The following is a 59,754-nucleotide window of genomic DNA, read 5'->3' as shown; positions in this document are numbered from 1 at the left end:
CCTCCATCGGGGAGCCGTGGAAAACGATACAAACGACCAAGCCGAATGAGAGAATTTGAGTTTTGAGACATATAATAGTGTATAGAGTTGTTGAGGCTTGTGAGTGCAATTAAAATTTTAAGTTCCACCAGTCGCCAAGTTTGAATTACAAATGTGTTGCTACTGATGCAAGGTCAGGGAGTATCGCTCAAATTGAACTAATACAAGTGACATTTCAACATATCTGGCGTGTTCTGCATTTCATAAACAATATAAAAAGGATTTTATGCACCCAGATAATTCCAGGCAACAAATTAGCAAGCAAAAAAAATACAACTCCAGGTAAACATTTCTCTAGGGCAGACAGGAAAAAGGCATAATACGCAATTCGTTTAGATAATCCAACAAAATCAGAATAATTTTTCACTTTGCCCTAGCCTGAAAATAAGACTAGAGTTCCTACGGATTTGAGAAATTAAAGAAAAAGACCCACGGCCGAGCATCAAAGAATTTGAGCAGCTGTATTCAACTTCTCTGCCAGACTGAGTTGTGTTCTTGTTATGCTTGACAAATACAGCAACACTAGTTGGTCCTACAGCAGCAAATAAACAAAAGAAATAGGTATAATAAATGGTTAAGAAATACTAATCTTTAACATAAATCAGCACTATATTGAAGATAATACTAGTATTAGTAGGTTGCTGCAGGAAAAGATGTACAAATAAACCAATTTTGCAGCATTGCATAATACATCAAAATATTAGCAAAATTTGTAATCATGAACTCCATTCTGATTTAGAACCACTTTGCATGTACTCTCAAAAAAGACGCTGTGCGGGCAAGTCGATCAAAGTAAGAGCAGGGAGGGAATGTTTACAGTTATACTTATACGGGACAGTTTAGTTTAGTATAGTTCAGTAATTATCAAAGCCATCCAGAACATTAAATATAAACATGTTCAATACCTTTTTCCAGTATTACAACACGTTCTGCATAAGAGGTACACCCAGATATCAACTTATTTTGAAACATTTTTGTATTATATAAGATGAAAGTATAACACCTATCAAGTCATTAGAACACTGCTCTCCAGTGACAAAAAGGCTACCTGTGGCAGTGTCGCCCCACAGGCCCACACTGAAATTAATTTCATCTAGTACAAACACAGCTTAGCCTCCCATTTTTTTTGGTGAGAAGTGTGTAATGCTTAAAACAAAAAGAAGGGCAGGCTTAAGCATTTAGACCCTACACATCAGAGCCAATAGGTTTTGTAAACTATTATTCAACCTGGTTCACTTAACTTTGCCTATCATGTCCTGATGCTGTTAAAGCATCAGTATTTTCACCTATTTCTCTCATTTAGGTACATTTTTACCCAATCAAAGAGTTTTACATAACCTATAGTATTTGTGCTTCACATTTACATGCTTGGAAGATCACAATGATGTTGTTGGAGTTCAAACATCACAATGATGTCCTAAATCACTAGGACACTATTTTTTATTATATTTTTAGGGCACTTGCTAGGACATTGTTGGACTTGCTTTAAGGGGCTTATTATGACATGCCTTTTTATTGGAATATTGCAAGCCGTGCCAAAGAAGGGGACTCCTCCCACCCATAGAAGAATAGAAGGAAAAAAAATAATCAAACAGATCTCCGCTGGAAGTAAAATAATGAAAACCAGAGATACAGAAACAGAAAGAAAACTGATCTTACCTGAATACTGTCATTCACAAGCTTCTCAAAGGCCGAGGAAGATAATTTGGGAATAGATGCCACAGTATCCGAGATAAATCTTCCAATGTTATTATCCGGTGCAAGACGCCCTTCCTAAATTCAATCATATAAAATGCAGTCATTATACCAAATTCATAAAAACAATTTGAAGATTATGCACACTTCAATTTAAGATAAGAAAAGTAACGCACGCAGTTAGCTCACCACAACATCATCAACATATTTGTAGACATCATCAATCAAAGCTAATAACTTCTTCATTGAATCTTCCATCCCTTCCAAATCATTTGGGAGTTTGTCTACGGCTGTTTTCTTAAGGACGTCAACTACATTAAGAGAACTCAATTGATTAAAGTCAGTTTCCATGTATACTTGTAAATAAGACACAGGCCACAATGCTTTTAATACTTTCTTCCCCACACATGGTTCACTTTGCATACAAACTTACATTTTAGAACCATAGAGAAAAAAAAATTACTATAGCCTCCAATATTTTCACATTTAGGGAAGAAATACTAATAAAGAGTGGACTTAAGTAGTTACATACATCCAATACGCTCGGCTTCGACCATCCTTAGATCTAATGGAATTTCTTGAAACTGTGATGCTAGTTGATGATCCCCGAGAGATAAGTTAACAGACACAAAACCTTTAATAGTAGCATCTCCATTTGTGAACCCTGTATCTACAGTCAAATGTACAGGATTTGTTGCTTCTCGGGAATAAAATTCATGAATCAAAGCACTGCCACCTGAGACTCCAAAACCTGTTGAGAACCTGTGCAAACATAACATCAATCAGTCAAGAAAACATCTTTCAACTACTAATCGAACAACAGACAAATCTATCAAGTGCAAAGAATCAAAGAAACACACTGGACTTCATACTACACCCCCATATCCATAGAAACAAATGCAATATGCGCAATCAAAACAAGTGAGCACCATATAAAATATATATAAAAATCCCAACTTGAGATGGGTTTTGCAACAAGAGAAACGAGGAAACAAACATTTCGCCTATTACAGAGCTGTGAATTACCATCCAACAATAACTTCCTTCGGGTTGACCTTCTGGTGAGATGCCAACATATTGTGGTGGTAATCGATGTCCAATGCAACCTAAGACAAAGCCAAACTATTAAACAACAAATATGTACACTCTAAACCAATAAAACAAAAAACTCTAGCACATAATCTCAACATAAGTCAAATTTTAAATTTCAAATCTAATCCGATATGACCATTAGCATACTAATTCCCTCGAGAATCTAAATTACAAGACCTCGCATTTAAAAAATCTCACAAAATCACTGCAAAAGAAAAAAGAAAAAGCAAGGGGTATACCTGATCTAACGACTCGTTGTGAGGAACAGCATAAGAGTTACGAATGTCAACAGTGCCATCAGGCAAAACAGAGCCGAGAAGAGTCCCGATGACTCGCTCAGCTTGGTCAGGTCTTCTAACAAAGCAATCACATATGTTGAATATCACCAGTGGGTGAACCTTCGCCGATAAACTCGTCGGAGATGGCGTGAATTGCAAAACCGTCAGCTCACCCGCCGACATGATTCTTCAGGAGAGAGGCTCTAGGGTTTTAGATGGATGAACGGATAGATGTTGAGTTGAGATCGCAAGATGGATTAATACTCCGGGTCTATTGCTTTCGGGTTCGGGCCAAATCTTATATCATTTTTTTATTTAACAAAAAAGTGAAATTTCATTTAAAATTAATAGAGTTTTAATTTAATTTGATTATAATTTAAAAAATAATATGTTGTTAATATTTTAAATTATCATAAATAGAATATATTACCTGTGCTAATAAATGATGTGTAATCTTCTTATAAATTTCTTACATACCTGTGGATCGATAAATATAGTCATCCATACGATGTTGACTATATATATAAAGGGTATGTATGATTTATTTATTTTTGACAGAAATGCACTTGCTTTTAACAAGATACACCAATACTCCAAGGAGTTTCCTTCATTCAAAAAATTTATTATCTAATCGAAATACATTAAAATGTCTCTCAAAGTTTATACTATAAAACTTAATGTAAAAAATATCTCAACTTGTAAGACCATGCTACCTGAAACAAATACAATCTATTAATAACAAGGGGTAAGTATGATTTAGTGTGAATTTTTTAAGAGGTTAGTTATATTTTTTATTTCTGATATTTCTAAAAACATTATAAGTTGGCAATAATATTTTTGAAAAAAATTTCAAAAAATTAGGCAATTATGAAAAAACCCAAAAATAAAATTTTTTTTATCTCTACTTCATACTTCTAATTATATATTATAAAAATAAGCAAGATAGTTTTGTTGTTAGATACAATTTTGGTTTTAAGCGCTAGATGTAGGTTATAATCGTGACCGCTGGATATTAATCCAACGACAGAAAAGTGAGTGTTGGTTAAGGCGTCCTTAACATATGTATGTCAAAAACCGATCAAGACTTGTAATACAAATAAATAATGTTTTTAATGAGTTTTGATATTAATATCTATGACGGTTTCTCGCAAAAATTTGAAAAAGAGCTTTCTACAAAAGTATGAGAAAACCTATTTTTGCTAAAAATTGCTTTTGAGCTAAAAGTTGCGTTTAAGAAAAGCTGCTTTTATATTTATAAAATATATTTATTTTTTTTAACAAAAGCTGTTTGCTAAAAGCAATATCAAACACCGCCCTATGACAATACAGATTTAATAGCTTAAGAGCATCTCTAATGCGACTCCTATATAACTTTTTAAAATATAATATTATTGGCCTCTTAGGGAGTTAAGATATTGAAAAAGATGACAACTTCAATGCTCATCTTTATACTTGCTCCCTATTCATATTTTATTCATATAAATGAGAGGAAAAAGTAAAAAGAAATAAATGTTGGAGGTAAATTTGGAGTGAAACTAATATTGTATTTATAAAAAGAAATTAAGGACTATTAGAATAAATGTTTTTTAAAAAAGAGCAAAGATGATGAGCTCTTCAATTTTTAAAGAACTTATTTTTGTCTTGTTCTTTAAATTTAAATTTAAGAACTTATTTACAAAGTCCACCTTATTTAGAAAGTCCGCGGGAGATGCTCTAACACGGGATAATAAAGATCAAATAGCAGGTGGGTAGAGCATCTCCAAGGGTACATGTTCCAGAAAGAACCATTAGAAAGAGAACCATAGAACCCTTACCTTATAAGGCAGGGTTCTGCAGCAGAACTTAAGTATGAGTTAGGGTTCTGCAGCAGAACTTCAAATGCAAAAAATGTCAATATCTATGTATTTGATTTTAAAATTATTTTTGAACACACACAACGATGAAAAAATATGAAAAAAACATGTATTTAGATTTAGATCCTAAAAATCTATTTAAAATTTAGAGTTCCGCAACAGAACCTTAGTGGTTCTATGGTTCTATTTTAAGGACTGGTTCCCTCTTGAGCGCGACCCTTATTAGCTATAATATGATATATGGATAATCATCTAAAATTATAACTAAAAGGTGCTAGATTCACTCCAATGGTGTTATGTATAATTATATTATCTAAAATTATACATGATAGCTCTAAAAGTTTTACAAATGTAGCAACCTTAATTTTAGTTATCTAAATTTTTTTGGTAAGAGTTAATGGTTGGAGTGCTTCACTTTTTACATAATATCTATATAGTGCCACTAGATACCAACTAGATGCCATAATTTAGCTAAGGGTTTTGGTCCCTTGAAGATGCTCTAAGCCAATCAAAAAGAGCAGGTAGCAAGGGTTTGGTACATTGCATTATTTGTAATCACAATTCGCATTCTTGCTTGCAATATCCACCCACACAAAACCACAAGGATTATTACATCACTGATTCCACTCCGAATAACATAACATGGATGTCACTTTCCCATAGCTTCTGCGCTGGCCTGGATACCCACACAAATTAACTTCCAAATAATTGCAAACATAAATGTACAAACAGAAACAAACTACACAGACTCAAGATCCAGCTAAATTTGGGCGCATTCGTGAAACAATTAGTTCACTTGGACTTGAACGGAATTGCTCTGATCACAACTACGTGGTACAGTGCTGCCAGTGCTGCTCCGATGAATGGTCCTACCCAGAAAATCCACTGTCGCCAAAAATAAACAATATCAATACATCAGAGAGTTTTTTAAGGATTGGAATAATGTTTGTGAAGCTTGATTAATGTAATTGGATTCTTACATGGTCGTGCCACGCGACGTCCTTGTTAAAGACGATGGCTGCACCCAAACTCCTTGCAGGATTGATTCCGGTGCCAGTGATGGGAATAGTGGCCAAGTGTACCAAAAACACCGCGAAGCCGATAGGCAATGGTGCCAAAATCTAAACATAAACAACAAAAGATGTCACCCTCAGCGAAGATTATAAGCAAAACTAAAGTGTGGCAAATAATTTGAGACTTTGATTTGGGCTTACAGGGACGTGAGAATCTCTGGCGCTGCGCTTGGCATCAGTGGCGGAGAAGACGGTGTAAACAAGAACAAATGTTCCGACAATCTCCGCACCAAGACCATCACCCTTGGTATAACCATGAGCAACTACATTAGCACCTCCACCTTTATCAGTAAACACTCGCTTTCCTTCAAAGCCTTTTACCACTCCAGCCCCACAGATGGCACCCAAACATTGCATCACCATGTAGTACACAGCTCTGGTCACAGTCAACTTCCTCCCCAGAAACAACCCAAATGTCACCGCTGGGTTAATGTGTCCCCCTATAGTTCCAAAACACCACACTTTTATAAACCTGTACAATTTTAATCATTGCCAACGAAATTTTCCATTGCAATACGCAAGTATTCTCGTGGTAAAACACAAAGATCCTATCATTTCATTTATGGTTCATTAAACATTAATCCGCAAACAAAATAAACCAACTAGGGAGTTATTCGAAAAACAATTCATAAGAAAATAAAATAAACTACGAGTTATTTGTGATAGAAGCTAGCAAACAGAGGGGGCGTTTAGATGATGATTGGGACGGAATGGGAAATGAGAGATAAGGGAATAAGTATTTCAAGGAGAGTGTAATGAATGATTTACGCACCAAGTGATACTGTGGTTCCCATTGGATGTCATAAAATCGTTAATCAAACACAAACATATGAGTTTTATGTTGTGTTTAGTTGGGGTGAATGCACGAGGAAGGAATTGAATGAAATTTGAATTATAATATGAACAAATATTCAAGAATTTCATTCCTCCCTCCATTTAATTCCTTGCAAGTTGGCACCCTATACTGCAAGTCACAACCCCAATTTAAGAAGGAATGCTCAATTCTCTCATCTAACCAATTTTTTCTCAAATCTCATCATAACAATTTTGAATGCACTATCTTTTTCTTTTCTTTTTATCAAAACTTCTCTCTTATCTCTAATATTCTCTTCTATTTTTACTTATTCCATTCCATTATGTCCTCCCCAACCAAACACAACACAAGGTTTGATTCTTATTAACGGGCTTCATTAACTATGTACCAAACGACTCCAAAATAAATAGAGAAGAAATGAGAATGAAGTACCAGAGATGCCGGCAGTGCAATAAACAAGAGCAAAGATCATGCCACCGAAAGCCCACGCAATGCCTTGAATACCCACGGAAGCGCACTTGTTGGGAGCCTTGGAGACGCCCATGACCGTCAAAACAGTTATGTACAAGAACAGAAAAGTGGCAATGAACTCCGCTATCCCAGCTCTGTAAAAGGACCAGGAGCTGAGCTCAGAAGCCTCGAACAGCGGCGACGGAGGTGGCTCCTTGTAATCTTTATCCTGGCTCTGAGCTGCTGTTCCTATTGGCTGCCTCTCGTTGAACTTGTTGGCTCCTAGCTTCACATCTTCTTCCTTACCCTCCATCTTTAATTTTTTTCACACTAAGAACTCACTAGGCTTCTTCAACTCTTTACTGCATTTTTGTTTAGTGAGTTGTGATTATAAATAGAGTGATGCAGCTACTGTGGACAGGTGAGTGAGGGGTTGGGTGGGACCATGGTGATGTGGTGTGGATGGGCGTTATCCAAAGTGGGTGTGACCGACCCGTTATAATATTTGGAAAAAATGGCACTGTTTGCGATGTTTATTTGGTGGCGAAATCAGGACCGTTTGTAGTTTGAGATGATGTTGATAGGTCCACCGTCCATCGGAAAAACAAAGGGAAAGGATGACGGTATATGGGCCAAGGAGTTTAGGTAGGATGACAACTGACAAGATCGGGCCAGCGCATACTTGGGTAAAATATAATTGGGATAATAAATCTATGGGGGCTGTTATACAGCCACCGTTGGATAGCGAACCACCAGATCCTAGCCGTTGAATGAGAAGGACTCCCCGCAATGAAACATTGCGGGGACATAGGTACCCGCAATGAAACATTGCAGGGACTTACATACCCGCAATGTTTCATTGCGGGGTCCTAAGTACCCGCAATGCTTCATTGCGGGAACTATGAAGCATTTTAACTCCCCAGACTACCCTTCCACTACTTTAGTTTTAATGAATTTTAACATTTATTTTCAATTTTAAATTATTTCTTTCATTTTAAATATATGATTATCTTCATTGTTCAATATATATATTTTTAAAATTTAAAATTTTAAGATTAGTATTCATAATAATTATATCACTATAATGTATAAAATATTAAATTCATTTCTTATCACAAATATTTTAAAATATTTAATTGTTTATAATTTTAAAATATGTAAAAACTAGACCTCGCAATGAGATATTGCGGGTGGTGATAAACCGGGTACAACCCGATGTCTCCTTCTTTCATTTCAATTGCAAGTTAGGTCACTGGTTCCCCTGCAGACTTGCGACCATCCCGATTCCCACCCCATCTCCCCTCCGTTCGACATTCCCGGCTCCCATCTACTATCTTCAGCATATTCTCGCCTCTTCATCTTCGATTTTCGTAATTGGGTACTCTCTCTCTCTCTCTCTCTCTCTCTCTCTCTCTCTCTCTCTCCCCCCCCCTCCCCCCGCTCTCTCTCTCCTCCCCCCCCTTCCCCTCTCCCTCCCCATCTCTTGCGATTGAATTTTATTGCATTCCCCCTATAATTCCCTAATTTTGATCATATGTGTGGTTTTTGGTTAGTTATTCTGAAATAAGCAGTGAATTGAAAGTTGGCCAAAGTTCAATCATGCTTTAGTCTATTATCCTGTTTTTGTATTTTTATTTTATCGCTATTGCTTGTAGTTAATATGAAATCAAGGCTAGTCACTTAACTTTGGTCAATTTAGTCTCTGATATAACTTCAGCTGTTTTAGGAATCCCAGACCGATGATTGGTGTAATGAAGCTTACTATATATTGCTAATTTAGTAAAAAAAGGGAACTAATCATCATTTCAGTGGAGGTACATTTGGTTTGGTTTATAAGATTGACACCTCTGAATAGTCTAAAAGTTGCATGATATCACTTGGAGATCTATTCAAATATGAAACTTTTTATCAATGTGGGATTCCAACAATAATTTTTCACTTTGGAACATTCTTATTACAACCATTTGCAGCACTACAGAATATTTTCCTAATAAATTCGGAATAGCATTAATTGAAAATTTACAATATCCGAGACCGAGAGCAATAGACCAACCTACATTACCAGACTTGGTATGTATAAACAACAATTGTTAAACAACTAAAACCGAAAGAAAGTCAATTATATATAGCTAATAGCATTAATGCATAAATGTCATAACTGTAGCACTTTTGACAAACTCAATTTGAAAACGCCTAAACATCTCTTTGGTGTATATTTGCGATGCATGAGCCTCCAATGGTGAGTTTAATATAAGTCTCCTTTTCTTGTATTGGGTGTTGTAGTCAGCTTCAACCTCGTGAAGATATTGATACTCCAAAGCCTTTTGTGAGTTCTCAATAAATTCCTTCAAACCGGTTGATGGTTGCACATATTGGTCAAAAAAGGAATTCATTGACTCGCTCCTTCCCGTAGTAGTCATACCGGCGGCAAAAGATTCTTTTGTATAAGCCCGAATCCATTTCTCTCTAATATTGTACATATCATTTAGCCAATCATGAGTTATGAGGTGGTACTTCTCAACCAAATCATCCCATCTTTCTTGAAATTCCTCCGGTGATAACGACTTATACACACATGCGTTGAATTCCGTTTTGAACTCCGGATAATGAGTATACAAAGAAGACAATTTTTCGGTGAACTTTTGACCTATATGCCAAGAACAATATGTATGCTTGGTGGTTGGTAAAATCTTGGCAATAGCATTTCCCAATGCAATGTCTTGGTCGGTAATGATTGTAATCGGAGGTTTGTTGTCAACGGCTTCCAACCAAGTTTTCAAAACCCATTCATAAGATGTTTCTTTCTCATCCCTAATGAGTGCAAATCCAAATAAGATATTTTGGTAGTGATGGTTAACCCCCGTGATAGGTATGAAAGGCATACAATACCTATTAGTCCGATAAGTTGAGTCGAATGTAACCACATCACCAAAATTCTTGTATGCATTTGCCGATCGAGGGTCAACCCACACCAAAGCCTTAACCCGATTCTCGCCATCCATATCAAACCGATAGAAAAACTTCCCGAAATTATTCCCCTTTAACTCCTCTAACAAAGCCAACCCGGAAATTGCGTCACCACCATCAAACACTTGACGTCGAATGTTACGTAAAACATTACGTATGTCTTGATTAGTAAAACCAACATTCTCTAATCCACCGAGAGCTTCCCCCATCACTTTCAACACTTTTGAGGGTCCTATTCCCGATTTGTTCAACGTCTCAATTAAAGATCGGGCAACCGGACCTATATTACGCGATCTTTGCATGAATTGTACTTTGTCTGGGGTAACCATTGGATGATTGTGTTCTAACTCTACTGTGGTTATTTCCCATTTATCCGTCTTCACTCTATGAACAACCGAAATTCGAGCCTTACATTTTGTCCGATCAATTGTATCACGAGTCCTTTTTAAATTCAATTCCTCATCAACATTAGCCGAACTTGAACATACTCTCCCACCTAGCCGGCAAATATACATACGTGAACAAGCTTCATTGCTTCTAGAATGCCTATGAGTATTTCTAATGATAACCTCGAATCCAACCCTACGCCCGTAATCCCGATAAAATCTTTCCACCTCATCTAAATTATCAAACAACATGCCACTACAAGGAACAACATCATTCATATTGGAAAAAGTAAAATCATGTATTTTTTCCCCAACATCAACATTATCATAATCATTTTTCCGTTCACTTCTTCCAAAACTTGTATTATCATCCTTTTTCCCACCATTATCATGACAATCATCTTCATCATCGACAAAAATAACCTTTTTTTTTCCTTTATCAACATAATCATCTTCTTCAACATAAATTACCTCATTTACAACATTAGCTTTTTTCCTACGCATAAAAGGATTTGCAACGGAAGCATAATCGAAATTATCATGATCACTAGAAGAACTAGAATCATTATCAAATAAATATGCCATAAGTTAAGGAGAAGTACCTTTTTTTATCTTCAAAACGTTCAAAATCAAAGAATGAAATGGGTGAAGGAGATAGAGTAATTTTGTTGTAACTGGTAGGTAAAAAACATTAATTACGGTCCCCGCAATGAAACATTGCGGGTTCAAATACACCCCGCAATGAAACATTGCTGGGTACTTTTAATACCCGCAATGAACTATTGCAGGGAGCGTAATTAATGTTTTTACCTACCCGTAACAACAAAATTACTCTATCTACCTCACCCATGTCATTTTATTATTTATTATTAATTAAATTAAATTATTTTAATATAAAATTGATTTTTATAGAGTATAAAATTAATTAAAACGCCTGAATATAAAAATAATTTAATTAAATTATTAATTAAATTAAATTAATAATTAAGTTACATTATCAAATTCAATATATTTATTGAATTTATTTATTATTGAATTTTATTTCAAAAGTTATATATCCCAATCCTAGTGGACAACTATCAGTGAAACATCCATTGTCAAATTGGTTTCTTTACTTGTCTTGAAAACGCAAGGTACAAGGTTCGAATCTTTATTTGGTTGTTTTAGAGTAAAAAAAATAAACCCCGCAATGAATCATTGCGGGTATCTTTTAAAAAAAAAAACACCCCGCAATGAATCAATGCGGGGTCTATTTTAGAAAAAACATACCCACAATGACTCATGGCGGGTATCTTTTTCAACAAAAACTATCCACCTCATCGAACCACCTTGTGAATCAAATTTAACACCCCGCAATGAATCATTGCGGGGATGAAAATTTTGTAAACTATCCCCACAATGAAACATTGCGGGGATGAAAATATTACTTGTTTTGTTTAAAATATTTTAAAAAGTTCAATAAATTGTAAGAATTTATACTACTTTAGCTAAAAAATATTAATATATGTGTTCTTACTAATATTTCACTAATTTAAGTAACATTTATTAATAATTTAGATATTTTTCTTTGATTTGTTTTTGTTTGAGTATTATTGATTTGCATTTGTTCGAATATATATTCAGAACACTACTTTTACATACGAGAACTGGAAAAAGTTAATAATTTGTCAAAAAAAACTCTTCTTATATGTTCTTAATAATATTCGACCAATCTAAGTGATGTTAATTCATAATTTCGATATTCATCTTTGATTTTAATATTTTCGAGTATATTTGAAAACACTACCAGTACAAAAGAGAATTGGAAAAAATGAATAATTTGTAATAAAATAATTCAACTTTAGCTGCAAAAAGTAAATCAACCTTAAAAGAGCATGTGAACTATGTAGTTCAAACATATGTTCGATATATTTAAGAAACAAGCAGTAGTGAATAAGTAAAATTATTCGTATAGCAAAAAGACATAAAATATTTAATAAGATAAAAATATATAGAAATTAGATAGAAAATTATTCATATATTGTACTAAGAAAAATTAAAATTTTCTCACTACTTCTAATATTAACAATATTTTTAATATAATTTAAAATGTTAAATAAACTCTACAAGGCATATGATATGTGAAAGGAGGGGTAAAAGGGTCCAAGGAAAAAAAGGAGACTACCAGCAATGAAACATTGCGGGGACTTGTATCCCAGCAATGATTCATTGCGGGGACAAGTATACCCGCAATGTTTCATTGCGGGGTTGCAATGTTTCATTGCAGGGAGTCTCTTTTTCAACCGTAGGATCACAGCAACGAGTGGTTATGATTTGGTGGCTGGAAACCGGTCTTTATCCACCGGTGGCTGTGGACCTGTTCCCTAAATCTATTATATATATAATACAACAACCTTGAGTAATTTTATTCAAAGTGACTATACTACCCCTTGCTCAAAATACATATTTTTTTTTATATAAAGGTCATTATTGACTTTTAACACTAATGTATTTATTAGACATTAATGTCTAACCATTAATATACATTAAATTACTTCATATTTAAAACTCCAATATATATACTCTCTCCGTCCCAACAGGTTCTTTACGTTACTTTTTGGCACGCATTTTAAGGCTCTTATAAAATATACTTACATCACATATATATTTTTGAAAAAAATCCTGAAAAAAGTTTTGACGTTTAAACTTTTATTCAAAAAAAAATTATTGAACTATACTTTATAAGAGCCTCAAAATGCGTGCAAACAGTCCTGGTGGGACGGAGGGCGTATGTATTATATATTTGTATTTATGTTTTAATAATAATTACTTCATATTTAAAACTCCAATATATATATATGTATTATATATTTATATTTATGTTTTAATAATAAATAAATAATTTTGTAAATTCTAATATTCGGCCTGATTTTCAACCAATTAATCCAATTTTTGTCAATTAGCCATCGATTTTAACCGAATTTTGTCAAATTCTATTATATATCTAACACAACAATAATGAGTAATTTAATTCAAAGAGACTAATCTACCCCTACTCAGTATAAATATTAACATGATCATTATTTGAAAATAATTTAATATTATATATATTATATATAATTATTTTTAAATTTTTAAATTTACCCCACAAATTTTGTAAAATTTAATATTCAACCTGATTTTCATCGAATTGATCAAGTTTTGACCAAATAATCATCGATTTAACCGAATATTACTAAATCGGATTAAAAATCCTTCTGATTATCGATTAATTAGTCAACCAACCGGTTTTTAGAATATTTAATTATTATGATTAAAAAAATTATATATATATATATATTAGAATAAGTATAAATATAATATATTATTATATGACAAAGGCTCTGATTCAGCAAAAATCTCATTTCTTTTATCAAATTTTCAATAATTTTAGGTGGGTGGTAATTTAATTATATAATAAAATTTTAAACTGTGTATATTTTTTGTATTTATATATTAATAAATATCATAGTGAGGATATGTGTACATATGGATATCAATATAATATGACTTAAAATATAAATAAATATACAATATAAATTACTTTTATAATATAAATAATCTCAATTTAAAAGAACCAAACCAAACCAAACGTGCTCAGTATATCCCGCTTAGAGAAGGATCTGAAAAGGGTAAAATATACGCAGATCATGCCTCTACCTTAAAGTAGAGAGGTTGTTTCCGTGAGACCCCCGGCTTAGTGCATAATAAATAAAATTGTGTGTGATACAATATAACTATAATACCTTAGCCCATGGCCTTCTTCACATGGGACTTAAAAATTCCTCGATTTAAGTGGTGAAGTCCATTGAAGAAAGCAAACGGAGAAATCAAGAACCATTACTTACACGGATTGCAAAGTTGAAAGCTTGGGAGAAGAGATCGGGTGCCAACCAAATTGGAACCCAAAATCTTGAAATCTTACAATGATTTGCACATTAACACCGATGAAGACCTCTCTAAACCCATTTTCACTAATATACCAAGAACAACTCCATGGACTCTCACTACTTTGATCGCACTGCATTCCACCGGAATGACTTCATTGAAACTCCCTCAGACAACCTTGGCGATTGCGTCGCTTTGACAACCGCTACACCATAACCATTTGATAGCAGACACATCACAACAATTCTCAAATGACAATGCCGTGAAAGCGCCCTCGAGTGGGAGAGCGAATCAATTAGGAATTGTTTAAACATTCGAAACTCCCTCATAAAACAACATCAATTTGCAAGATTCAAAACAAGTGACTCATTCACCAAGAAAAAAGTGTGCAATGTATATGGCATAGTGAATGCGACTAAACTCCACAAATTTCCAAAACTTGTGATTACATGTGCCGCACAAAATCGAAAGAAAAGATGAACGAAATCTTGAAGAATAAGAGAGCGGTTAGAGCGGTTAGTCGTATTTCAGGCTTAATTATTATTATCTCTCAATTTAAAAGAGATGAACCTATATCAAAAAAATAATTTAAAACAGCCCGTGCTTTGCACGGGTTAAGAAGCTAGTTAGAATTAATACTCTAGATTAGTGATATGAGATAAGCTTCATTATTTGAATTTTTTCATATCAAATTATATGAACTACAAATCTAAATCACATATTTTGAAATAAATATTCATTTCACTTTTTCATCATATTTTCTTACAAATTTAATTGAGCTCAATATATAAGTTGATCACCAATTCAAAACGATATTAAACTCATCATTAAATTAGTAACGGATACATTTCATTAGTGAATATTGAAATTTATTGACGGAAGAATCGATATGTTAAAATTTATAAAATGCAACATCTATCTAATAGGACACCGCCTCTTTTTAGCCAAATCAATAATATAACGGTTTGGCTAGTGTGTGCCCATGTGCACATGCTAAGCGCGAAAATTTTTGTATTTGGGAGATTTTGATTGGTGTGTTTGGTGCATTTGCAGGGGGATCCACCATTATCATGAAATAGGAGCCAATCAAAATGATCCAAGCACAAAATTTTCACACCATAGAAAAACCGATAATATAATGCCTCTCTTTTTTATATAACTACGTGTTATATGTACATTTATTTAGAGGGTAAGTTGTAACTGTACATCTGTACCCTCTAGGAGATTTAACTGAGCCCCCTCTAGCGGGAATTAACTGAGCCCGTCCGAGCAACCACCTATTTATCAGTATCAGTAATGGCCTTCGAAAATGATCTCATTTATATTCCTCTCGTTCCAACCTCATCTTTTTCACTCAAGTTACAACGGCCTTGTTTTCTTATTATCGCAGGAACGACTTTCAAATGCCATCTGTTCATACATATTCCACTTTCGACAAGAAAACTAGGCATCTTACAGGTTTACCTTTGAAGTTTCTATAAGCTGTTGTAACCATGGGAATATAAAACCAAAATTAAAACTAAACTGGGAATTCATATTGGGTACCTAAATCGAAAGGTGTAAACATTACAAACGTTTTGGATCAAAAACATATCCTAGAAAATTTATGAGTCTCAAAAAGCAAATAAAACACGATAGAGTTGATTTGCATGTTCTGCAAACAAAACTTAATCAAACAGGCTGAAACCCATGTCATCATCTGATTCCTCAGCAGGCTCTTCTTTCTTCTCTTCGGCAGCAGCTGCAGCAGGGGCAGAACCAGAATCAGCAGTTGCAGCTGGTGCAGCAGCAGCTACAAACTTGCTAGGATCCTGCACATACATAATATAAGTAGATGCTATTACAATTGCAATTAAAAAGGCTACCGGTCTAGTTATAGGTCAGGACTAATAACGTCTAATGGACAAGGCATACCGCAAGATACTCCTTTACTTTATCAGCCTGAGGAAATGAATATTCTGTCTCGAGAGCAATTGCTAACACATTCTTGTAGGCGTTGATAAACATATGAGGAGCGGCTGCCAGAGTTGGGTAGGACAAGGCCAGTGACAGGGAAGTGACCATTGAAACACCAACAGCAAACTTGGCAACAAGATCATCTTCAGTCATATCAAGAACCTCTGGACTGAAAACTGTTCCGTTGTCGTAAACAGACAAGACAACAAGACCATATGAAAAGGGCCTGATACCAAGCTTTGCAAGCAGAGCAGCTTCAGAAGAACCCACTTTGTCACCCTTTTTGATAAGCTCAACTGGGGTGATAATTTCAACAGTACCCTTGTTAATCTTAGTCGGAATGTTAAGCACCTAGACAATACCATAACATAACAGTGAGAAACCAACCACTATCCAAAAGAAAACTTAAATTTCTAAGCACATAACAGTCATAAATACCTGGAAGAAGGATGTCTGAGATGGATCAAGACCAGTGTTCCCTGGTGGCACAACAACATCAACAGGAGCAACCAAACCAACACGCGCAGGAGCTCCAACCTGATCACAGCCAAATGATAAGATTACAACTTTGGGTCCTACAAAGTGGTAAATGAAGCATGCACCTCCAGACAAAATCAGAAACACAATCCAATGAACAATTAAGTACATAATTTTTTTACCACACTTGTTAATAATTAAAATTCAAAACTAAGAACACCCGGACATTACAATCATAATGGCTTGGTTATTGACTAATAATCTAGATTATTAAATTCAATTTAATTAATCATAAAGAGGCCTCTAAAATTCAGCGAGCCCAATGATGACATGGTTATCAAAAACAATATACTTTTTAGACACACAAAGCACCCAACTAAAAAAACACAGTTTATTATTCAGTTCAATCAAACCAAAACTAGTTTGGTAAATAATAATATGAACCATATATTATAATATTATAAGGTTATCCAACAAGAGTATACAAGGACAGACATTAGGATCACTTCTGTTCTTACTGGTACAACAATCATATCAATATAAATACAGAGTTTGCACTTGTAACTATCTCACAAACAGCTAAAGCTAGGAATCACTTTATCAACCTTCATTTCACAAAAACATGGACACAAGACTAATGCACCTATCTCAAAATTGGATTAATCTATCAACACCTCAACCATTCTTCCGGAAAAAACAAACAATACAAACTATAAATTCGCAACACATCCTTCATGAAACAAAATTCTCACACATCAACAACAAAAAAAAAATATTACAAATTCCAACCCAAAAAAAATTTAACAATCAACCACAAAGAATTCCCCAGGCTAAAACAAAAGCAATCAATCAACTTTCCATTATTAAACCAATTTGCAAATAAACAACATCAATAACATAAAAAATACATCAATAACATACAAAAATAAAACTTGTGACTCTTTACACTCACCTTGTACTTGGCAACCTCCTCGCTCACTTCCTTCAAATCCCCCTTAGTAAAGATCAGTCCAACATTGCCCTAACATAAACAAACCAAAAATACATGAACAACACAAATAAACACCAAAAAAACATTAAAAAATCATGATAAAATACTTACAACAAGCAGTGGAATGATGTTAAGAAAAGCCTCATTGCCGGTCTTCTCAGCATGAATCCTAACAGACCTCTTCATCATAGTATTCTTCCCCATCAACACAACAGAATCACCACGCAAACCCTTTCGGATATTCTGAAGCTGCTTGGAGCCCACATTATCAGCAGCAGCCACCAAGATCTGCGTGTACTCATCAAGAAGTTGACACAGCTTTGCGTCATAAGCAATCTTCTTATCGGCTTTCGATGCTTTCGGTGCCATTCTATCACAATTATAAACAAACCCTAAATTTGAATTGAAGAGATGTAAACTATTGAGGGCCAAGATAAAGCTAGGGCTTTGTCAAGGCGGACAGCTAATACGCCGTCGCTTTAACCTCTCCTATTCAGTTTTTCAGGGGCGGGGCTTCAAAAGCTTTGTAAAACCCTAATTGCTGTGTGTGCACTAGTGTTTTGTCTTGCTTTTATTTTGTATTTATATTTTTCATCATAACCTAATTTGGACGGCTGTGATTTATCTGATGAGCTTTTGGGCTTTTTGTTTGACACTGTCTGGCCCAACAGCCAAAAATGCATTTTGGTCACATAAGATATACAATAGGGTAAAAGTAAGTACTATATAAACCCTTCAAGTCTTCCTACACATTCTTTGATATCTCTGGGTAAACAATGCCACCAAGAAGGGTAATAAAAAATATAAAACTTAATTTTCTGTAAAAATATTTGATTACAAAGTTTTAATTCTGTGTGATGATTTTTGCAGGCCGGTCAAACAAGGAGGGATGCTGCTATGGATGCCATGCGTAGAATTGGATTCAAAGATGCGATGACTAGGAAAGTACTGAATGAGTTACTCAAGGTTTTTTTTCTCAATTATTATTTATCTTTCAGAAGATTTTGAATGTTGTTTATGTAATTTTTATAACGATTGCTTCTTTTGTCCTAAAAGAATCATACGTGTATTTAATCAGTCTATTGTTTGTTTAATTTTAATGTCTATATGTGTAATTACGAACTATGATTGATTTTCGTCATAAAAAAAGGTAGGTGGCGCAGTTTCTTCCATGGTTAATAGCGTTTATGAATGCGATCTTTTAATAGAATGATTTTGTCTCAATGACAACACATTATATGCTTGTATCATTGATTTTACTGTTCAGATTTGTTGTCCTCAAAGGACTGGTAATCTAGTTTTTTCTTACTCAATCGGATGATTTTACTGGATATAGCTTTGATTATTTAATAGTGTCAAATTTTCATCTAAAAGGGCGAATGAGAAACTTTTTTGACTACTCGTATGAATGAAATTATGAAAGCAATTTTTAGTGCTATTCATTTGTTCTCCAAACAAGCAAACAACAAACTTTATGGTTGTTTGACTGATTGATTTTAAGTTTAAAAATTTGTTTTTAAATGTGATTAGTATTGCTATTTCAGAAAAACTACATACATTTTAAGGTCGCTAACATTTGATGTCAATAAGATTTTATTACTTTTGCTTTGAGATTAATAATGAAGATTAGACCTCGAATTGTATTCCAAATATTTAATTTAAATATTTTTTATTTAATACATCATCAAGTAGTAATGAATGTTAGCGTTGTTTATGTGTTTGCTCAATTTTTTAATAGACCTACGGGAGGGACAATTGGGCTTTCATTGAGACGGATTGTTATAAAGTCTTGTTGGACGCAATTATCGAGGCATTAGAACAAGAACGTCTTAAAATGGTTGATGCCAATGAGAACTCTACAGAGTTCAATCATAATCTTCCAGCAACCGAGTGTCCAGAAAATATAGGACAAGAGATTATGGAGTTAGAAGTTGCTTCTATACAGAATGTTTCTGAGCAAGTGAAACAGGATCAAGAAAATGAACTTGGAGAACCGGATGAAGAGGTAATCTCGTTATCTTTCATCTTTATGGATTTACTCCCTCCACTCTTTTCTAAGTGATAATTTTCTTGACCAAATTTGAATTTTCATTTAAATGTTGTCTGTATATTTTTCAAAGAAGTGTATTATATTTTCATCCGAACTCCCTTAGTGATAGCTATAATATTAAAATTACTCATCTTTTTAAGTATTAGCATAAAAATTCAAAATTCCATGTAGACCACATTTCTTTGCTGTATTGAACTATTGGAGTCAAGAATCTAGGCACGCTGTTATATTAAAATCCAACGACTCAAATTTTTTATTTTATAAATTAAAATTTAAGTTGTGTAGTATACAACTACCTCCGTATATAATATTTATATATCTTTTGTAATTGTCAGTTAAGAGATGAGTGCTAGTTTAGGATGACAGTTACCGCATTAAGCGATTGTCTCTCACCTTGCAGTTACACAAAATGTTCTCTTGTTCAGTTGATTGTAGTTGTTATCTTTATTTCCAACTTCTTTTATGGTATTATATTATTAAATCTGCATTTCCTTTTTTTATTGAAAAATGGTCAGGAGATGAACAAAACTGAAGAGGAAATGAATCAGGATGTGATGAATGACGGTCACAATGCTAATGTGGACTTTGATCTGAATGAATTACCCCCGGATGATGCTGATAACCCTTCATCTTAAGATGTTACGCACTCGTATTACAGATGTTAGGTGGGTTATCTAATGTGAGAACTTTATTTCTAACTTTTCTATTATTAAAGAGTTATTTGAGAAGTTAGTCATTTTAAGTAAATTGTGGTGTTTCAAGTCAAACTGTTATGACCTGTATTTGATTAAAAAATTAAGTTTGGGACTAGAATGTTATAGCTTCTCTCGAATGTTTTTTTGATTAATTTTAAATCATGTTTTTCATATTTCTTTATTTGTATGAAAAAAGATATTTTCTATCTTTTGTTGGCTTCTTGTCTGTCTTTAAAGTATATAACTTTAGAGTTGAATCGAATTACATGATGGTCCATGTTTGTCTTGGAGTAGAACATATTAGTGTTAAAAAAAAGTTTCATGATGGTTCATTTTTATTTTCGAGTAGAACACGTTATAATTAAGAAGAGACATGTTGGTCTATCTTTGGTCTGTCTCTCATTGTTTATATTTAAAAGGGAAAATGAGCACGGTTGGATAGCTCAGTGGTTAAGAGCTTATCCTCTGTCGTCCTAGGTCCTGGGTTCGACCCTGGCTCACCTCCGAGAGTTTCGTAGAACAGATACTCATTTGTAAGGCTATAAGCCATATTTGTCAAAAAAAAAGGGAAAATAGATTTTTTTCCACCCAACTTATTATTTAGTTTAGAAACCTACCACTGAACTATAATTTTTTTCTTTTTTGCCACTAATGTTAGGTTCGGATTTTTTTTTTGTCACTAACGTTAGGTTCGGATTTGATTATTAACACTATGTTATTCTTTTAAAAGTTAATTGCATTTGGCACCCTTTTGATTTCAGCATGTTGCACATTGCACCTAATAGTTTTGGAATAAACACTATGCAGCCCCTTACTTTTAACCCGTAGACACTTTGCACCCTTTCCGTTATCTTCTGCCGTTACCGTTAACTTTTGAAGGGGCATTTTGGAAAATTTTATTATATTTAATTAAAATCAGACCTTTATTTAAATTTTCCGACCATCTAAACGATATTTTTTGAAAATCTATTTTTCGGTAGTCTGCAATATAATAGTGATCTGTGTCTATATCTTTATATGTAGTACTCCATATGTGTCCTAGGTAGTTTATCTTAGAGGACGAGAGTACAGATTTTTTTTACTCAAAAGGAACTCAAAATTAACTTATGGAACTATATTTATAAAAAGTGGGAACCTTAAAATACGTGACAAGTAGTAGTAAAGAACTATAAAGTCAAGTGATATAATATTTTTGTGGAGTCTTAAAATAATTCATAAAACTAAATTTATAGGTTCTTAAAATGCCTGTTAAACTCTCGTACTTCAAGGTAAACTAGCTAAGGGACATATAGATGACTGTATATAATGTTATAGACACATATCATATCACCATAATATTGCAGACTACCACTATGTTTTTATAATGCTAAAAAAATAACATATTGTTAATAATCAAATCAAAACGTAACGTTAGTGACAAAAAAAAATCCAACATTAAATTTTATTAAAAAAAATAAAATAAAATAATTTTTGAAATTTTTTGGAGTCTCAAAATGCGTGTTCAACTCTCGTCCTCCAAGGTAAACTACCTAGGACACTACATAAAGATATAGACACATATCAGATTGCCATTATATTGCAGACTAACACTATATTTTAATAATACTCAGAAAATATCATAGTGTTAATAATCAAATCCGAACCTAACGTTAGTGACAAAAAAAAGTCTGAACCTAACATTAGTGACAAAAAAGAAAAAAATTATAGCTCAGTGGTAGGTTTCTAAACAAATAATAAGTTGGGAGGCAAAAAAATCTATTTTCCCTATTTAAAAATATAGAGAACATGGTAATTTAAGAATGACAAAAAATATGTGACCAAATTTTATTATTACAAATTATCCCTATATTCGCTTATTATACTATATATATTATAGATTTTCATATTGGCATCTTTGTAATGACCATATAAAAAGTAAAATATGATCACCAACATAAAATAATCACAAATTAATATGTGCATGTGATACTCTAATACTATTCAATTATTTATACATATTCTTCTATATTTTTTATTGGTTATCATTCCATATATGATAGATTAGAGGTATCACAAATAACTAGTGCATCTTTTTTCACACATTACTAGGAAAAAAAATGTTGCAGCATAGTTGTTATGGATCAAAAATAAAAGGGTGAGTTTCGTGCTTTAATAGTTGCTCTCGTGTCTCGGACTGAATCGGGTCCTGCGACGCATGCATATCTTTACGTTTGTAAAGAATCAAGCCAAAAAATGTAGTTCTAATTGTAAGTGGTAGAACCCTTTACATAGATATCTTAGGTGTTTGAGATAGAGTATAAGTAGGTATTAGAGTTTATAATATGATAGAATTGATCTTTGATCATTATTTTGAGTCGTTGATGATTATCCAAGACTCTCGGTAGTCATCTCTGAATGGTTAAAATCCTTATTGGTCCATTGATGTGTAAATTTATATCTACCGCAAGTGCACGGTGCCTGTTGTTAGGGGTGCCCATGGGTTATTAAAACCCGCCCAAACCGATCTAACCGATCCAACCCGACTCTAAACCAACCCGAAAATATTTAACCCGAATTTTGATTGGGTTAAAAATTATTAAAACCGATTTAAATGGGTTGGGTTAGGGTTTTGCCTATAACCCGCCCATTCTAACCCGACCCGCATATTTTATTTAGTTTTAATATATTTTATTTTTTTTACTGAAACACTTTTAGATGTCTTTCTATCTAAACTAACATTATATCACATATTACTTAAATTCATAATAAATGTGTGAAACAATAACTAATTTGAACGAATTATGAGTTCCGCTTAATAAGAACTAAGTTATTGGCAAACAAACTCGATAATGAGCTCAACTTGTCTTGAAAAAATTGTGAAGCTTAATAAGAACTATAAGCTATTGGCAAACAAACTTGATAATGAGCTCAACTTATCTTGAAAAAATTGTGAAATTACAAAACTAAGTGATCATACCTCAAACTCATTTTCTAGTAACCTATTCTACCCAACCCAAACCGACCCAAACCGAAATAAAATCTAACCGACCCAACCCGATGAAATTTAAACCGAACGTTAGTTGGGTTAAAAATTAAAAAAACCGAACTAAATGGGTTGGGTTAGGGTTTAACATATAATCCGCCCAACCCGACCCGCGGGCACCCCTACCTGTTGTAAACAGATACTAGCAAGTACGGGTCGAATCCACAGGGAGACAAGTTTCAAGAATCTTAATCCGATTATCACAAATTGTTTCACAAGACAAACGAATATTTAAGATTTTATACTAACTAAATAATGCAATATGAAGATGATTTATATCAATTAACTAAAGTCTAGGACAATTCAGATTCACCATGCTTACACCAAAACTAGCTATTCATATAATAATTCAACAAGTCATGTAATTAGAGCAATTGTTAATCTCTCTCAAGCATTAACACTCTCAGGAATCCATTGATGCTCTCGCACTCAATTTCAATCCCGCTAATCTTATGTGTGCCTCTAGTAAGTACATCTCTCGATCTTGTACTCCTATTTGCATACAATCAATCTATGATATTGGCCAATTACACAGATCAAACATCAAGACATATAGACTAGAATTACACGTTACCCATTAAACCACTAATGAAAATAAAGCATTATAATGGTGCAAACATGGCTCCCCTTCCGTCCTAGAATGGAACTACTCACACATACTAGCGACTAAAGCAACAAAAATAATGAAGAGAGCCATATAAAACATTAACAAATAAACAAAAGATAATCAAGAAATACCTCAAAGCTTCTATTAATGGAGAAAATAATGTCTAGAGTAAAGTATGAAGAGATGGAGAAGAAAACCTCCCCCTTTGTAATTATAGCGTATGTAACTAATGTCTATTCTAATGGTAATCTTCTAATAATAAAATCTGATCCTCTGCCTATAATAAAAGTCTTTTTAATATTTTAAATCAATATACAAAATAGAACTTCAAAACCAACAAGGATTCTCTCTCAAAATTCGCAGCTTTCTTTTCTGCTCTGATTTCGGGCTTTTTCAGTTGGACTTTGCTTACTGGACCACTTCTGAATTAAAGAAAATTCCAAGAACTTCGCGTGGGCTGTAAGATCGTCCAAATCCGACATCCAGAACTCAAGTTATGGCCCAAACAGTGCAGAAATCGGGTGGAACCCAATAAATCCGAATTTTAATAGAAATTGGCTCCAAAATAGCTAATTTATCTCCAAATCCTTCTCAACTTGGAATTCTTTATTTCCTACAATAAAACATGAAAATATATTAAATAAATATCCAAATCAGTGCAAAATATAATTAAATATGAGAATAAAATCGTATAGAATATATATAAAAATATATTCTATCATCCATCTAGGAGACTCCTAATTAGACTAGAAATTCCTAGTACGGCTCTGACAGGGCTGGGGACTCGCGCCTTGAGGTTTGACATCCCACGTATTTGTTTAAATGCATTTTTAAATGGTTTATTATGTGAAAGATCTAGTTTTATTTATTTTAATATTTCTATAAAAATTATAGAAATATGGTAATATTATGATTCTTATTTTGTCACACTCTGGAATGAGATCTAAAACTTAGAAAAATATATGTCTATATATCTTGCAGAAATCGTATAAAATAATATATGCACTCAAAAGTTATTTTTAAGAAAATGGGCCGAAAGATAATTTTATTTCCTACATTTTAAAACCAGAAGTTCTCTAATTGCTCCAAGAGGCTCTTTAAATCTTTAAGAGTCTCTTATTTCTCTCTTCCCTCTCCTCAAAGTAAGGGATTATTTGGCAAATCTGAATTGAATGATTAATATATGTGAATGATCTGACTGAATTAACCGTTTGAATTCTGAATGAATAATATTGTTTGACAAATAAAAATTTGAAACATCTGAATAATATATCACAAATATGACAATTTATTTTAACGAAACAAAATTACACAAAACCGAATAAAACATATATCACTTGATTTCGCATAAGATATAAAGTTAATTAAACATATATTATACATAAATATTAAAAGAATTATATAACAAAAATTTACTATTGATAACTTGTTAGGTCCTATAAACTCACTATATAAGTTGATATAGTGAACACAATCAATAACATAGTATGACAATATAAGAGATTGAAAGCAGTAAACTCTTATTCATAAAGCTTGAATGGTTACAAAAACTCTCTCAGTGATTTATATATTATCACTAAGAGCTGCTAGGGTTCTATATAAATATACTCGATAACTCAACTCGTATAGAGTAACCCTAATCTGTGTTTATATAGACACAGTTACAAAATCAATCTCTGATTTGATATCCTATAAATCAGCTATGTATTCTATCAATCAAAGATTGCTACTGTATTCTGTTTGGTTTCCATAGTCAGCAAATCACTCCTCCGCTTCTATCCTTCCTTGAAGTATATCCGCTTCTGAGCTCTTTCCACGTGTAAACTCTGATGAGTCTTGACTATGTAAACTCTGATCAGACTTTATCAAACTCTGGTCAGACTTTATTAAACTCTGATCAGCTTCCAGCTTAAACTCTGATCACTCCTGTTCTAAAACAAACTTTAAGAACATTAGTAATCATCAATTATATCTAACAATCTCCCCCAACTTGTGCATAAATATTTTATGTGCAAGTTAACAGATAATTGATGATGTCAAAACAAATAAGTCAAATGCAACAGAGTTTAGCTATATAACAGAAAACTTTTAAAACTTACAGATACTTTACTCCTTAGCTTCATAGACACCATTGGCTGTCTTCATATATTCTCTGAGGAGTTCCTTTTCAGCTTCTTCAAGTGCTGTGATCATCTGTCTCTTGATCTCTCTTAGTTCTGGATCTGAAACTCCAGTTTGATAGATTGCAGCTCTGAGATCATAGATCTTGTTTCTTCTCATGTCTTTATCCAGCCTGATGTAATAACCTTTGTCAGACTCTTCATTGAAACTAAGAGTACTGATTCCAGCTATTGTTTCTAATTTTGCTGAATTCTTCTTCATCTCAACTAGCTGTCCTTGATGATTGAAGTACTTAGGAATAAAAGGTCCAGCATTCTTATTTCCTGTTATACCCATCTTTCTCCTGATTTGATCTTTGAGCAGATTTGAGATGTGTTGACATGACTTGTTCTTCACTTGAAATATGTGTGAGACATATCTCAATTCCTCCCAGTGTTTAGCATAGAGATCAGCTTCAATAACTCTAAACACTGTCCCATCAGACATGAAGTAGATAAGAATGTTATCACCTCTGTCATTCTTCACCAGTTGGACTGAATCAAGTTTGTCCATTCTTTCTTGCAATGCTCCAGTCTTGGGTGCACAGAGAGATGAGGGGTCTGTTGACATTAATCCTATACTCTGATCAAATTTTTCATATTTAGATCCTAGTCCTCCTTTATCTCTTCCTGCTTTTCGATGAGAGATTGGTTGAATTGAGCCTTTGTCAAAATTTATCTCAGTCATCAGACTTGGCTTTGCAAATCCTGGCAATGGAGTTGTTGTTGGTTTAAACACAGCTTGAGCCTTGTCAGAGGTTGTGTCTTTCTTTGCTTCCTCATTAACTTGAGCTGTGTCAGAGGTTAATTTTTCTTCTTGTAATTCTGCAATATGAGCTTTGTCAGAGATTGCAGCTTCTGATTTCTTTCCTTTTACAACTTGATCTTTGTCAGAGGTTGTAGGCTTCTTGTGAATCAACCCTTTTTCTAGGTGTTCATCTACTTTGCTTTTTCCCTTGGATTTATACTCATCTTCAGAGTATATCTTTTTGACTGGTAAACTCTGATCAGCAACAGTAGTTTCCTTGATCATTATTCCTTTTTCCTTTGGTCTGGCAGTTGATTTTGCAGGTTTTTGGATTTTGCCTGAGGTTATAGCTTGCTCATATTCTTTCTTTAGCTCTGCCTCCTCTGCAGCAATCAACTCCAAATCCAATTTGGCTTCTGGATTCTCTTGTTCAAAGATCAGTCTAGCATACTCTTCATCTGTCAAAGGTTTATCTGTTCCAGCAACTTGTCTTCCCTTGGATCCAGATGTAACATTGTGTGTTGGAGCAGATTTTGAGCTTTGTTTAGACTGTCTTGCACTGTCAGAGTTTGAAACTCTTCCACCAGTTGCAGCTTAAAATCTCTTGTTCTTTGTAAAGTCATCCACATCATCATCATCATCATTTTTCTTTCTTTTCAGAGTTTGAGAAGTAGACTTGCATTTGACATTAGCTACTCTCTCCCCCCTTTTGACATCATCCTCATCAGGAATCAGTACTGAAGTTATCAGAGAATGTGAAGATTGGATGGCTTCAAGCTGTTTAGTCATAGTGGATTGAGTAGCCTCAACTGAAGTCATCCTCTGCTCCAGAGTTTGTTGAGCAGACACCAGCTTTTTCATATCTTCCTTCAGAGGTAGTAAGTTTCTCTTCTTGTCCATGTTCTGAGTTTCAGCCAAATTTGCTACCTCTGTTCTAAGACTATTTATAGACTTCGATGTCTGAACATGAGCTGTATGAAATGTCTTCAAATATAGAACTGTGGCTTTGAGGCTTGACATGACATCAGAGTTTGAAATTTTATTCTCTGCCATAGATAAGAATTCTTCAGCCTTTGCTGGCTCCAGAGAATGCTGGTGACTCAGCCAGAGTTTATCCCATACTTCATTTGGTGGATCAACCTGAAGATCCCTGGGAAGAGGCTCAGAGTTTGGCTTCAGAGTTTGCAGTCTGGCATTATATTGACTGGTAGACTCCCACTTCTGTTGTTGAAGAGACATGGGGACTTCATCCTCTTTTTCATCATCTTCAGTTTCATCATCCTCATCATTATCAGATGCAGGATCAACATGATCTTCAACAGGATCTGGAACAGATTTTTCTTGATCTTCAGATTTTGATTTGCTAGGCTCTTCATTAGCCTTAGCAAGGGACTGCAATGCTTCCAATGCTACCTTGTCAGATTCTTCAATTACAGCATCTGACTTGTAATTTTCTGGAGCTGTATCATGAATAATGGCACCCTCAGGAAATTTCAATGGAGAATGAGGACTTGGAGTGGAGGGTCCATGATCAGAGATTGGAGTGTGAGGATCAGAGAATGTTGTCCCAGCTTCAGATGTACCTGGTTCTTTGCATATGATTTCCTCATCTACTTCAGATGAAGTAGAAGATGCTGTAGCAGTAGAAAGTGGAACAGCTTGAAGAGGATGCACCATCAGAGCTTGAGAGAAATCAGTAAGTGAAGTGGATGGTGCTTGCTCTTCCTCAAGAGTGAAATCTGTGATTTCAGTAATTGGTACCTTTGCCTTCTTAGGCTTGTTTGCCCTTGCTTTAAATCTGACCTTTCTTGACTGAGGGCTAGCCTGAGGAGGTTCAGAGTTTGTTGCAGGAGAGACTTCCAGATCATCATAATCATATGCTGCAACAAGTCTCCTTCTTTTCTGCTTTGGTGGAGAAGCAGCTTCAGTGTTTAAAGTCTTAGAGACTGTGTCAGAGTTTACAGTAGGAACTGTATCAGAGTTTGTTGACACATCAGACTTTGTCTTCAGAACTTGTGTAGCAACAGAGGTTCTGGTCTTCACAGTGGAAGGGGCTGCATCAGACTTTGTAGCCCTTGATGGTTTTGATGTAGATGATCTGGGTTGTCTGGTGGCTGTAGGAGAGACTGGAGGTTATGGTTGGTTTTGAGGCTGTTGTTGTGGTGCTGGAGGCAGAGTTAGTCTAGCTCTTAATGGAGCTGGAATTTGTAATGGCCTGAGAACTGGTCTCTTCTCATCTTTAGATATGAGATCTTTGAAAACCCTTTTATGAAGTTTAAAAGGTTTGATCTCATCTGCAGCATCAAAAGCCACTTCTCCAACAGTGGCATTAAACAGCAATTGGCAAAAGCGTGAAAAATATATAATCTGACGATTTTCATGCATTCTTTCACCAATATTTCTAATAACTAATCTACCAAAATCGAAATTAGTAGAATAGATCAGAGAATACCCAATTTGCAGCATATCCATGGGTATGGCATCCCAGTTTGTGCATTTCTTCTGGAAGGCCCTGGTAATGCAGTCGAAGAAAAAGCTCCACTCCTTCCTGAGTCCTGGACGCTTTAATTGACCCAATTTATCAAGAGATTCGTAGTAGCCCAAATCAGTCATCATGGTTCTGAGGTTGGCATCTCCATTTGTAATGTAAGCAGCATTCTCTGGCAGGTTGAATGCTGCTCGGACGGTGGCTGGAGTGACATCATATTCCGCTCCGTCATACTCAAATACAATGGATGGTGATCCAGCTGCACCACCATTGTCATAATGCCCTGTTTGCCAAAAGGTTATTATCTGACTCCCAGATAATCTGGCCGGTGCAGTAAGAGCTCGAGCCAAGGCACTTTGTGCCAAAAACTCCTGGATTACATGATAATCCCTTGGAACATCAGTGGTGTCAAGAATTGCTGCGTGGTTGTTTGGTACAAATTCCACACCTGCATATGTAAACGCTGAAGTGGCCATTAGAGCAGAGTTTGTAAAGGAAGGAAGGTGTTTGAGAAAGTGTGTAAGAGAAGATTTGAATTTCAGAGAGAAAAGCTTAAGAGTTTGTGGAGAGAGTGTGTTTAAAGATGAAGTGTATAAGTGAATAATAAGCAGTAAAATCTGATGTGATAAACTCTTCAGATTTTGTTTAGCTGTACACGCTTGGGCTTTTGTTCAGCTGGACACCTGTCAGATTTTAACTGGTAGATGAATGTTAGTGGCATGGAGAAAAGAAAATAGTAATCATGAGCGCAGTAAAACTTGTGCAGTTATAAATGCTGATTACACGTTCTCCTATTAAAATGTTTTACATGTAAGCCCACTAACAATACAGCCGTTTGGTACACTCTCTTCACATTCTCTGAATATTTAAACTCCTGAAATGTACAAGATTTTAAAAATCCAGATCAAATCCCTCGAATTTTAAACTCTGAGATTTAAAACAAAGAAAATAAATTTATAAGTACCTCAGAATAAGACATGATGTTTAGAAAATTCATCAAAAAAAATCAGATTTTGTCATAAAATCCATAGCTCAATAATGTGCTTGTGAAATAATGTGTGTGCGGACATATTAAATCAAAGACTAAAGAATTTCACAATTTCGTAATTATAAGGTAGACAAAACTAATTTATTTAAACTCTCAAGAGACAAGGGACATACTCTGATGAAGAAATATATAAAGTAAACTAACCCCCCCCCCTTTTTTTTTCCACACAGGACGCTTTTCAGTGTAAGTGAATCACGACCTTTAAATATAATTTTGCAACAGTATTTCTCCAGTAATCAGAGATTGTGACTGGTCACCATAGATTATAAAATCTTAGCAATTACTTAATACCAGCAAATGTTTGGGTCTTCCCAGTCACTGTCATATAGACATCTAGGATCTCAAAGGAGTACCATGCTTATTTTCAGGGGTGTGTATAGCATCAGAGTTTATAATCACTGTCTAATTTAATGAGAGAAAATTCAAATTAATCAGTCTCACTTATAATTAAGATATGTGAAGTAAAAGAGTCTCAATGATAATAACATGCTTCTTGTGTAATACAGTTGCACAAAATTGAGATCAAGATTGAAGAACTTAACTGAGATTTATGATTACTAATTCAGATCATGCTTCATAGTATCTTCACAGGTTATTTGTCTCAGAGAAATAAAATGAGATCATTTAGCAAGATTCAGAGTTTAAAAACATCAGAGAATGTCGTCAGAGAATGACAATCAGAGTATAACAAACAGAGTATATCATCAGAGAATGTCATCAGAATTTAACAATCAGAGTATATCATGGCAAATTTGTGAGCAATACATATGGTAATTTGACAATTTAAACTTGAAAGATCTGACCATTATGTTTACTCAGTTCCTGATATCAATCCTAGCTCATTCACCAGCCTAGTAAAGGTTGCTTCACTTAGTGGTTTGGTGAATATGTCTGCTAGCTGCTGTTCAGTGGGAACAAAGTGAAGTTCAATGGTTCCTTCCAGCACATGCTCCCTTATAAAATGATATCTTATACTGATGTGCTTTGTCAGAGAATGTTGAACTGGGTTTCCTGTCATAGCAATAGCACTTTGGTTATCACAATAAATAGGAATTTTAGAAAAGGATAATCCATAGTCCAACAGTTGATTCTTCATCCAAAGAATTTGAGCACAGCAGCTGCCTGCAGCTATATACTCTGACTCTGCTGTTGATGTTGATATTGACTTTTGCTTCTTGCTGTACCAAGAAACAAGTCTCCCACCCAGAAATTGACAACTCCCACTTGTGCTTTTCCTGTCAATTTTGCAACCTGCAAAATCTGCATCAGAGTATCCAATTAGACTAAAATCTGATTCTCTAGGATACCATAATCCCAATGATGTGGTTCCCTTGAGATATCTGAATATCCTCTTTACTGCAATCAGATGAGGCTCTCTTGGATCTGCCTGAAATCTTGCACATAGACATGTGGCATACATTATGTCTGGTCTACTTGCAATCAGATAAAGCAAAGATCCAATCATTCCTCTATAGTTTGTGATATCCACTGATGCACCAGTATCTTTGTCTAGCTTGGTTGCTGTTGCCATAGGAGTAGTTGCAGCTGAACTGTCTTGCATACTGTAAGTCTAAATATAAAGACAACCCTATCTGTTACATAGGGATGATAACTCAACAATAGAACAGGACAAGTAAATAACACTACGCCTGCACCGGAATCGGAAGATACGAAGACAAAGGTTGAAGAAGCCATCTACAGTCTTGAAGGAATAAGTTCACTGGAAGAAGTTCATTAATATGTTCATGCCTCAGTAAAGAATAAAGATTGAAGTATTCAAGATTGTGGAAGCAATGAAGATGTTGTCCAAGTACTCGAAAGATTTCAGTGCAACCTCTGAAGCAAGATATTTCTATATATCTTGGTTGGTTATTTATAATTAACAAACTGAAGCATAAACTAACCCGGAACCGACTCATCAATGTTTGCTGACAAAGACGGTACAATGTTTAACTTCAGTGTTAGTCGCTTGTGAACCAGACCAGTGCACTAAGCGTCAGCACGTACGGAGCTTTGCAAAGTATTTATCGATCGAAGAATTGATCCAGTCATACCAAGTCATTTGTTCCAAAGCCAAGTCAAGCCAAGCCAAATGCCAGCTATGCCAATGCTTACTGCTCAAATGCCATATGTCAAAGCTTCCACAGAAAGCCATATCAGGAAGTGACATTTTATATATGTGTGCACTTATATATTTGTATATGTACAAATATAATTATATATGTATATATGTATATTTAATTAAATATAATATATATAATATATATGTATATATGTTCTTAAACATATGTATATGTATATTTATATGTATATATATTTAAATAAATATATATGTATATAGTATATATATTTATATTTTACATAAACATTTATATATTTAAGTGTATATATATATATATATATATATATATTATATTATGTGCATAAATATGTGTATATTTATATCTATAGATAATTATATATATATCCTTATATATATTTATATTTATATTTACATATAACTTTATGTATATTATATATATTTAAATATATGAGAATATATTTAAATATATGTATATATATATATTACTATATGTTTATATAAATATTATTTATATACATTTATATATATATCTTTATTTATACATATATTTATATAATATTATGAATATAATATAAATATATGGATGGAGCAAACTCAAGTCAATCTCAGTCAAAGGAGTGATAACAAGGAAAGCTCTTACCATGTGAGGAACAACATTTGACCGAAGTCAACAACTCTTCCTCACTTAGAAGATTTTCTAAGTACATCACAATGGAGTATCTACACTCTTGAGGAGCAAACTTTGACCAAGTCAAAGTTCGTCCCCAAGAGATGAGAGAGAACAAGGGAGCATCTTCACTATGGAGAAAGTTTGAATTGGACTTAGAATATTTTCTAAGTCACATACATACAACACCATGGAAGCAACTTCACTTGGAGAGCAAACTTTGACCAAGTCAAAGTTTGCGCCTCCAAGCCATTCATGCAGTGGTCCACCTTGCTCTAACTTAGAAATTTTTCTAAGTATCATCACAAGTGAAGACAATGCACTCTTGTGGAGCAAACTTTGACCAAAGTCAAAGTTCGTCCCAAGAGATGAGAGAGAACAAGGGAACTCCTTCACTATGGAGCACAAGTTGGAGTTTTTACTTAGAATTATTTCTAAGTCTTGGCTGAGTAACTGGGAAGCAAAATTGGAGCGCAACCTTTGACCAAGTCAAAAGTTGCGACTCTAATTCATCTCACTGTGGCACTAGTTGAAGTAACTGCATTTGTCTAAGTAGAAGACTCTGTGGAGACCTGTGAGGCGCAAACTTTGACTAAGTCAAAGTTGGCGCCACACACACTCACATGGAAATCATGGCGCAACTTTTTTCACTTGGAATTTCTCCCAAGTACTGAAGCAACAAGGCAACACAGTGAAGGAGTATGGAGGCGCAAGTTTTGACCGGCGCAACCTTTGACTTTCAAATTGGCGCAAGTTCAGTTTCTTGGAGTTAGATTTATTTTGTTAAATCGAATCCGTCCAGGACGAACTCAAGTCGTCCAGGACGAACTCGTTAACCATGGTTAGTTTATGAAAGCCTATAAATATGTGATTGTGGTTCTCACAATTTAACACATCATCCTTCGGGATGGATGGCCAAGTGCTTTGCACAAACTCTCTCAAATATACACACACCCTAGCCTAGTTTTGTACCATAAATATATGTAGTGGATAGGGCTTGTAATATTTAGAGGAGTGGTCATTGTAGCCAACCTTCGGGTTTGGATTTGTAGCACCTTCGAGGTATTTATCAATATACAGATATACCTTGGAAAATATTGTGTGTTGGTTTAATATTTTAATATCCTCAGAAATCGACCCAATAAATATCCGGAACACGAAACCCATTACAGAACTGCAATTTGTTTATCCGCAAGATTCGAAAGAATTTTAAATTGTAGTGAGTATCGTATTCAACCCCCCCTTCTACGATACTTTGGACCTAACAATTGGTATCAGAGCCAGGCTGATTGATATACAAATCAGGATCCTTATCGTACGGATAATCAATAACCTAGCTTTTGATATTTGATTAGGAGAAATGTTCTTCCGGTTTGTGTTGCTGAATTTGTCCGTAGGCCTAAGCAAGGATTATCTGTCGGATACTGAACTTTGGACTGGGACTTATAAATTTATATTTTAAATTTTAATAAGTTTATTTTATAAATTTGATTTAATTTATTTTAAACTTATTAATTGAGTTTATTATGAATTAATTAAATTTATCTTATAAACTTAATTAAATTTACTTTATAAACTTTTATAAATTCATTTAATAAATTTGAATAAATTTATTTTAGACTTGTAAAGTTTACTCTTAGACTTCATTAAGTTTATCATAAATTTTATAAATTTATTATTTAAATTTGTATAGTTTATGATTTAAATTTAAGTTAAAATCTAGAATATAATCTTAAGAGGATTTTACTGATTATGGATATAAGTTCAAGTTCAAAGGTTCAATTTAGTTTGTTCTGGAAGCTATGATTTAATTGGAGACGAGACACTTGAATATTTTCAAAAATTAAATTTATTTAATAAATTTTAATATATTTACTAAATGAATTTGAAATAAATTTGTTCTAAACTTATTCAGTTTATTATGAATTTATTTGAATTTATTTTTTAAATATAATTAAATTTACTTTATAAATTTAACTAAGTTTATTTTATACTTTATTTCCTTTCATCTTTTAAAACTTATTTTAAAATTTATTGTCTTTATAATTTAAACTTAGTTTAAATAATCAAGTGTCCCGTAACCTTTTTAATTATTCTACTCCAAGACAAATCAGATTGACATTTAGTTGAGACAGATCAGGCTGACAGATTACAAGACAAACATCGGACTTTCAAATACCAGATACTCAGAACCGGTAATGGAAGTATATTGATGACCCAATCCAATTGATTACTCAAAGGATTATTAGAAGCAGTTTTCTATGTTCGACAAAGATGATTGTGATTCAAAGAAGATTCTATTGAAGACTAATTTGGTACTACTGACAGTGGATTTTGAAGAAGGTACTTCAGGCCTTGATCTGAGTAATTACTCCGACTTGATTATCAGATCACCAGATCAGGATGGGAATTTGCTACATCTGCAATGAAGCATCTTTCCAGGGCTCAGAATGTCAACTTTGAATGGCACCACTAGTAGTAGGAAAAGAGAAGTTTTTGCAGAAGAATCTTCAAAGGATTTCAATCTAACTCAGTGATTCAGGGATATATAATTACACAGTGAATTGTATCAATGCTAAATCCATCCAGAATCAACTGAACCAAAGACAGAGAACTGTGGAGGTTTAAGGATATAATTATCGAGTTACTACCGCACCAAATCAGTTTCGTGCATTTATGTCAGAACCTTATGATTGAACAGAAGAGTTTGTAACTGCTGAATTTGAGGAAGCTCAAGTCGACGAAAGTTAACACTTTTGAAGAATGTGAGGACAGAACTTCAAGGATTAACATAACACTGCCTGAGAGGTTTAGTCATGTCAGATTCAGATGGAATCCATTGGTTTCAAGTGGAGACTCTTCGGGGTTCAGTTCAAGGAGGTTGTTTTTCAAAACTGAGTTGGTCAGTACACACAATATTGATTGGTATCTTTAGCAAAGAAGGGTTGCTATATATATTGAAGCCTCGACAAACAAGGATGATAGGGCTTGTCTGAAATTCAAGTGGATGTTTTGAAAGAAGCATCACAACAAGTTCTTATGCTATTTTGGGAAAGGTGTGAGATGGATCAATTGCTGATGAGAAGGATGATTATGGTTATTTGACTATCCAAGCATTCTCTGAAGATGACTCACCTCGCACTTCTCAGGTATGAATTCTTTCTAACTATGCAATACTTATTTCTTTATATTCAAAGCATGTTATAAATCTCTGAGTAGAATTGTTTAACACACAAGCACAAGCATGATATATAGCATCACATTAGATAATGTTAAACTAGTATGCTAGATTACTATTCTGGTAACTAGGATTGATGATATCTTGTGCATGTATCTTTAGCAGATTCTTAACATGTGTATGAATATTTAGGAGCTGATTATTTGCAATGGTGAGATTAGAAGCTTTCCTTTGGAAAACAACTCTTAGTTTTAGGGGTTATGATCCTAGCATATATAACTTTGTTAAAACATTTACTTTCAGATTCCCTAGTACAATTAGATTTGCTTATTTATCTGAATTGTTTGTTAAGGAATTTATTTGTTCTATGATGGAATGTCTACCTTGTGTCAGTAGAACTTTTAGAACTTCATGTTAGATATAAAACTGACTTAGGTGATAGAGATAATATAATGCCATATAACAACAGATTGGGATTAATATGAATTGATGATGTGATTATCTGTCCATGATCCTTATGCTCTTAGAAGATTATTGAATATCTGTAATTCTACTTGCTACCTGTTACACTTGTGTTAATTGGTTTAGAGTACTGAATCTTCTGAATTGCATAACTGCCTACCTTGCTCTTGTCTTATCTTTGATTATTTTCCATGTGTATTCAACATCATGTCTGCTTATTTTCTTGTCATGAATGCATGTCCGTGTACTTGCATTGATTTTAGAAAAGCATGTTTGAGAATCACATTAGGGCAATGTTTAAATAAAAATTAGCATGTTAAGGTTGATTCTGTTGTTACCACTGTTAAAGAAAAATCTCTAATCCATCCGGACCCAGTTATGATTGGGGACCATAGAACTCTTTCCATTTGTGATTGCAGGTTACATATATTCCATATGATTTTTGGTGCACTCTGTTTGCTGAGTAGCTGAAATCATATGATTCACAAAAAGTACCCTGTTAGCAAATGTAATCGTGTGAGCAGTTCCGTCAATAATCTTTGGAAGATGACAACGAAGATTCTCTTACGGGACATGCCTGTTTTCCTGGAATGTCATCATGGAAGCATATCTTTCTTGGAAGAGTCAAAGCACACATTCCTAGTATCAGACGGTTCTCTGACAAAGGACATTATGTCAGTTCATGGAATAGTGCTTTATCTCAAATCAGGAAAGATGTGAATCTGCTCGTAGCTAATATGGAACTACAATTGAAGATGGAGTGAGCTGTTTCGATAGTGAAGCTTCATCAGATGAGTATTAGCTATGGCACTTGAAGCTCTCAAACTTGTATGTCAAAACAAGGAGCTCTTTCTATTTGCAAGAAGAGCATTGGTGAGAGGACTACCTCATCTGGAATTCAAATTGGATGTAGGATATGAGTTATGTCAAAATAGGGAAGTCGAAGGAGCATCGCACAGAAGCAAAGATATGATTAACATTACTGAGCCGCTTCATATGATACGTATGGAATTCTATGGATCAGCTAATGTCATGTCTACAAACAAAGCCAGATATCTTTTTGTGATGATCGTTGACTACTCTAGATTCTTTCGTGTTGTTCGTATGTGTTCGAAGGATGAGACGTCACAAATGAAGGTTGATCAAGATGAACCCTGATCATTGATAAATCCAGAAAGACACCATTCTTGTCAGTGGCCAATCAGAAGCAAACACTAACTCTTGGTATGTGTTTGGAGGAAAATGCCTCTTTGCAACTCTTGCATTTGAAGCTCAAAGAATATTTTCCTCGGCTACTCTATGAAGTCTACAATCTACAGGGTGACTGTGATTGATCAATAGAAGGTGATTGTAAGTCTAGACGGGACATTGAACGACACTTTGCTCCAAGCTGTTAAAGGTGATAGTATTGGTTTAATAATGATTCAGATCCAAGCAGAATCTCTTTGCAAGGATAAGGATTATTAAGGAGATCCCAACAACAGCTTAGGGGGAGCATTTGGTGGATCCACTAGTCAAACTCAACACCAAATTGAAGATGAACAGGACATATCAAGAACGTATCTGCTTAGACAAAGGGTTTGAAATCAATATCATTCTCGGGTTCTAGTTCTTAAATGTTCCTAATGGTGAAGTGAAGACTAGGAGAGCTATGGTGAAAGGATGTTATTTCTTTGGGTTTCAATCTGAAGTGAAATTTGGGGAAGATTCAAAAGCTCTTAATGGGATCCAGATTGAGTGATTGCACAGCAAGATGATCTCAGTCAGTTTGAAAGCAGATTATGCGGAGTCTGATACCCTGACCTAATAACAATTCAATACTTAGTATTTGTCGGGTATTTAGATTCCAATTGGATGTTTTTGGCTCTGTTACGAGGGACAAGCCAATTTGGTTGCTTAGAGTTATTACAAAGGAGAAGGTTATGAAGATTATGGAAACAGAATCTTCAAGTTCAGAACTCTACATCTTAGGGAACTCAACGACCTTCATGATTGAACTAAAGCACCATTGACGAGACTCGGGTTCAGGATATTACAGTGAGCTAGAAGATGAAGCTTCATGCAACATTTCAAGGACTTTGCAGTTGCAGATCCAACGGAATTTGTATTCTCATTCTTCACCAGCTCTCTATGAGTTGTTATCCAACACCTGATGATCGTCACAGACATGGTATGACTTCTGACTAGCATATTATTTTAATATCTGTTTGCTAGAATCATATTTGGTATCCAAATTATTACCTCTCATGATACAAGGCACACACAATACAACTATCTGTGCTGTGATACCATGATTATATTATATGTGGACTAACATCACTTGTGCAAGATAATTGCTAAGTGAATGCAGATTAGTGATATGATGAGTAATTTGTTGGAAAGTTGCAATTCTTTATGGTCTACTAGTTAGCCTAAAGAATGATGGCAATAAGAGGAAGTCAAGGATCTTTTGAATATGCGCATTTTGGAAGATTCTAGACCTGCCAAGACTTAAGCCAACAACCACTGAACTTGATCAGTACAAGAAAGGTACATCAACTGAAATGTCAAGTCTCAGAGGCATTCAACTCATCACTTTACTCAACTGCAAGTGGATCACATACTATATTTTCTATAAGGTACTACTTCTTTCATGAGCATGTCTATCGTATTTCTTGAATGAATTCATGAGTATTAAATTGTCTATATATGACTTGTGAATTTATTTAAAATCCAGTACCTCGTGCTTTTTGCTATTATATGTGATTGCCATGTTTATTGCTTTGCATGCTTAGATGGTGATTATATGTTTTAGCATGAGTATTTGTTATTTCAAATTATTTAAATTGCGTTGCATGACAATTAAGTGAATTATTTGTTCATGATTTAAATGATTAGAGATGACATGAAGCATGACTTAATTATGTTATTTTTTCTTGAACTATACTTCTTTATCAATTGGTATCTAGTAGAGAAACTTTGTCATAATCTAGTCGTGATATATCTGTATTTGTGAACATACTTAGGATTATTTTCTAGGTTGAATTCATTTTTATAGGTATAAAATCTGAAGCATGACTTATTTGTTTCTAGACTTGTGACTTGTATCAGTAATTGGTATGTGGTTAGAATCTAGTTAGAATTTAGTCATGATATACTAGTATTTGTGGAGTTACTTAGATTCTCACTAGGCTGAATCCATTTATATTAGTGTATATACTTGAAGCATAACTATTTGTGTTAGATATTTGATGATTTATTAATTGATATTTTATTTCATGTCTAACTGCATATAGTTGTGATACTTTTAGTGTTAGTGATATTTTTGCATGCTTATATGTAGATCACTAATATTAATTGTCAATATTTTCCGCGAGGAGTTGTGTGAATTCACTTGTGTTTAATGATTATCTGTATAAGACTCGTGAACTTTTCTTCAACTTTCCCTCGGGCTTGCGAATATCTTTGTATGACTGTCATGATTTTAGTTGTTATATGCTGATCTGATAATTATATGATATTGCGTAGGTAATTATTATTTTTTCTTAGTTAAATTGTGATCCATGACAATTATATGCTTATTTGTTTCATGATTGACTTTGATAGAATAATAGATGCATGATTAATTCACATTTTTGAAATATTTGATTGGTATCTTTTCTTGATGCTTTATTGATGTTTTATTTGTGAATTGATTGTGATGTATTGGCACTGGTGAAATATTGTTGCATATTTCTTAAAACCACTAGTGCTAATATATTTTAGGTGTTTAATATTCTGAGTACAAGGGAGACAACATAATCTTTATTCTGTCTCATATTTATGTTCTGGAGTGGTGAATTTCTTCAAAGAAATTATCTTATCAATTGATTTCAACAATTGGTATCCACTACTTTATTTCATAAATATTTCTTAGAATATTTTGCATCTATATATGTAGCGTCATAGGACGAGACATTGATTATCTTGTATTTGTGTACTTGGTGATCTTTGTCACTTACAGCGTCTGTTTTGACGATGTGCTAGTATGATGCCTTTTCACTAATTATTGTGATGAGTGCTTTATACACTGTAGCGCATAAATTTTCTTGTTTCCTTTTTAAATTGTAGTGAGAAACAAGAGTCTGTGTCTTTTTCAAAGACAAGTTCATTTAAAACTTTTATGCATAGATTCAGACTCTCGTACTCAAACCAGTTTTTAATGGAAAACTTTGATTCTTTCATCAGTTGTGATTGTCATTCTTTATGAAAATCATTTTACAGTCACAACTGATTCATTTTTCTCAAAAGATTAAATGCAATTGCTTTCATTCAAAATCATAGATATTCTAAAGTGCATTTATATCTCATTCTGTTCTTCGGAACTTTATTAGCCTCTTGGTTTTCCTAGATAGTCATAAGGTTGAAAACCAACAATCTTTATCCCAGACTATAAAACCAAATTCTGAACACATCCCAACTTTCCCCCTGGAGCGATAAGGAACTTATTAGACTAGAGGTCAATGAGGGAGAAACTGTACTCGTTACAGCAAATAAGGATGTGAGGGATAGTGTACCCACAGCTCTACCTCTCAAGGAGAAAAGGTGTTTTCAAAATTGAGGTAACTGTTGCTCATCTGTATTCTCTCAAAAGAATATAGAGCTGAAAAGGCAATACAACAGTCTCTGGAATCATTCTCTCAACAGGATGAGTCCATTGAAATTCGCTCGTCAGCCAGAGCATCTTGTATTGAGTCAAGCACATCATCAGTAATCACTCTGATGAAGAGCCTAAACAGAAAATCTTATGGACACAATACAAGAGAGTGCACAGTAAGGTTAAAGGTTTTGTTTCAGAAGCAACTTCTTCATTTACCATTTTACGGTAAATAAGATGGTTGATGCCTTTACAGGTGTAAGGAGGAAATGAGGATCTCAATTGCCAAATTTTCAGGATTCTCGTCTCCCTCCCCAGATAAGAACAGATCTGGATCCAATCGGAATGGATTTCCTATTTATAGGAGATCGGCAACTCTCTGACTATGAGTCAATTTGTTGATGAGTCGGTTGAGGATCGGGGATTTACGAAACCCCATTGCACCGCCAGTGACCTCTCTTGAAGGGGCTATGGTGATTTTCTCATGCAGGTACAGAAGACCATACTTTGAGTGCTGAGAGAAACACTGTGAGCCAAGCATTGAGAGTTAAACACTTGGTGAGATTCTGAGAAGAACCAGTGAGATATCAGAATGAAAAATATGTGAGCTTGAGTGAGTGCAAACACATAGGATATTGAGAAGAGTGAAACACTTGTGAGGTACATATAATAATAATTGGTATTGAAAGCTCACAAGTTGTTGAAAGAATTGACGGAAGCAACTACGGTTCATTCCATTTCATGTTGTGAACCTATGGTTGATGATTCTGTTGAATCAAGTGTCTTCACAGACATCGAGGAGGACTTAGGCCTTTGCCATAATAAAGTCTTTGTCTAACCTCCCAGAGCAAACAACTCTGGATCCTTAATTGGATAAGCCACTTAGTGGTTGGCAACTTGTCGACCATGATTCGGATTTATCTGATGAGTCTGCAGGGACTAGGAATTACGAACTCCCATTGCACCACCGGTGACCCCCTTTAAGGGTGGCTAAGGTGATTTTTTTGCAGGTACTCAGCATTTTAGAAGCTCAGTATTTGTGTGGAGGGATACACTTACAGAACTCGTGAGTGACACCCTTACCCAAAAACCGAGAGAAAATTGAGTGTTGAGTGATACACCTGCAGAACATTTTAGTGAGACACCTACTAATTACCAAATTTATACCAAAAGACAAAGTGGATGTTGTTACTGGAATGTTAGTTCTATTCATTACTTTTCCGTTTGGAACCTATCCTTTCAGCATAGGGACCAACCCAATCAAAGTAAACCCTTCTTCTGAACTCTTTCTTCGACCCCCAGCTTTAGCGTTGTTTAGCTCTCTATGAGGAGATTATCTTTTGGTACAAGAAGTATTGTACATGTTCCTTGACCTATTTGATACCACATATCCTCGGAGGATTCCACAACTAAGGGGGAGAATATATTTAGGGGGATAATATATGAAAGGGGGAAGAAAAAGTAAGTTAGCTTTCTTTAGCTGTCTACAACTAAAGGGGATTAAACTACTCTTTAGCTGTGTACTACTGAGGGGGAGATTTTTCTTTCAACTAAGGAGGAGGATTGATCTTTCATCTAAGGGGAGACAACTACTTATCACCAAGGGGAACCTGATCAAGGTAACGGGAGGAGAAGTATAAGGTTATACATCTATTCTTCAGTATGTGGTAGACATGAACTTATTCATTACCACTGAAGAATTCAATGAAGCTGCTGATTGTTCTTTGCATAATAGAATGTTTTGAATTCTCTTCAAGACAGACTATGAGGATTATCTGGCAGGTAAGCAAGAACCAAGGAAATACAGGTGATATGCACATCTGTTGTTTCTATTCATGAAATCTGGAAATGTATTATATAATCCAGAAACTTTGTAGCATTATTTACTAGTCCAGGATTTTACTTTTTCTAGTGTTAGTTGAGTTATCCTCCAAAGGATTTGCTTGTTATGATTAACAAACAAATAGGGGGAGATTGTAAGTCTAAATATAAAGACAACCCTATCTGTTACATAGGGATGATAACTCAACAATAGAACAGGACAAGTAAATAACACTACGCCTGCACCGGAATCGGAAGATACGAAGACAAAGGTTGAAGAAGCCATCTACAGTCTTGAAGGAATAAGTTCACTGGAAGAAGTTCATTAATATGTTCATGCCTCAGTAAAGAATAAAGATTGAAGTATTCGAGATTGTGGAAGCAATGAAGATGTTGTCCAAGTACTCGAAAGATTTCAGTGCAACCTCTGAAGCAAGATATTTCTATATATCTTCTGAATTGCATAACTGCCTACCTTGCTCTATATATATTTGAAGCATAACTATTTGTGTTGGATATTTGATGATTTATTAATTGATATTTTATTTCATGTCTAACTACATATAGTTGTGATACTTTTAGTGTTAGTGATATTTTGCATGCTTATATGTAGATCACTAATATTAATTGTTAATATTTTCTGCGAGGAGTTGTGTGAGTTTACTTGTACTCAATGCTTACATGTATAGGACTTTTGAACTTTTCTTCAACTTTCCCTCGGGCTTGCGAATATCTTTGTATGATTGTCATGATTTTTGTTGTTATATGCTGATCTGATAATTATATGATATTGCGTAGGTAATTATTATTTTATCTTAGTTAAATTGTGATCCATGACAATTATATGCTTATTTGTTTCATGATTGACCTTGATATATGAAAGGATATCTTCGATATTGATTTATTTTGGTATTTATTAAATAAACGTAAAATTTAAATCACCTAGATCCTCCCAATAGGACATTTAATTTAAATGATTATTTCTAAGTGAAAGGTTAATTTTAGCAAGTGATTTGAAAAATGATTTTCGTGTCAAAAAAAAAAGTTTTAAGATTTTCTGTGCAATATCCATGCTGAGGAATATCGCCATTCTACGATTTTCTCTCTCTTACTATTGCAAAATCAAATTGACATGAAGATGGGAAAAAGGATTTTCACATGTTGAAATTCTTTAAAAGCTTCATGTAACATTATTTTCAAAATCTAGTATTTAAAGTGATTTATTTCTTATTTTAAGGGATAAATTGACTTTAATTACTCAAAAATAAATCTTTCTCTCCAAAAATAATTTTCTATCCAAAAGAAAGATTTACTCTCTCATATCATTAATATTTGGCTTTACAAATATTAATATCCGTTTTTGCAACCTTGTGAAATATTTTCTCTTCGGTTTCTCAAATTACCTATTTTTCAGAGAAAAATATTTTAATACTTAGAATGCTTTCCAAAATTATCAAAATCATGATTTATCATGAATCTTAATATTCTAAGTATTTTGGTTTCAAAAATTAGTCAAGGGTCTACTCGTTTTGACCAAATACTAATTTTTCAGGTTTTCATATATTTCCTTATTTATCAAAGGAAATTATTTTAAATACTCAAATATACTTCCCAACACTCCAAACTATTTTATCTTTGAGGGAATATATTTATAGTATTTATTCAAGTCAAAAGCTTTGTCTAATTCCTTTTACAAATTGTCAAAAGAATTTTCGTATTTTATCGTATCTCGAAAAGCGGTTTTTATCGTTTTAATTCCGGATAAAATACTTCTACTTGCTAGAATGACTTGAAACTTTGGGGATGTCATTTTTATATGTATAGACATGTTAGGTAAAAGTTTCGTAATTTTTCGAGAACTTTCGTTTCGTAGCGTTTTTCTGTCTGTCGTCTCGAACTTCGAGTGAGCATTTGACCAAGCTAGAGTTGACCAAAAATCACCAAACTTCACAGAATTTCATTTTCCAATATTTGGAGATTTATCATATTTTTGGTTGAATTTATTGAAGACTTTCGGAAATTCGTCATATTTATTAAACGATACGTGATACGCATTTATTCGCTAAAACCGAAGCGTTTCTATTGTTTAATATTAATTCAAATCTGATGAGAATAGTGGCACATGCTTGAATTCTCCACCAACCAACAAACTTGGCTCACAATTGACCACATCTCTCTCAATCTCACCATACACTTACATTTAATCCTAACCCTCCATTCTACCTAACCCCTCCTATAAATAAACCCCCACCCCCACCCATTTTTCTCAAGCTAAAAGCCATAGAAGTGCTGAGATTTTTGAAGTATACACTCTCTCTTTCATCTACAAACACTCTCTACAAATACTTCTTCTCTAAAACCTCCATTCTTATATATATATACATATATACACAAGGTTTTAGTTATACAAGCTTTTGTTCATCCAACCAAGCTTTGTCTCACCACTTTAGCTCTTTAACCACTACCATCTTGCCTCCCGAAGGGCTGCCCAAATTCGTCCGTGTGCTAATAGTCCTACCGAACCTCCGGCGAATTTTTCCGGCAAACTTTCCGATCGTTCTCGTAAGTGGTTATATTTTTAGCTTCATAAATCCGTGTCTTAACCGACCATTTTATTTATACAAGAGCTCGTTATTATCATCGATCTACTCTCTACAAAAGCTCTTCATCTCATATCTCTAATAAAAGAGATTTATTATTTCGAACTTACATACACGAACTAAAGATTCGTTGTATTCGAAATATACTAACACGAACTAAAGTTTCGTGATATATTTGAGATTTATTATACAAGAACAATTTTTATATCGTACGATCTAATATTCTCTCAAATATATAATACACAAACGAACATCGATTCGTACTATTTTGTATACGAACTAAAGTTTCGTTATACACCTCGAAAAAGAGGATTATATTTGACGACGGTCAAATCGATTTAGTAAAGCTTGATCTAATTCCCTACTAGCACCTTGTGTTCCGTTGGGAAGGAAACGATCTAAATAGTTAGTTATTTCTTTAACATTTATTTAGCACTTATCTTGCCAACTAATCTAATCTAACTTTCCGCAATTAACTTTACTTGTTATTGTTGCCTGGTTAACATCCTACTAGCCCCTTTAGCGCTCCGTGGGAACAATAACCGGATAGGCCTACTATACGTATTTATATACTTTCTGCACTTTATAGTTGTTATTATTATAAGTGTATAAATATTGTATTGTTGGTTTTGCGGAATTTATATTGGCTTGTGCTAAGGTTAAAGAAACTCTCGACTCTCTCTCTACGAACTTTAATTGATTTGATTTAGTCTCTAAAGACTATAAAAGAGAAGAGTTATATTGAAAAGAAGCAAGGACTTCTCGTTTATATTACTTCGAAAATAGACGTATTTTCATATAACGAAGTAATAATATAAGTCTTGTGCCATCGAGCCTAAATAGACTTAAAACTCCGAATAAAATTTATTCGATCTACACGGAGTTTATAAATACAAGTATTCTTTGATTCTTCAAGATCGTATATTTAACAAAGAAAGAATACTTTTACTCCACACATATATTGGTTTTATTTGGAGTAAAAATAACGTATACTTCGATTTAATATTTGTGATTCGAAAAGTATACAAGTTATAAATATTCATTGTTGAATATTACTACACTCGGCCTAGACATTTCTAGTCCAAAAACCTTTTTATAAACCCAAGTTATTTGTCGTAGATATTGTTTTCTGAATTTTGTAGTGAGGAAAAGTGAAGTGAGGTGATCTTCGTTTCAAGACCCAAGTCCTAGGCGTGCTAACGGGGAGTTAGTCGTCTTCGCACCGTGAGGAAGAGGAAAGACCCAAGACCTAAGACCTTTGTCCAAGACCCGCAAAAGTTTAGAAGTTCAAAGACTACACCCGGGGTACAACGACTTTGAGGAGGTGACGGGGAGTTACGCTCCAAGACGAGTCTTGTAAGTTTACATTTATAGTGAGGAGGTAACGGGAAGTTACGCTCCAAGATATATATTTGTAAAGGCTTCTCCGCCTACTGTAAAGGAGTATCTTTATAGTAGAGAAAATCTCGAGTCCGGGGAGGAGCTCGGGGACTGGAGTAGGGGTGAGTGGACTCCATCGGTTGAGTTAGCCACCGCGAACCAGGATAAATCCTTGTGTGTGGTACTTTACTTTCTTTGCTCTTTGCTTCCGCACATATATACTGCTCATCTCTCGATACAAGTTTTAAAAAGGCGATAAACTTTTTATTACACCGCATAAATTTTTAAATTGGTGATTAAGCTATTCAACCCCCCCTTCTAGCTTAATTAACCTCGTATCGGACCTAACAATTGGTATCAGAGCAGTTGCTTTTAAACGTGCTATTTGAGATTTCAAGCACAAGAAAAAGTAGATCCGACATGGCTTATATAAACGCCATTGGATGTAGTGAAGGTCTCTCAAATTCTAGACCTCCTCTATTTGATGGTACAAACTTTGCTACTTGGAAAACGAGATTTAGAATATATGCAAGATCTCAAGGAGTCAAAGTTTGGATGGCCATAGAAGATGGTACAATTATTCCGACTAAAATTGTCGACGATGTTACTATCGAAAAGAAAGTAAGTGAGTATACTCATGAAGAAGAAGATAGAATGAATATCGCCGCTAAAGCGGAAATGGTTCTCACAAGTGCACTTGCAGAAAAAGAATATAAACGAGTAAACAACTGCAAGTCGGCACAAGAAATGTGGAACAAATTAGTGGTAACCTATGAAGGTACTACGGATATAAAAGATTCTCGAATGGATACTTTGATCCAAGAATACGAGAACTTTAAACTCCAAGATGGAGAAAATATCATCGATATGGAAACAAGATTTACTCGTATAATCGATGAATTATCTCAACTCGGGAAGAACTATACTCAAAATGAAAAGAATCGTCGGGTTCTTAAATCTCTCCCTCCGAGTTGGAAAGTTAAAGTCACTACTATTAAAGAGATGCACAATCTCAATGACTATCACATCGATAATCTATTCGGAAACCTTCGTGCTTACGAGGAAGATAATGTTCCGGATATTGTAATTCCCAAGGTGGAAGACAAGAAGAAAAATATGGCATTAAAATCCATATTAATCGATGAAGATGAAAATGACGAAGATTTAAACGAGGAAATTCAAAATCTTGATGAAAGCGAAATTGCTTTACTCACGAGACAACTTCGTCGTGTGCTTCAAAGCAAAGCTCAAAGGTACGGAAAAGGCTTCCTTAAATCAAATAATCAACAAAGAGTCTTTAACTCTAATGGAAGGCCTAATTACTCTCAAAATTATTCTCCTAACTATAAGAGTAATTTTCCTACCAACTCGGGCTATAAAGGCAAAAATAATCAAAGTCCGAATGGCTATAATAATGCCAACACGAGCAACAATAATATTTACACTCCTCCAAAACCAAAAGAACTAAATCCGGAGGAAACACAAGATGTATGCTTTGAGTGTAAACAACCGGGTCACTATAAACGAGAATGTCCTAAACTATCTAAGGGTCGAATTCTCGTGGCCGAAAACGGTTGGGATTTAAGTGAAGATGAGGAATCTCCCGAAGCAAGTGAAGAAGTGGTTAATCTATGTTTGATGGCAATCGAGGATGCTTCTACATCAACGGATATCTCCACTACTAACCAAGAGGTAAGTTCTTCTTCACCAACTTTAGTTGATATTCCTTTTCTTAAACTCTCTAGTTTGAATTTATTAAATATGGAAAAAGGTGAGTTGATCAAGCTATTAGTTGAAGTAAATACTCGTTATGATTATCTTGATCAATTGTTCCTCACTACTTGGTCCGAGAAAGAAAAGCTTGAAGATATATATCAAACTCAACAAAAAGAGTTTTCTCGGATAAAGGAATCAAAAATTAAACTTGAAGAAGAAATGGTAAATCTTCAAGATTCCTTTATAAAATCCAAGGATGCAATTACAAAATTGGAAATTGAGAACGTTGCCTTGATATTAGAAACGGAAGAAATAAAAGATGAGAAGCTTCAATTAAATGAAAATATTCAAAAGCTTCATGTTGATCTATTAAATTTGAAAATCCAAAATGAGTCGCTAACTCAAGAAAGATCAACTACGAGTTATCTAAAAGATAGTCTCGAAACTGAAATTGCTCAAATCCTTGAAGAAAAAGAAAAAGAGTTCAAAATAGAAACTTGCAAAATCAAGGATGAACATTCCAACATCTTAGCACAATGCAAAGATCAAGAAAGAATCTTAAATGCTAAGATTGATGCCTTAATCAATGACAAAAATGATCTTGAACGAACGATTCAACGATTTACAAAAGGCAATGAAATGTTGGATAGAATGGTACATTCTAAAATATCCTATAATCATGAAGGATTGGGATATGATAAAAATGCTCAAAGAAAGAGCAATGTTCAACCAAAGGAACGAATCTTTCAAAAAGCTTCTAGTTCACCAACACTAAAATGTTCATATTGCAATAAAAATGGACATGACGTTCAAAGTTGCAAATTCAAGAATGGTGAATTTAAGGGGAAGCATATATGGGTTCGTAAAGGAACGAAACAAAATCCTAAGATTGAAAAATATGTATCATACAAAAATGTTCCTAATGAGCAAAGGCAACCAAGATTTAATTATCATCAAAAGCCTATACCGTTTCAATATAGAAATACAAGGAATAACATAGTTTCAAATGGTCAATCATCTAGAAATTATCATGTACCAAGTTCTAATTTCTATTCTCAAAATACAATGCGTTATCCAAATAATAGAAATCTTGTGTATCACTATGCAAATTCTCAAAAATATGATTCGAGAGATACACGGTACTATGATAACTCAAGATATCAAGGTAGGAACAATGCACCTAGAAATGAATATGCTACCAGAAATGTTCGTCCTACTTCAAACCCCTATCTTTATTATGAAGTACTAACCCCAGGACCCTCAAGACAAAAGGGTACCTATAAATTTAATTGATTTATTTTGTAGGAATGCCTTGTTGCTAAGCAAAACATGTGGTACCTCGATAGTGGTTGTTCAAGGCACATGACGGGAAATAAATCTCTTTTGAACGACATTAAAAAGGTAACCGCTGGAGTTGTCACTTTTGGAGATAGCAGCAAAGGTAATATTATTGGCATTGGGGATATTGGAAATGAACACTTTAAGATTGCCAATGTGCAACTAGTTACGGGACTCAAGTATAACCTACTTTCGATAAGTCAATTATGCGATAATGGTTATAAGGTAATTTTCTATCCATCTCATTGTTCAATTCTTAATAAGGATGGAAAATTAGTCCTTACTTGTCCTCGTAGTAAGAATGTGTATACTTGTGATATAAGCAAGCACAATAATGTATGTCTAATCACTACTCAAGATGACCCATGGTTATGGCATCGAAGATTAGGACATGCTAATATGAAGTTGATTAAGAATATATCAACAAATGATCATGTTCGAGGTATACCAAAGTTGAATTATCAAAAAGATCATACTTGTGAGACTTGTGAAATTGGCAAGCAAATAAGGGCATCTCACAAATCTAAATTCATGGTATCTACCTCTAGACCTCTCGAGCTATTACATATGGACTTAGTTGGTCCTGTACCCGTACAAAGTCTCGGAGGATGTTCTTATACTTTGGTTATTGTTGATGATTTTTCACGATATACGTGGACGGAATTTCTCAAAGCCAAAAGTGATGCTTTCGAGTCTTTCTCGTCTTTATGCAAAAAGATTCAAAATCAACAAAACAATACCATAGTCTACATAAGAACTGATCATGGTAAAGAATTTGAAAATTCTAGCTTCACTGAATTTTGTGAAGAAAATGGAATTACTCATAATTTTTCCGCTCCATATACTCCTCAATCAAATGGAGTTGTAGAAAGGAAAAATAGAACTTTACAAGAAATGGCAAGTACTATGCTTAATGAATATCGCCGTCCTAAATATTTTTGGGCCGAAGCTATGTCTACTGCTTGTCATATACTAAATAGAGTTTTGTTACGCCCCATAACTCAAAAGACTCCATACGAGCTTTATTTTGGCAAAACTCCTAAACTTAGTTATTTTAGAGTTTTTGGATGTAAATGCTTTATTCTAAACTCTAAAGATTACCTTACAAAGTTTGATCCTAAATCAAGCGAAGGTATATTTCTCGGTTATTCAACTAATAGTAAAGCATACCGAGTATTCAATCTCAAAACTCTTGTGGTGGAAGAATCTATGAATGTTGCTTTCGATGAAGCAAAACCACCCTCGAAGTATATTGATCTTGTTGATAAAGAAGATGCACAACAAGATGGGATTGAAGATGTTATTCGACAATTCGAAAATTTGGACGTTGGGATTTCCCCTCCTAATAATCCATTAGAATTGTTAAATCAAGATGAAGAACTCCCTAAAGAAATTCCTATAATAAGGAGTCATCCATTAGATAATGTTTTGGGTGATTTAAGTAAAGGAGTTCAAACGCGTTCACAAGTTCAAAACGTTGTGAATCATCTTAGTTTTCTATCCCAAATAGAACCTAAGACTGCTAAAGAAGCTTTACTTGACGAGGATTGGATTTCTGCAATGCAAGATGAATTAAACCAATTTACTCGAAGTAAAGTGTGGGAACTCGTTCCAAAACCCGAAGATACTTCCATAATTGGAACTAAATGGGTTTTTAGAAATAAACTTAGATGAAAATGGAACGATAGTTCGTAATAAAGCGAGATTAGTCGCTCAAGGATATACTCAAATGGAAGGTATAGACTTCGATGAAACCTATGCCCCAGTGGCACGAATAGAATCAATTCGAATGCTTTTAGCATTTGCATGTCATAAAGGTTTCAAGGTATATCAAATGGATGTTAAATCCGCCTTCTTAAACGGGATTCTTGAAGAAGAAGTTTATGTAAAACAACCGCCCGGTTTTGAAGATTCTGTTAATCCAGAGTATGTATATAAATTATACAAGGCTCTATATGGATTAAAACAAGCTCCAAGAGCTTGGTATGAAAGGTTAAGCAAATTCCTATTAGAAAATAATTTTAAGATGGGAACTGCCGATAAAACCTTATTTACGAGACAAGAAAAAGATGATATACTACTTGTCCAAATATACGTAGACGATATCATTTTTGGATCAACAAATGATAATCTCTGCAAGGAATTCTCTGAAAATATGAGTAAGGAATTCGAAATGAGTATGATGGGAGAATTAAATTTCTTTTTGGGTTTGCAAATAAAGCAATCCAATGAGGGCATTCATATCTCACAATCAAAGTATTGTAAAGAAATGCTCAAGAAATTTGAAATGGAAAATGCTAAACCCATTTCTACTCCTATGTCTTTATCGGATAAATTAACGGAGATCCTAAAGGAATACCCGTTGACACTAAGAAATATCGTGGAATGATCGGAAGTTTATTATATATAACTGCTAGCCGACCCGATATTCAATATAGTGTTTGTAAATGTGCAAGATTCCAAGTTGCCCCTAAGGAATCTCATTTATCCGCCGTAAAGAGAATTTTGCGATATTTAAAAGGCACCGTTGACCTTGGCCTTTGGTATCCAAAAGGTGTACCATTTAACCTAGTATGTTTTTCTGATTCAGATTATGCCGGACATTTGGTAGACAGAAAAAGTACTAGTGGTACGTGTCAGGATGTAAGGAAGGTACGGGGAAGCCTCACAAGGAGGTCTTGAGGGCGAAGCAAAAGGTACCTGGGAGTATGTCCGGAACAAAAGAGGGAGGAGAAAGGGAAGTGGTAAAGGGTCGCCGCATTGTTGTATTGGATTGTGCAGGTAATATGTAAAATTTTTATAGCACGTCTCTTAATCCACGTTTTGTAGCGAAAATGTGTAATTTTGGATTCGTGCAAAAGAAATGGAAAGGTACTTTGCCACGTCTGCTTTCCCTCTTTGGTTTGAAAAACCAAAATAATTGTAAAAGAGGTTGCTTCCCCTTAATTGGCACTAACAGTCTCCTTTGTTGAGAGTTTTATATAATGAATGTAAACAGTGCATGCTGTTAAAAGATGAGAGAGGGTGTAACTGGAAGGATTTATTGTCTCCTTTATGATTTAACTAAAAAGATGGCGTGATGATTTTAAGACTCGTGTGTATTGATATTGGCTTTAGTTGTGATTTGGCACACTGTTTTTGTCAAAGAAGTCCGTTAAAACACTGATTTTAATAAACGAAGTAGGAAGCTTTTTGATTTGCTTTACATACAGCTTCTCATTTGGTTTGAATGTGAAACCTTAATAGTTTTTCTTTTAATTTCCATAACTAGTCAATTTCGACTTTTGATTAGAATGAAAACATAATTGTGTAGTATCCAAACTGTATTACTCGATGTAGAAGTGATCGCAATAATCGAAGTAAGTTACAGTTTCTCTTGTTTTTTCTTTAATTTCGAAAAGTAGTATACAGTTTGGACTAATATTGGTGGTTTAGTCGAAAGATTGTAATCCAAAGAGATTCTTTTAAACTTTTAATTAAGAACTAATCGAGAATCAATTTGTATAAATCGAATTCAATTTCTTTTCGACCTGATTTCATTGAATCGAAAGCAGCATATGTAGTTAGAATTTGTAAGTCATATGTCAAACTTGGACCATGAATGTACAGCAGACGAAATGTCAAAAATTGGACATTTTTATATATAAAATAATTTTGATTGTCAATCTTGGACACAAAATTACATAAGATAGTCGACATTGACTAGAATTGCAAGACATAGTCGAACTACGATTAAACCATGTAACACACCATACAATTTTAATTGAATAAAACCAGCAAAGAGTGTCACAGAGTTTTTATAATCAATGAACATCAGATAAACTAAATTTGATGGCACACTCAGCAGATGCATATATGAAGGACAGTTAGACAAAATAATCATGGAAACACATAAGACCTCTGAATGCATTTACCAGAAATTAGCAAACATTACTAGATCCATGTTGAAAAACCATTGACCATCAGCTCATCATACGTAAAATAAACATTTAAACTTTGAGAAATCCTCAACAGATTTAAGCAAGTAAATGAATCCAAGTATTGTAAGGAGTAAAGCCAACTCATTTCCAGAGAACACAAGTACTTAGAGTAATCATTTTTCAGCACAGATAGTCAAGAGAATATATCACATAGTTTTTTCATAAAAACATGATTATTCAAGTAAATCAACACTTGATAGTATTTTAAAACATCACAGGAGCCACACATGTTAATAAAGTCACATAGAATTATATCTCATTCACATAAACGGGCAGAATTTCATAGATTATATATCAAAAATTAAGTTCCAACTAAATCAATAAACAATTGATTCAAAAGGAACTTGAATCCGGCCAAGTACAAGGTAAGCTAGTTCTCTATGACTAGCCAGAAGCATCAACCTGAAACGGTACAGAGATTTTTAGAACAAAAACCTTGAAAAACATAACAAACAACTAACAGACATTACAAACACACAAACACACAACTGAAGCAGATCAGCATGATCACATAACCAGAAAGCTTCAAGTCCTCAACAGGGTTTTTCCACATCACAAAACCAGATCCTCAGGCAGATATCATGAGATCAGGAAGGGGTTCAGTGTTGAACTCAGCTCAAACCAGATCATCAACTGAACTTCATCAATAGTCTAGAAATCCTTTCACTAACACCTTCATTTTCCTACACATCGTAGAATCCTCTTTGTTTCCTATGTCTCCAGTTCATTAAGCCCAGCCACATTTTCTTCTCTGATTTTCTTTAAGAATCTAACCTCAAAGTTTAGAGTCTTAATCTCTAACATGTTTTGCCACATTCTAGGTGGTGAGAGTGGAGGATCGTCTTAAGCAACACAGCAGGGGCTAGCTTAATTCTAAACAGCATGGAACAGGATTACATTCACTTAAAGAACTTGATTTCTAACCAAACCAGCCATATGTCAAGTACTCTACGCTTTCTGCTAATATTCTAGGCAAAGGGAGTGATAAAGCTCAAATATAGCAGTAAGCAGCAGACCAAATGGCATAAAATCTTTTTGAAAACCATAATCATGTTGAGAAGGAGCACATAGCATATATTAAAACTCAACTTGATTTTGTAACCAACTGGAACATGACTTTAAGATCAACAAAGTCAAAGAATGTGCTTCTTTTGGTTTTGGTAAAATATTTGCCCTAATTATAAGGAGCACTTGTTGGTAAATAGGTGTAAAGTGCCTAAAATCAATAGCACATTCTTCCTCAAACAAACCAACAGGAACATCAGAATTGCAAAAGAAGCCCACAAACAACTCAAACTCATTTTTTTGAAAAACAAATTTTTCAAAATGTTAATACAAGGCTGAAAGAGTTTGTAAACCAAGTTTTAGTGCCCTTGCAAAAGTGTTTAACATCCACAAGGCATATTTTTCCCATGTACACGTGTTGAGCAAAAAGACATCATCAAGACTTTTTGAACATCATATTTGCATAAAATCACCCATCAAATAGGTAATGATAGTTTTGACCCCTGTAGAAAACCATATTATCCCATTTTTCCAGCCATAAAAATACCAAGAAACTACCCCTTGTTGAGGAATTAGAGGCATCATCCCAGGTTGCACACTCTTTTTCATTTTTCTAATTTTTCTAAGTTTATGGGGTTGACTAGAGCGACCTAGGGGGAGAGACAGTAGGCTTGGCTAGGGGGTGCACTCTGAGTGGTATATGGACCACCATATTGAGTGTTGGGTTTCTAGGGTTTGTGTTTTTGTTTCCAGGTGTTTGGTACAGGTTCTGTGCATGGTTGTGGTGCATGTTAGGCTTCTGTTTCTTATAAAAGATTTGGAAAGGGTGCACATGTTTTCTGTGAACTGGAGAGGGAGGGAGCCATTTTTGTAATATTTTCTCTCCATATTGTTTAGAAGAGAAGTGTGTGCAGTGGTTTGTAACTAGGGTTTGGAAGCTTTTGGAAATCCATGCAGAAGTGAGTGCAGAGTAGGTTTAGAAAAGTGAAGTTATAAGTATGCAGGCAAGAGTATTCTATTTATAGTATAAGTAAGGTGCTGTTTGGATAAATAGTGTAGACCTTGAGTAAAATTGAATAGAAGTGCACTGATTTGAAAAAGTGCATAAGTGGTGTGAGTTTTTAGAAAAGTTAGAAGAATTTAATGTTTCCAAACTGATGTCATACTACAAAAGGGGCAGGGGGGACAAGTAGCACACAATTTTGTATAAAATACAACTTCCAAGGCTTAGAGTCAAATCAAGCAAAGAAATGAGCATGTACTTATACTCAAAGAGTGGAAAAACTCTATATGATTGATTGACAAGGGTCTGGTCAGCTCAAATGCCAAGGGGGATTTCCATTAATACAAATCACATACACCAGCCAAGCAAGCATACATAACAAAGCATATATACACAAGAAAGCATTCATTTTAATCCTACAGACTAAGTGGCCGTGGCATATCAGTGATCCAGATACCAAGGAACTCAAGGGGTTCCGGGCCAGGTCTAATAGAGGGCTTTGTGTGTGTGTGTGTCTTATTTCTAAATAAAGACAAGTTGCACATGTATACATACATATAATATAACTAAATGGTGCACATGAACACATAAAGGCCACGTCACTGCCAGTTCACATACCAGACAACAATTCAACACTGCAATAAAATATTCATGACAACTGACTTAGCATATAAGCAAATATACATATATATATCAGTCAAGACAAGCCACAAAAACATCACATATCCAAATTTCAACACCAGCAGTCAAAATAATAAAAAATTCGAGAGTTTAGAGATTACCAGTGCCCAGGCTTCGGTGTCTTCTTGGGACTTACCTAATCCACACAATTTCGAACTGATTTTTAAAACTTCAAAATTCAAAGCGCCAAAATCCAATTCATATCCAAAATCTTTTGGCCAATTAGCCAGGTAAGTCTTTATACCTGCAAACACTTAATAATCGTGTCAGTAAGACGAAAAAAACAAATAAAAGATTAGGGTTTTGAAATATACCTGAGCTCGAGGTCGATATTCACTCGAAGACTTACCTACAACATAGATCGAAGTATTACATACACATTGGATGCCACGCGCTTGAACTCCATGAAGCCATGGTCGACTGGACTCCAACTTCAATTAAACACCTTCAAGTCATCATATTTCTGCAAAACAACTCAGACATACATTAATCTTCCCAAAATTCATCGATTCAAAATTTAGGGTTCCGAACTCAATCGAACAAATTTGGGGGTTTTGAAATAAGCACTGAAACCACAAAAACATCAGTGTATAAAGTGATTTTAAGGCGAGAAACACTCGATTTAGAAGTGAAAATCAATCGGCGCTTAAACTCAATCACCGAAATTAGGGTTTTTGAAAATCGATCTAAAAACGGTGTTTTGAAAACATTTTTATGCTTAAAAACAATGTAGATTTCATCAGTAACCATCAGACATCAATTGATCGATGTCGAGATTGGGTGATGAGATCGCATTCTTGTACCAAACCCAACATGCAAGTCGATTCGAACTCAAAAACGATGAGATAAATCGAGAGGAAGTAGTATCTGAGGAGAAAATCAGTTTCCGATGAAGAAACGAGCGAAAAAGATCGGAAACATGTTAGGGTTTTTCAGAGAGAACGAAGAGACGAAAGAGACTCGAGAGAGGCTGCGAGAAGAGGCGGTGAAAAATGATGTAAGCAGCTGTAATTTTTTGTTTAATATATATGAAAACCAACGGCTCAGATCATCCAAACCTTTAGATGAATGGCTGGAGATTAAACCAGATAAGTTGGGTCGGGTTTGACTCATATAAATGGGTATTGACCCGATTTTAAAACAGATTTTTGTGAAAAAAAATTGTTCCGAAAATGTTTTATAAATACATAAATAATTTGAAAATCGAAAAATTTTTTCAACATTTGAAAATAATAACTGGTTATTTTTGAAAAGAATTGTCCAAAATAAATTATTTTAGTGAGTTGGACATATTTCATATTTATGAGACTATCTCAGTTAAACTTTCGAAATAGCTTTAAATATGAAATATTAATTCAAAATTTTCTTTGAAATTTAATACTATTTTGTCCATTACAAGGTGTAAAATATTGAGCATAAATGGACAAGTAAAAGATTTTCAAATATTCGAGATTTGAGATTAATTCTCTTAAATTAAATTCTCGAAATATTAAATATTCATAAGTCATAAATTACCTCAAGATTTGATTACTTGAATAAATTGGATAATATATAAACAATATTTGATTGGGATTTATTCCACTAAATATGTTTGAAATTGATTATTAACTTAGATATAGTTTGTTCCGGGGATAAATATCATTGTAGTGTGAGGACAAAAGTATATTCATATTCGCACGAAATGTATTTTCCTCTTTTTAAAAGAGATTTTGTCCACATAAATGAAATTTAGAGTTTTTGATGGACAAAAATATTAATGTTATAAATATAATTAATTTTGGCATAATATTTCATGAATAATTCTCATACTTAGATATCTCACAAATATTACTATTTGCTTGTACAATGAATATAATTATAATTATGAACTCCCAAATTTTGACTCAGAAAAATCCGATCAATAAATTTCTTTATTGACAAATCTGAACTTTTAGAGTATACTTGAAAGATCCGAATTAATAACATATTTAAAGTACATGAAATATCTGAAATAATGAGATTACTCATTTATTATTTTATAATAAATTTTGCCAAAATTATTTAGCCGGTTCCAACATTCCAAATCCAATCGTAATTTAGCGAATCTTTCGGAACTTAATGGCTTAGTGAAAATGTCAGCTATATTAAACTCAGTTTCAACATGAGTCATTTTTATGTCGCCTTATTGACATGATCAGTAAAAAATGATGTCGGATATCTAGTGTTTTGACCTTGAGTGCAGTACAGGATTTTAACTTAAATCAATAGCACTTGTATTGTCACATAGAATTGACAAACATCAAATTTAATATTGTAATCTGCCAAAGTTTGTTTCATCCATAATATTGAGCACAACACTTTGCGGCAGCAATATATTCAGCTTCCGTAGTGGATATAGATACGGAATTTTTTGTTTCTTTGAAAACCACGAAACTAAACATCCAACCAAGGA

The 59,754-nt window shown here is 34.2% G+C and overlaps 5 protein-coding genes across 5 annotated transcripts; 1 reads left to right on the top strand and 4 right to left on the bottom strand.

Moving 5' to 3' along the window:
* Window positions 1–207: 207 nt before the first annotated feature.
* On the bottom strand, window positions 208–3,372 carry LOC108192287 (eukaryotic translation initiation factor 3 subunit F). Its single transcript, XM_017373214.2, has 6 exons — window positions 3,066–3,372; window positions 2,761–2,840; window positions 2,267–2,496; window positions 1,924–2,045; window positions 1,699–1,812; window positions 208–571 (listed from the first exon to the last, which is right to left on the bottom strand). The coding sequence occupies exons 1-6, from the start codon at window positions 3,285–3,287 to the stop codon at window positions 482–484; spliced, it is 858 nt and encodes a 285-aa protein (XP_017228703.1). The 5' UTR covers window positions 3,288–3,372; the 3' UTR covers window positions 208–481.
* A 2,105-nt stretch (window positions 3,373–5,477) lies between these two features.
* LOC108192385 (aquaporin PIP1-2) lies at window positions 5,478–7,683 on the bottom strand. Its single transcript, XM_017373212.2, has 4 exons — window positions 7,277–7,683; window positions 6,172–6,470; window positions 5,938–6,078; window positions 5,478–5,842 (listed from the first exon to the last, which is right to left on the bottom strand). Exons 1-4 carry the CDS (start codon window positions 7,605–7,607, stop codon window positions 5,750–5,752), a joined length of 864 nt encoding a protein of 287 aa, XP_017228701.1. The 5' UTR covers window positions 7,608–7,683; the 3' UTR covers window positions 5,478–5,749.
* A 712-nt stretch (window positions 7,684–8,395) lies between these two features.
* LOC108192355 (probable inactive histone-lysine N-methyltransferase SUVR1) lies at window positions 8,396–20,826 on the top strand. The gene is made up of 4 exons (XM_064082191.1): window positions 8,396–8,672; window positions 18,848–18,943; window positions 19,716–19,982; window positions 20,543–20,826. Exons 2-4 carry the CDS (start codon window positions 18,875–18,877, stop codon window positions 20,660–20,662), a joined length of 456 nt encoding a protein of 151 aa, XP_063938261.1. The 5' UTR covers window positions 8,396–8,672; window positions 18,848–18,874; the 3' UTR covers window positions 20,663–20,826.
* LOC108198075 (protein FAR1-RELATED SEQUENCE 5) lies at window positions 9,433–11,232 on the bottom strand. The gene has a single exon (XM_064082001.1). It carries the CDS (start codon window positions 11,230–11,232, stop codon window positions 9,433–9,435), a length of 1,800 nt encoding a protein of 599 aa, XP_063938071.1.
* On the bottom strand, window positions 16,067–18,545 carry LOC108192350 (large ribosomal subunit protein uL10). The gene is made up of 5 exons (XM_017373209.2): window positions 18,089–18,545; window positions 17,939–18,007; window positions 16,948–17,046; window positions 16,468–16,860; window positions 16,067–16,364 (listed from the first exon to the last, which is right to left on the bottom strand). The coding sequence occupies exons 1-5, from the start codon at window positions 18,344–18,346 to the stop codon at window positions 16,221–16,223; spliced, it is 963 nt and encodes a 320-aa protein (XP_017228698.1). The 5' UTR covers window positions 18,347–18,545; the 3' UTR covers window positions 16,067–16,220.
* Window positions 20,827–59,754: the final 38,928 nt, after the last annotated feature.

This window comes from Daucus carota, chromosome 7, assembly GCF_001625215.2.
Source record: "Daucus carota subsp. sativus chromosome 7, DH1 v3.0, whole genome shotgun sequence".
In the NCBI taxonomy this organism is placed as follows: domain Eukaryota; kingdom Viridiplantae; phylum Streptophyta; class Magnoliopsida; order Apiales; family Apiaceae; genus Daucus; species Daucus carota.
Note: the sequence above shows the minus strand (reverse complement) of the source record. Positions and strands in the feature narration are given on the sequence as shown.

Excerpts from the sequence above, each read along its gene's own strand:
- LOC108192287 (XM_017373214.2), bottom strand. The coding sequence starts at position 3,287 with ATGTCGGCGGGTGAGCTGACGGTTTTGCAATTCACGCCATCTCCGACG. Across the intron at positions 2,497-2,760 it reads AAGGAAGTTATTGTTGGATG|GTTCTCAACAGGTTTTGGAG; the intron begins GTAATTCACAGC and ends ATGTTTGCACAG. Across the intron at positions 1,813-1,923 it reads AATATGTTGATGATGTTGTG|GAAGGGCGTCTTGCACCGGA; the intron begins GTGAGCTAACTG and ends GATTGAATTTAG.
- LOC108192385 (XM_017373212.2), bottom strand. The coding sequence starts at position 7,607 with ATGGAGGGTAAGGAAGAAGATGTGAAGCTAGGAGCCAACAAGTTCAAC. Across the intron at positions 6,079-6,171 it reads CCAGAGATTCTCACGTCCCT|ATTTTGGCACCATTGCCTAT; the intron begins GTAAGCCCAAAT and ends GTTTATGTTTAG. Across the intron at positions 5,843-5,937 it reads ACGTCGCGTGGCACGACCAT|TGGATTTTCTGGGTAGGACC; the intron begins GTAAGAATCCAA and ends TTTTGGCGACAG.
- LOC108198075 (XM_064082001.1), bottom strand. The coding sequence starts at position 11,232 with ATGGCATATTTATTTGATAATGATTCTAGTTCTTCTAGTGATCATGAT.
- LOC108192350 (XM_017373209.2), bottom strand. The coding sequence starts at position 18,346 with ATGGCACCGAAAGCATCGAAAGCCGATAAGAAGATTGCTTATGACGCA. Across the intron at positions 18,008-18,088 it reads ACATCATTCCACTGCTTGTT|GGCAATGTTGGACTGATCTT; the intron begins GTAAGTATTTTA and ends TGTTTATGTTAG. Across the intron at positions 17,047-17,938 it reads AGGAGGTTGCCAAGTACAAG|GTTGGAGCTCCTGCGCGTGT; the intron begins GTGAGTGTAAAG and ends GGCTGTGATCAG.
- LOC108192355 (XM_064082191.1), top strand. The coding sequence starts at position 18,875 with ATGGATGCCATGCGTAGAATTGGATTCAAAGATGCGATGACTAGGAAA. Across the intron at positions 18,944-19,715 it reads TACTGAATGAGTTACTCAAG|ACCTACGGGAGGGACAATTG; the intron begins GTTTTTTTTCTC and ends ATTTTTTAATAG. Across the intron at positions 19,983-20,542 it reads TTGGAGAACCGGATGAAGAG|GAGATGAACAAAACTGAAGA; the intron begins GTAATCTCGTTA and ends AAAAATGGTCAG.